Source organism: Lycium barbarum, chromosome 4 (genome assembly GCF_019175385.1).
Source record: "Lycium barbarum isolate Lr01 chromosome 4, ASM1917538v2, whole genome shotgun sequence".
Taxonomy (NCBI): domain Eukaryota; kingdom Viridiplantae; phylum Streptophyta; class Magnoliopsida; order Solanales; family Solanaceae; genus Lycium; species Lycium barbarum.
The window spans coordinates 109,114,039-109,186,127 of record NC_083340.1 but is presented as its reverse complement, the minus strand read 5'-3'; the positions used below and the strand labels follow the sequence as shown (position 1 = coordinate 109,186,127).

The 72,089-nt window shown below is 37.0% G+C and overlaps 4 protein-coding genes, 1 long non-coding RNA gene, 1 other non-coding gene and 1 pseudogene across 6 annotated transcripts; 1 reads left to right on the top strand and 6 right to left on the bottom strand.

Moving 5' to 3' along the window:
* Positions 1–19,441: 19,441 nt before the first annotated feature.
* On the bottom strand, positions 19,442–20,003 carry LOC132638506 (major strawberry allergen Fra a 1-3-like; annotated as a pseudogene).
* Positions 20,004–32,455: 12,452 nt separating this feature from the next.
* LOC132638505 (uncharacterized) lies at positions 32,456–39,881 on the top strand. Its single transcript, XR_009581775.1, has 3 exons — positions 32,456–32,582; positions 38,289–38,332; positions 39,352–39,881. It is a non-coding gene; the product is annotated as an uncharacterized LOC132638505 (long non-coding RNA).
* An 8,511-nt stretch (positions 39,882–48,392) lies between these two features.
* On the bottom strand, positions 48,393–49,224 carry LOC132637653 (major allergen Pru ar 1-like). The gene is made up of 3 exons (XM_060354716.1): positions 49,150–49,224; positions 48,821–48,983; positions 48,393–48,717 (listed from the first exon to the last, which is right to left on the bottom strand). The coding sequence occupies exons 1-3, from the start codon at positions 49,222–49,224 to the stop codon at positions 48,419–48,421; spliced, it is 537 nt and encodes a 178-aa protein (XP_060210699.1). The 3' UTR covers positions 48,393–48,418.
* Positions 49,225–50,532: 1,308 nt separating this feature from the next.
* On the bottom strand, positions 50,533–51,998 carry LOC132638504 (probable carboxylesterase 17). Its single transcript, XM_060355360.1, has one exon. The coding sequence runs from the start codon at positions 51,556–51,558 to the stop codon at positions 50,623–50,625; it is 936 nt and encodes a 311-aa protein (XP_060211343.1). The 5' UTR covers positions 51,559–51,998; the 3' UTR covers positions 50,533–50,622.
* LOC132637652 (probable carboxylesterase 17) lies at positions 50,623–51,558 on the bottom strand. The gene has a single exon (XM_060354715.1). It carries the CDS (start codon positions 51,556–51,558, stop codon positions 50,623–50,625), a length of 936 nt encoding a protein of 311 aa, XP_060210698.1.
* TRNAR-CCU (transfer RNA arginine (anticodon CCU)) lies at positions 51,790–51,864 on the bottom strand. The gene has a single exon. It is a non-coding gene; the product is annotated as a tRNA-Arg (tRNA).
* Positions 51,999–53,487: 1,489 nt separating the features above from the next.
* LOC132636216 (SPX domain-containing protein 1-like) lies at positions 53,488–55,925 on the bottom strand. Its single transcript, XM_060352955.1, has 3 exons — positions 55,405–55,925; positions 54,851–54,977; positions 53,488–54,121 (listed from the first exon to the last, which is right to left on the bottom strand). The coding sequence occupies exons 1-3, from the start codon at positions 55,681–55,683 to the stop codon at positions 53,700–53,702; spliced, it is 828 nt and encodes a 275-aa protein (XP_060208938.1). The 5' UTR covers positions 55,684–55,925; the 3' UTR covers positions 53,488–53,699.
* Positions 55,926–72,089: the final 16,164 nt, after the last annotated feature.

Sequence of the window (72,089 nt, the reverse complement as noted above, 5' to 3'; positions counted from 1 at the left end):
TGGAGGGTATGCGACTGATCCGAATCGTGAATGCCAAAGTGAACAAGCTTGTGACTGAGCTACCAGCGTTTATAAGGGATGCCATTGAGTTGGCATTAGCACCACAGATTGCAGTAACCGAAGAAGTGAAGAGGGAACAGAATAAAATCAATGAGCGTTTAAAGTCAATTGAGCTCTGATTGGAGCGAGTTGAAGGTGGTGGTCAGGAGGACCTGCCCTCCATTCGAGCTAATTTGGCATAGGCCCCGGTAGATAGTCGAGAGTTTGACTTTCCCCACATTGGACCTATCTTACCATCAGTAGCAGAGTATTTCGCTAAAAAGCCCACCGAGCCACAGGATGACCTTGCATCTGAAGAAGAAGAAGAGGAGGTGGAAGAAGAGAATGAGAGTGAGCAAGAGGTTGATAATGATGATGAGGACAGGAGATTGGGGAGAGCTCTTAAGGAGGCCTTAGCGGCCGGAGTTGATAAAGATGATATAGACACCATGGTGGGGGTGCAAAGGTCTATAGAGGAGCAACTTGGGACCCTAGGTAAGGGTGGTGATCCTACACAATCCAGTGGAACTGGGACTTCAGTTCCCCCTCCGGAGACATTGAGTGGTTCGCCTGACCTCACACCACCATTGGAGATTATTCCTGCTGCCCAAATTCCTCCTCCAGATGCTACTCGTCCGGACGCTTGAGGCGTCCCAGGAAGCTCCTTACCTCCTTAATTTATGTATTAGATGCACACGGGGACATTGCATAATTTTTTTGTTGGGGGTAGGGTAGCTCATGCTTTTGTCGTTATTGGATTTTGAAAGTTAGGATTGTATAGTTTTTGTTTTGAGTATTGCAAAGCACCTTGACTTATATGGTGATTGTTTGATTAGTTTTATGGCATATATGTGTTCATTTTGTGTTGATAATGATAAAAAAAATTGTTTTGATTGTGCGTAAGTACTTAAAGGGTAATAGCATAGCTGACATGACTCACTTGGTGACATATTGTTTGCTAACAAGTATCTTTTTGCCGCGAAGGCCTGATTGAGAAGTAATTAGAAAATAGTGTAGTAATCCATGTGCGATGTGTGTGAGGTGTTGTCATTCTAGTCTTGTACATAATTGTGATCTAGAACTTGCCCGAAAAGTGTCTCAAGGTGAAATCCTAAACTACACTTTGTTTGAAAGAGGATATTAGGCTTTCCTTGGATCATTACTAAGCCTTAAATTTCCTACCCATTGCATGTTTTTCCCTATTCAACCCCTTTTTTGAGCCTTAACTCCTTTTCTTTCGGTGACAACCATATTACAAGCCCTATCCTTTTGTTCATGTTGACTCATCTTTTGACACCTAATCTCCCTTAGTGATTCGAAAACGCAAACATCGGCTAAAACACCTAAGTTTGGGGGTGGCAGTTGGCAATTGGTGAGCTGGAAGCGATTAAGAGGTGAGAAGGCTATATATATAAAGGCTTTGACTAAATCAGTGTGTCTGTATATAAATAATCTCTTTTTGTAGATAATGGTTGTGACTAAAGGGATGACTAATGGGCGGTATGAAAAGATGGAGAAATAAACAAATTTTGCGAAGGAAGCGTGTTTGGTATTGCTTAGGGAGGTTTCAAGTCACTCTTATCCAAAATCAATCCTACCTTAACCTTAAGCCTTCATTACAACCCGCAAGTGCTAATTGATTTTGAATGAGGTATGTTTACATTAGTGGAGAAATACATAAAGGGCAAGCTTATCACATCGTATTTGTGTACTTGTACATATTCTTTGTGAGTGTGAGTTGTTCTTCTCTCTTTCGCCTTTTGTCCCATTTCTTGTTGTGATTATGTGTGTTTTGGGACTTTCTTTAGTCTTTTGTGAGGGTATGTGGATTACAAAGCTTGATGAAAGAATTGCTTCTTGGCTTAGCATTCGAGGCCATTTCCTTAAAGAGAATAACATTGTGTCACCAAGGGAAGCGATTGGTTAATGCTCAACTTCTGAGAGAATGCACATTGTTTTTCAAAAAGAAGAATGAGGGGTAATAATATCTTGAATGTGTGCTTGTAACTGATTGCTATCACCATCGTAGCCATTATTACCTTTGAAATACTTGAACACTTGTCATGTGTCTTAGTGGTGTTTTAGTTGCTTGAGGACAAGCAAAAGTTTAAGTTGGGGATGTTGATGTGCCGTGAAATTACGGCACATTCGCTGCTAATTCCTTAGGCTTTTGTGACTCTTCAAGCACTTTTGGTGTTACTTTTCATGTGTTTATGTCGTTTTGTAGGATAAGATTCTTAGAGAGCATAGCGGAGAAAAATGGAGAAAAATAGGCCAAGGACACACCTTGCACAACATGCGAGCCGCATGTCATGCCTGCGAATCCACAAGTCAACCGCATAGCATGACAGGCCACTGAAGAATAGAGATGAAAGGTTGCATAAGTGCAAGCTCGACATGCGAAGTCACAAGTTGACCGCATAGCATGATAGGACACTGAAGAATAGAGGTGAAAGGTTGCACAAATTGCGAGCTCAACATGCGACTCATATGTGAGACTCGAGAGACAACAGTGTAAACGCAAATCTTGTCCGAAATTTGGAACGTCTAAAGTCAGGAACAGAACATGCGCCTGCTGAGCATGGTTTGCATCTCGCATGTTGGTTTTTGCTCCCAAACGCACAGGCAAGTATACGGGGTCATACAAGTAATATAGGATTTAAAGTCCAGATATTACCCACAAGGACTTATAATTAACTATTTACTAAATTAAACTAATTCTAATTATCTAAACAAGAAATAAAATCCAAATTTATATTTATAAACTAACTAAAAATAAAATAAACAAATAATGAACTTCAACCAAGAAAGAGCGGATTTTTATCAGAGAAGAGTTAGATCTAGGGCTATGACCACTAACAATCCAGTTGAGTCTTCAAATTGTTCTACCTATGGGTTACTAGTTGACGGGTTGATGATAACTTTATGAGTATTTTCCGAGTTGCTCACAAGCCTGTAGATGCTACTATAACGCCTATATTCCTATGGTCGTTAGAGGTAACAAGAACGCATTTACTTCTCCGTATTCAACTAAGCAAGGCTAAAGGGTATATTCCTATCCTCATTAGTGAAAAGATTAATCGAACAAGCTCTATTTATTCTTATTACGCACGAAAATTCCCTATCCCTAGTTCAATTCACACGCCACAGATAGTGTCTAATTAGTGATCAAGTAATTAAACAATTAAGCACAAGAATAAATAAGCAACCCAAAAAATATGAAAATTTAATAGATAGAAATGATAATCAAACGTCAACTTTCATGTTTGTGTCAAAATCCTAGAACTAAAGAGTTTAGCTCCACATAGACATGGAAGAAAAACAACAAATCATTCGAATAAAAATGTCAAAATAAGTATTACAGAGAAGAGAAGATAAAACCCTGTAGCTACGGCCTCCACGGCGGCTCCAAACTCTCTCTAGGTCCAAAGTTATCAACTAAGGGTTTCAAGTCATCCAAAGTTATGTAAAAACCGTGTAGGATATGTATTTATAGGGTACCAAAAGGCCTAGACTTTTAAAATCCAAATCCAACTCGGACCGGGAAAAAAAATGGGCTCCAAAATAGATTCAGAGACACGCTTTTCTCGCGATGCCTCTGCGCCGCCTAAAGATGTATTTGTGTAACGTTATTTTCCAATGCCACATAGACAAAATCCACTCAAAAATCCTTTCAGCTGGTTTTTGCAATTAGGCCAAATTTTGCAGCCTTTTCAATGTTTCTCCATCCTACTTCATTTAATGTATTTAATATTTTCAATAACCATAATTGCCCAGTCATCATGTAACAATTTCTCATATTCACTCCATTCATTACAGGACTTGTATCATGTTCACTTAGCTTCCACGTATCTCCTTTAACACAGATAAAATCCTATTCCATTCCATTTTTGTCTTGAACCACCCGATTTGCTCTGAAAGTGGTTCATCTTCACACCGCTTTATTTCTACACATTAAAAATGTAATATTAAGAATAAAGAAATATAATAGTACTCAAAAGACGATTAAAAGTATTAAAATGTGAGGAAACTAATAGCTAAATATATGCATTTTTAGGCCGAACATCATTGATCCTGTGACACAACATGCGAGACGCAGGTGGCGTCTGCAGAGTTATTTTTATCTAAAGTTTATGCACATTTTTGGTGGTTATAAATACTCTCGGGTTTTGCAAAAGTTATTCTACACTTTTTGTTGTCTTTTTGTGGAGGATACATCTATTATTGGTTGTTGAATCTTTAAAGAGGAATCTTCCACTTTAGTTTGTTGTCTTCTTCCATAACTTTGTAAGCATTCATGAATATTGTATCTACTTTTATCTTTTATTTAATGGAAATGTGTAGCTAAACCCATTAGCTAAGGTTGTGGGACCAAATGTGTTAGTTATGTGATTGGGTTTCATATTTAAACCTCATTTATATGTTAGTGATGTATTCTATCAACTCTTCATGCTTTAATGTATCTTGATGGTAGCAAACATCATTTGTGCCTAAGTACTTTTACTTTGCTTGAAAAAGAAAGTGAAAGTTAGGAAAAGAGTTTGATAGTAAGGATTTGAGTCATTAAATCCATTTAATAGCTTGAGCTAGAGATAGGAAAGCTAACTTGTAGCATAATGGGTGTTTACATTTTTCACATTCTAAGGCTTGAGAAAGCTTAGTAATGATATTTATCAATTTGGTTGAGAAACTTTTGATAAAACTACGTAACCCATGGTTAATCGCATCTAGACATTTAAAGAGGTTGAATTGATACCTATTTGCATTACTTTCCGTTGGAACCGCAACCTTAGTCCCTTTACCAATAGTTCACATTTTATAACAACAACACCTAATTATTAATGAACAAACTTCAAACCAATTACTATTATATTCCCCTCTCCCTTGAAATATAGACTAATAGTCAAGCCTTACACTTAGCAAGTATATTTCTTCATTGTATTCTCTGTGGGATTCGACCCCAACCTTGTTAGGTTCTATATTTGATAATGACTGCTTACTCCTAATATTAAACGTGTAATTTGGGCGTATCATGTACGCTGAATTTCTTGCTCTAATGATCATGCATTGTAAACCAAAGATTGTCATAACATGCACTGCTTGTGAAATGGAGTCTTATGTGGATGCAAATGAGACTAACTTGATTGAAGGGAAGAGGTTTGAGGTGGATATTATGGAAATAGCAAATGGTTAACAACATGCTCTTTTAATTGCTTTAAAGTGGCTTCCAAAGGTAGATATTGTTTCACCTTTAGCTGCTGCTACTGCAACTACTGTGAGGAAGGGACCTGAAGCTATACATGTGCGGGGAAGGGTTAAGGTTAGTGCAATTGATCAAGTACCGCAAAAGTATTTAAATGGGAAAGGTTTATTAATTGTTGATTATGCTACTTGTATTTAGGATTCTCTGAATTTAGATGAATGACTTGCTTCTGCTAAATCAGAAAATGACAATGTTGTTATTATTGTACTCTCTGGAAAACGAAATCTTGAGGAACGTGTTCATTTCTTGAGGAGAGCAAACTATCCTACTTCACTTCCTTTAGTATTTGTTGATGATGTTACCAATACCATTGACATTGACTTTGAGAAAGAGCCAATTGGATTGGGAAAGGACGGCAAGAATGTCTACTGCAATATTTGTCCATCAACTAAAGAAATTGCTAAGATTGTGTTACACCTCGGAAATTTCCCCGTGAACGTACAATGAATAGACTAACGAAGAATACGAGTATACGATGTTTTAATCAGAACGAAATAACGTTTGATGACCCTAAGTAAGATTTCAAAGGCAATGGGAATAAGAGATAGGTTATGCTCCACAATGACAAATTATAGGTTCTGAAGACGTGAAAGTTGCAGATTTCACTTCGCCCCAGTCGATCGTAAAATGAAATACGGACCGTAAACTGAAATACGGCCCGTAAAATGAGTCGTAAACCACCATGTCCTCAGCCTGACTTTCTGGTTCTGTTATGCTTAAATACGCCCGCAGAATACGGACCGTAAACTGGAATACGGACCGGACCGTAAACTGGGTTTACGACCACTGTGCACTTCAACTACTGTTCATTCCAAATCAGATTTTAAGTCATTAAAAGGAGACCCAAGCTCATTAAATTCATTTCATTTCCACGATACTTCTCTCTAGAAACCTCTAGAATATTCTCCACTATTCATCTACAAGAAAACAAAGGAAATCAAAGATCAATAACAAGAATCCAAGTGAATCAAGTGTATGAGACTCATCAAAGTTCATCCAAGTTAAGAAATTTCAAGAGAAGCAAACTAGGGTTTTGGTGCAAGAAGAGTAATACCACTCAAGGCTTGTTCCTACAACATCTAGGGTAAGTTTTATGGTGTTTACATGTTATTTAGGGTATGGAAGAGTTGAAACACTTAGATTATAGAAGGATGTAAGAAATGGGTCATGAAAGTGTGAATAGTAGCAATGTTGAGTAAAGGTTTGAATTGAGCCATGATCATTAATAATTTGTGATTATGAAAATGCTATGAATGACATTTAGAACATGGAATAAGTATCCTATGTGAGAAAAATGCAACGATGAACCATTGCCATGATTATGGAGAAATTGAAGACAAATTGTGAATACGGATATTGTAAACGAATGATGAGTGTTGTCTATCATATTGAGAATGTTGTTATGAACGCTTGAAAGTTGATATAGAATGTGGGGAAAGTAGTATAAACGAAGGAACTGCTGTCCAATTTTCCCTAGAAATAGTAGCGCGTTCTTATAGTCGATTAACTAACGTTAATGTGAATTCTCTCTTGAAGGTAGAACGTACGCATTAAAGAAGAACAAGCAAGCGATAGATTAGTAAACGACAAAGGTATGTGAGGCTAGTCCTTTCTTTCTAATGGCATGAATCCTATAGCATGACTCTCTTTCCTCTTCATGAGTTCCTATATTTCAGAAAACTAAAAGCCTATGTCTACGAATAGCTATATAAGATAAGAGACATGTTATGAGCCCTATAATGATATGATGATAATGATGTTATTTATTGCTCACACTCACCTTATATGTTAGTTCCTTCAAGGTGAGGCAGAATGTCAAAGAATGCTCCATAATGATATCGGGGGATCACCACCTTACGTCACCCCAATAAAGTGTAGTTGTTCTTGAGCCCTATGCATGTACTATGATAAACATATTATGATAAGTATATTATGATAAGCATATTATGATGAGCATGTATGATGATGATATAACACCACGCCTATATGGCCGGGCAGTCACCGCTAAGGCGGGCAGCTATACACCATGGCCAGACGGCATGTGCAGACACCACTAGTGGGCGGTATGTGATGATACCCCGGACGCCGGAGGCCTGGACGCAGGCTAATGTTATGATTATCACACCGATCCGATATGGACGGGCAGCTTATACATTATTACACCGTACCTATATGGGCGGGCAGCGTATACATGTATGCATATATGATATGACGATGAGTATGAGTAAGACAGTATGCATTACTTCTTTTATATTTGATAGTCAGATACAGATGTTTCATATTGATATTTCCTTTGTACCATTGTCTTATTTCATTATTTATGCCTCTCATACTCAGTACAATGTTCGTACTGACGTCCGTTTTCTTTGGACGCTGTGTTCACACCCACAGGGAGACAGGGAGGAGAGCTTGATCCTGATTCGTAGAAGCTAGTAGCTGATTGAGAGCACTCCATTGTTCGTAGGTGCTTATGATGACTCTCTTGTGTATATTCGTGTATATGTATTTTGGGGCACGACAGGGTCTTGTCCCATCCTTATGTTTAGCACTCCAGTAGAGGCTCATAGATACGCAGTGTGGGTTAGATGGTCTCACGAGAGGTTATTATGTATATATATTATTTTGATGGCCGAGAGGCACATGTATAAAAAAGTATTTATGTTTTCATATGAAATATGATTTTCCTACAATTTGAGTATAAATGTGATAAAAGAGCTACATGAGCATGATGAGAAATAGAACGAGCGGTGCTCGGTGGTTAGCCCCGGGTACCCATCGCGACCCCTAGCTGGGTCGTGACAAAAGTGGTATCAGAGCAGTTCAGTCCTAGGAAGTTTCTACGAGCCGTGTCTAGTAGAGTATTGTTTATGGTGTGTTGCGCGCCACATCAATAAACAAGAGGCTACAGGGCATTTAGGAAAAATGACCATCTTTCTTCTTATGAGATCGTGCGATAGAGCCGTGCATAAGATTTTATCCTCCCTAATAGTGTGTTGTAATTCAAGAAATGCCGCCAAAGGGAAAATCTACAGCTGCCCAGAAGGGCAAGACTACGATAAAGATGGGGGTAGAAAGAGAGCCTCCAATGAATATAGAAGAGGGCGAGTCACAAAATTAGGCCCCATCTAATCCGCCCCGCCTAATGTGGAAGAACAAGGAGGTGCTCCAGCTCCAATCCCTCCACCAGTTGCTTCGGGTCAACAAATGACCAAGGCCATACATCTATTGACACAGTGTGTTGCCGTTCAGGCACAGCGACAAAATGCGGGCCCAAGTGATCGATCGGCCAGTACCAGAACCCGTGATTTTATGAGCCTAAATCCTCCGGATTTTTTCGGGTCAAAGCCGGATGAAGACCCGCAAGGTTTCATAAATGAGATGTTGAGGACATTGAAGATTGTCCATGCCTCCGAAACTGAATCCTTGGAGTTGGCATCTTATAGACTCCGGGATGTAGCAGTCTTATGGTATAATAATTGGGTATTATCGAGAGGATAAAATGCGCCTCTTCCGGTTTGGCAAGAATTTGTGAATGCTTTTATTCGTCACTATTTGCCACCCGAGGTCCGCCGAGCTAGAGCGGATAGATTTCTAAATTTGAGGCAAGGAAATATGAGTGCCCGGGAATATAGTCTTTAATTTAATTCGTTGGCTAGATACACCCCGCATATTGTGGCCGACATGGGAGACCGGATACATAGATTCGTGAGTGTCTTAGGGCCACATTTATTCAAAGATTACTTGGCAGCTTCGCTACAAGACGGGATGGATATTTCCCAGATACAGGCTCATGCTCAGAATTTAGAAGGGCGTCAACAACCACAAAGAAGTGATCGTGATAGTGATAGAAGGCAAAGCAAGAGGACCAGATCTATGGGAGCAAGCAGTGATTATAGAGGGGGATCAAGGCAGACATACTCTAGGTACTCAGGCCAGTCAGTGACCAGTGCACCTCCTCGATTCGCAGGTAGGAGATTTGATCGCTCTTTCCGTTCAGGACAGGGCCAGAGTTCGAGGGCCTCAGATTCCCAGTTCAGGGAAGATCACAGTCAGAGAAGACCCCCAGTGCCGCGATGCAGCCAATGCGGTAGACTACATTCCGGACAGTGTCGCCAGGGTTCGGATGCTTGCTATACTTGTGGCCAAGCTGAGCACATGATGAGGGATTGCCCATCCATGAGTGGTAGAGTCGAAGTTCAGCCTACAGGTTCAGCAGCTGGTTCTTCCTCAGTGCGCCCGGTAGGGCAGACTCCTTAAATGTTAGCAGGCCGAGGTAGAGGCAGAGGGGTAGCATCTGCTTCAGGTGCCACTCAGCCACGTGTATATGCTTTACCCGGACGGCAAGATCTTGAGTCCTCCCCGGAGGTGGTTACAGGTACATTGTCTATATTTTCCCGTGATGTGTATGCATTGATAGATGCGGGTTCTACTCTTTCTTATATAACTCCGTATGTTGTTGGTCGTATTGGGGTGAAACCTGAGCCAATCAAACGTTTTGAGGTGTCTACTCCGGTTGGTGATCCCGTGATAGCAAGACAAGTGTATAAAAATTATGTAGTTGTGATATGTGATCGCCAAACAAAATCTGATTTGATTGAGCTGGAAATGTTAGATTTCGATGTAATTATGGGTATGGATTGGTTGGCATCATGTTATGCTAATGTCGATTGCCGATTGAAAGTGGTTCGATTTCAATTTTCGGGAGAGCCCGTGCTTGAATGGAAGGGTAATGCAGCATCACCAAAAGGTAGGTTTATTTCCTACCTTAAGGCAAGGAAGATGATAGCCAAGGGCTATATTTATCATCTAGTTCGGGTTCATGACACCGAGGCAAAGCTGCCAACTTTTCAATCAGTTTCGGTAGTGAATGAATTTCTAAATGTATTCCCCGACGAACTTCCAGGTCTTCCTCCAGAAAGAGAAATTGACTTCGCCATTGATGTGTTGCCGGACACCAAGCCTATTTCTATTCCACCTTACCGAATGGCTCCGGCAGAATTGAAGGAGCTAAAGGCGCAGTTGAAAGATTTGCTTGAAAAGGGATTTATTAGACCCAGTTCATCACCGTGGGGAGCACCGGTCTTGTTCGTGAGAAAGAAAGACGATTCTCTACGAATGTGCATCGATTATAGGCAATTGAACAAGGTGACGATAAAGAACAAATATCCACTCCCGAGGATTGATGATTTGTTTGATCAGCTACAGGGTGCCAAGTGGTTTTCTAAAATAGACTTGAGGTCAGGTTATCACCAAGTGAGGGTTAGAGAAGCAGATATTCCCAAAACAACCTTCAGAACGAGATATGGCCACTATGAATTCCGAGTGATGTCGTTTGGGTTGACTAATGCTCCGGCCGTGTTCATGAATTTGATGAACAATGTATTCAGGCCTCTCTTGGACTTATTTGTGATAGTATTTATTCATGATATTCTGGTGTATTCTCGCACGGAATCAGAATATGCAGATCATTTGCGAATTGTTCTTCGCATTCTTCGAGCCCAAGAATTGTATGCGAAATTTTCAAAGTGCGAGTTTTGGCTAAATTCTGTAACATTTTTGGGCCATGTTATTTCAGATGATGGCATTCGAGTCGACACTCAGAAAATTGAGGCTGTGAAGACTTGGCCAAGGCCTACGACGCCTACAGAAGTCCGTAGTTTTCTGGGTTTGGCGGGTTATTATAGAAGATTCGTAGAGGGTTTTTCATCTATTTCAGCCCCATTGACGAAGCTAACCCAGAAGTCAGCTAAATTTTAATGCAGTGATGCTTGTGAGCGCAGCTTCCAAGAGTTGAAAGACAGATTTACCTCAGCTCCGATCTTAACACTTCCAGAAGGGTCAGATGGCTATGTTGTGTACTGTGACGCTTCCGGTGTTGGATTAGGGTGTGTCTTAATGCAGCACGGTAGAGTTATTGCGTATGCTTCAAGACAATTGCGGAAACATGAAAAGAATTATCCAACCCATGATCTCGAATTGGCTGTGGTTGTTCATGCACTGAAAATGTGGAGACATTACTTGTATGGTGTGCATGTTGATATCTATACAGATCACAAGAGTCATCAGTACATTTTCAAGCAGAAGGAGCTGAACCTGCGGCAGAGGCGGTGGTTAGAATTATTAAAAGATTATGATGTGAACATTTTGTACCACCCCGGAAAAGCAAATGTAGTAGCCGATGCGCTTAGCCGCCGATCAATGGGCAGTTTATGTGAAGTTCCTCCGGAAAAGAAAGTGATGTTCACGAGCTCCATCAACTAGCTAATCTTGGAGTGCGTGTAATTGATTCGGGTAGTGCAAGGGTTGGGATTAACGATCCTACAGTTTCATCTTTGAATATAGAAGTGAAAGAACGGTAATATGAAGATCCTAAACGGTGCCATTACAGAGACATATCTCATGGAGAAGAGAAGCCTCCATTTGAAGTTTCTATAGATGGAATTCTTAAATACCGAAGCAGGCTATGTGTGCCGAATGTGGCGGAATCACGCCGACGAATTATAGAAGAAGCACATTGTTCCCGGTATTCTATTCACCCAGGTGCAACTAAAATGTATCATGATCTCAAGATGATGTATTGGTGGGATGGCATGAAGAGAGATATAGCAAAATTTGTAGCCCAATGTCCAAATTGCCAACAAGTAAAGATTGAACATCAAAAGCCAGGGGGCCTATTGTAAGCAATGGAAATCCCTACTTGGAAATGGGAAGTGATCAACATTGATTTTATTGTGGGGTTACCTCGTTCCCGTGGCAAGTATGATTCTATATGGGTGATCGTGGATAAATTGACGAAAGCAGCCCATTTTCCTCCAGTTAGAACCACGTACTCAGCAGAAGACTATGCGAGGTTGTATCTCAAAGAAATTGTGCGACTTCATGGTATACCGTTATCTATTATCACAGATAGAGGAGCACAGTTTACAGCCAAGTTCTGGAAGTCCTTTCAAGAAGGTCTAGGCACTCAAGTGAAGCTTAGCACGGCATTTCATCCACAGACTGATGGGCAAGCCGAGCGAACTATTCAAACCTTGGAAGACATGCTACAAGCATGTGTGCTGGATTTCGGTGACAGTTAGGACGATCATTTGCCGCTAATCGAATTCGCATAAAACAATAGCTATCATTCCAGTATTCAAATGGCTTCGTATGAAGCTTTATATGGGAGGAAATGCAAGTCTCCAATAGGATGGTTTGAAATAGGAAAAGTACAGCTAGTAGGCCCTGAGTCGATTCAGCAAGCGGTGGAAAAAGTTAAGGTGATCCGAGATCGATTGCTGACAGCCCAAAGTCGCCAAAAGTCTTATGCGGACAAATGCCGACGAGGATTGGAATTCCAGGTTGATGATTGGGTATTTTTGAAAGTGTCGCCAATGAAAGGAGTGATGAGATTTGGCAAGAGAGGGAAGTTAAGTCCTAGATATATTGGACCCTATAAAATTATCCGTAAAGTGGGTCATGTCGCTTATGAATTGGACTTGCCTTCAGAGCTTGAATCAGTCCATCCAGTCTTCCATGTTTCGATGCTCCGCAAGTGTATTAGAGATCCCACAAAGATTGTCTCGATAGATGATGTGCAAGTAACAGAAAAGCTAACCTATGAAGAAGTGCCTATTGCTATTCTAGACAGGCAAGTGCGAAGACTTCGAAATAAAGAGGTAGCTTCAGTTAAAGTCTTGTGGCGAAACAATAACCGGGAAGAAATGACTTGGGAGGCGGAAGAGAAGATAAAATCCACGTACCCGCATTTATTTCAAACCCCAGGAGAAATTCAAGATGAAACGTCAACGATATAAGGTATATATGCTTACTTTTCATGCTTTCGGTCGTGTGTGGCCATAGATATGTTGATATTGTGATGTGGCCCTGTGAGGCAATGATATTATGGGTTGTTGTGACAAGATGGTAGTGCCGTATTACAGGGGAAACTCTGGCGAAATTTTTCTAGAATCCCTGATGACTTAACATTCAAGGGACGAATGTTCCAAAAGGGGGGAAGAATGTTACACCTCGGAAATTTTCCCGTGAACGTACAATGAATAGACTAATGAAGAATACGAGTATACGATGTTTTAATCAGAAGGTAATGACGTTTGACGACCCTAAGTAATATTTCAAAGGCAATGGGAATAAGAGATAGGTTATGCTCCACAATGACTAATTATAGGTTCTGAAGACGTGAAAGTTGCAGATTTGCACTTCGGCCCAGTCGATCGTAAAATGAAATACAGACCGTAAAGTGGTATACGGCCCGTAAACTACAATGTCATATTTCAACTTACAAAACTTCAACTTTCTGCCAAAGACTTGAATGGTTAAAAAAGACTTGAAATACGGACCGTAAACTGAAATACGGCCCGTAAACTGAGTCGTAAACCACCATGTCCTCAGCCTGACTTTCTGGTTCTGATACGGACCGTAAACTGGGTTTACGACCACTGTGCACTTCAACTACTGTTCATTCCAAATCAGATTTTAAGTCATTAAAAGGAGACCCAAGCTCATTAAATTCATTTCATTTCCACGATACTTCTCTCTAGAAACCTCTAGAATATTCTCCACTCTTCATCTACAAGAAAACAAATGAAATCAAAGATCAATATCAAGAATCCAAGTGAATCAAGTGTATGAAACTCATCAAAGTTCATCCAACTTAAGAAATTTCAAGAGAAGCAAACTAGGGTTTTGGTGCAAGAAGAGTAATACCACTCAAGGCTTGTTCCTACAACATCTAGGGTAAGTTTTATGGCATTTACATGTTATTTAGGGTATGGAAGAGTTGAAAAGCTTAGATTATAGAAGGATGTAAGAAATGGGTCATGAAAGTGTGAATAGTAGCAATGTTGAGTAAAGGTTTGAATTGAGCCATGATCATTAATATTTTGTGATTATGAAAATGCTATGAATGACATTTAGAACATGGAATCAGTATCCTATGTGAGAAAAATGCAACGATGAACCATTGCCATGATTATGGAGAAAATGAAGACAAATTGTGAATACGGATATTGTAAACGAATGATGAGTGTTGTCTATCATATTGAGAATGTTGTTATGAACGCTTGAGAGTTGATATAGAATGTGGGGAAAGTAGTATAAACGAAGGAAATGTTGTCCAATTTTCCCTAGAAATAGTAGCGCGTTCTTATAGTCAATTAACTAACGTTAATGCGAATTCTCTCTTGAAGGTAGAACGTACGCATTAAAGGATAACAAGCAAGCGATAGATTAGTAAACGAAAAAGGTATGTGAGGCTATTCCTTGCTTTCTAATGGCATGAATCCTATAGCATGACTCTCTTTCCTCTTCATGAGTTCCTATATATCATAAAACTAAAAGCCTATGTCTACGAATAGCTATATAAGATAAGAGACATGTTATGAGCCCTATAATGATATGATGATCCTATGATGATAATGATGTTATTTATTGCTCACACTCACCTTATATTTTAGTTCCTTCAAGGTGAGGCAGAATGTCAAAGAATGCTCCATAATGAAATCGGGGGATCACGACCTTACGTCACCCCGATAAAGTGTAGTTGTTCTTGAGCCCTATGCATGTACTATGATAAACATATTATGATAAGTATATTATTATGATAAGCATGTGTGATGATGATATAACACCGTGCCTACATGGCCGGGCAGTCACCGCTAAGGCGGGCAGCTATACACCATGGCCAGACGGCATGGGCAGACACCACTAGTGGGCGGCATGAGATGATACCCCGGACGCGGGAGGCCTGGACGCAGGCTAATGTTATGATTATCACACTGATCTGATATGGATGGGCAGCTTATACATTATTACACCGTACCTATATGGGCGGGCAACTTATACATGTATGCATATATGATATGACGATGAGTATGAGTAAGACAGTATGCATTACTTCTTTTATATTTGATAGTCAGATACAGATGTTTCATATTGATATTTCCTTTGCACCATTGTCTTATTTCATTGTTTATGTCTCTCATACTCAGTACAATGTTCGTACTGACCTCCATTTTCTTTGGACGCTGTGTTCATGCCCACAGGGAGACAGGGAGGAGAGCTTGATCCTGATTCGTAAAAGCTAGTAGCTGATTGAGAGCACTCCATTGTTCGGAGGTGCTTATGATGACTCTCTTGTGTATATTCGTGTATATGTATTTTAGGGCACGATGGGGTCTTGTCCCTTCCTTATGTTTAGCACTCCAGTAGAGGCTCGTAGATACGCAGTGTGGGTTAGATGGTCTCACGAGAGGTTGTTATGTATATATAATATTTTGATGGCCAAGAGGCATATGTATATAAAAGTATTTATGTTTTCATATGAAATATGATTTTCCTACAATTTGAGTATAAATGTGATAAAAGAGCTATATGAGCATGATGAGAAATAGAACGAGCGGTGCTCGGTGGTTAGCCCCGGGTACCCGTCGCGGCCCCTAGCTGGGTCGTGACAGATTGTTCAATTAGGTGTATTGCCATATATGTTCAAGAGTGATTATGAAGTTATTAAAGAGGGTAGCAACATATGTATTAAGTTACTAGTGCCAGTTGTTAAGCTGTATTCATGGGATCTTAGTTCTGCTTGCATTCATGAGCCACTTCTCAAGGATAGGAAGGAAGGGAAATCAAGTGAGTTTGATGAGTATGGAATTACTCCACTGGTGGACCATTACCTTAAATCCCTGGGTGTTCTGGAAAGATTTTGGCAACTAGTTGAAGCAGAAAAATACTTTACAATACTTCTATTTGAACCAACAACAACCACCTGGGAATCATTAATGAATGGTTCTTGCATTCATGAAGTTATTGACATTGTTGACCAATCTGAGATAAGAACTCTTATATATGATGACTATTCACGATTTCCATTTGATCCAGGTGACTGTTGCACTTATGATTTTGTTTGTTAAGTTCCTTCCTTGAGGTCAAGGAAGTTTTGAAGGAGGGAGTACTGATACGATCTAGAAATAAAGCTGTTGTGGGGCTTGTACAAAATGCTTGGGAAGTAGTACATTAGTGCATACAGCCTCTTAGTTAAGGTGTAGTTATTTAGTTTTATATATTACATTTCAATCCCATAAGCTAGTTACTTTTTATCCCTAAGTTCTTTTTATTTTAGCTTAATCCTCCTATATGTAAGGGAATTGCCATTACGCTGAGGCTATGAATGAGAATATTGTTAGTTTCTTAGTTTTATTCCTTTCTTCTTAGCTAGCTTAGCTCTTTTCTTGCAATTCCTTTCTTAAATTTCCCAAGTTGTATCATTTTGATATTAAATTATGCAGATTTTCCTGTTTTAAGTTGGCTATTTAAAGCCTTCTATGCTTATGTAAAATCATAGAGAAGACAATTTTCAATCACACTTTCTAACCTTTTTGTTGCCCCATCTTTTAAAAAACCAACAGGAACAATAAAAGTTTCTCTTCTGAACTCTGAGTTCATAAAGAGTGGCTATTAGTGTCACGACCCAAGCCGATGAGTCGTGACGAGTGTCTGACCTCTAGTGACCAAACATCCCTATACTCGTATCTGAACCTTACTGAACAACAAAGGCCCATAAGTGGATTAAACTGATCTCATAAATAGGCGACATCAAGAACTCTGAACAATCTGTACATACATAAACATGCTAGAAGAACAGTGCAAGCCAGCTAGGCTGCCACATATACTGTACACAAAAGAATAGAAGCTGACAAGGCTACATCATCTAACTAATACATACACTGTCTACAGACCTCTACTGGAATAAAAGCTGTAGAAAAGACGGGACAGGGCCCCATTATACCCATCTATAAACATCTCAAAATGCTAGCATACCAAAATAGACTACAACTCCGGATCGATGGAGCGCACTAACCACTGCTGGATTGAAGTCCTACTAAGCTGGACCACCTATCGGTCTACCTGAACCTGCGGGTATAAACGCAGCCCCCCGAGCAACGGGGAGTCAGTACGGATAATGTACTGAGTATGAAAGACAAAAGAACAACACATATATGTAAGAATCATGAATAAGATCTGAACTCATAAGCTACAATGACTATCTGCATGTGCTTGTATGAACTAGTATCTGTATGTATCTACATGAATCTATATAACTGATAATGCCACTGTGGGAGCATAATATGCATGCTCATGCCTATCAATGAAGGTCATACATCTAGATATATGTGCATGTATAACGCCTAATATGTGTGCGTGTATAACGACTGTCAAGCCTCTATGGCATCTCATTATATCATATCGGCTCCTCTGTGGCCATAATCAATATCATCATCACTCTGCACCAGCTGATCGGGTGGTAATGCATGTATAACGCCTATCTCTCTTCTCATACCCCACATATATCTAATATTCGCGTATATAACGCCTTCTGGTCACAGCTCAATGTACATAGATGTATATAATAGATGTAATGCACGAATAACTGTATACATAGAACTGGATACATAGAGCTAGACCCATGAACAGAAGGAATCATCTTAAACGGGGTACATGAACATCAAAGACTGAAGTACTCCTAATGCTTCTAAGAGTAGGGTAATATAGAAGCTCGCTTACTCGCTCGTTGGCTCATGTCATAGGATCATGCCAAAGGAAAGAAAAGATAGCCTTAACATACCTTTAAGTATATCCAATCGTCCAATATCTACCTCTCAAACTTGTAAATCTACGGTTAAGATAACACAGGCCTCAATTAGACTATTTACCTCGCTCACTAACCATCTTTAGATACATATAGAGCTTAACAAATTATAGATAATATTTTCCTTGCAAGCTCAACAACCCTTCAACTTCACAATTGATCCAACATCAACCACAATAACAAAGACAACACCCATATATCAAAATATACTTAAATCCATTTCTAATCATCTCTTAAAATAATCCAAAATCACTATCTTACCCTTCATCAACTTACCACTTCCATAAGCGCCCTCCCTTTACGTAAAATCACTAAAACTCTTGATAATTAACTCAAATTCAAGGGTAGAAATCATTTACATACCTTGAGGGGTCTAAGACTCCAAGAATCACTTCAACTCCAACTTCCAAAGCTTTACAACCTTGAAGAAACCCTAGAAGCAACCTTCTTCTTCACAAGCTCGGGTTTTACGAGGTTCGGATCTTGCCAAATCTTCACTAATATGGTCTAAAATGTTAGAAGCAAATATACTAGGGTTTTTATTTGACTTGGAAGAGAGAAAATGAGAAATAAGGTCATGAACCACATATTTATACTTGGAGTAAAAAAATTACAGTGGTGCGGTTCTACGAGCCGGTCGACGACCCGTCGATGTGTCGACGGTCCGTCGACTTTCCCATCGACGGTCCGTCGATGTGTCGACCGTCTGTCGACTTTCCCGTCGACCTGCCCCTGCAGATCTCATGGCTGCAGAACCCTGTTGACGCCGCACAATGACAGTTCGTCGACCATGTGGGCGACTCGTCGATAATGACTGGTGTCTGCAGACGTCTCTAGTTCAGTTCAGATCGCGTCGATTCGATTCGTTTAACTTCTAATTCTGTAAAATGCCAGGAATACCTGCTGGTACCTTTGTACACGGGGTATGGCACTTTCTATCTCCAAAACTTGGACACGAGTCTCAATTCCGAGGGCATACCCGACTATGAAACCATAGGTTCTACTACGATGAGAACGAGGGGCGTAACAATTAGTATAGCTCCAATAGTCATGGCCTGTGCCGCAACTAAAATTTTTAGGCACCACGTCTAGTGATAAACTTGATTCTTATTAATACGCCTGATGAGCATTAAGTATTGTTAATTGTAAGAGTACTAGTACTGTATCCCCATGTGAAAGTTGCAGCCTAATGATATTGCCGAAGATACTAATTGCAATTTGAGTATCAAAGATAATGTAGTGCTGATTTTTCTTGGTAATTTGGGTGGGTTTGTCATAATTCAAGTCTCAATAAGAAAGATGTGACAATCACTGAACACCAATGAATATTTTATTTCCAGAATACATATATTAGATATAGAAGATAGTCTTTATTTTTTGTGTACCTTTTTTAGAACTAGAAGAAAGATATTAAAGATGAAATTAACTAAGAAAGCAGTAGTTTGCAGAAAACAGACTATATGACTTGGGAGAAAAAGAAATCAGGAAGCTGATTAAGCGTAGGCATTGAGACTCTGAAGGAGACAGGCCTCCAGTGCTTTGTACATAGCCAACCCCTTTTCCTTGCCTGCTCTGACTCATTCAGCTTGAAATCACCTTCAGTGTAGTATTTGCTGGTCATCTTAGAGATAGAACCACTAGCTGATTGCTGAAACTTCACCTTATAAGTTATCTTTTCAAGCTTCTCTATCAACGCTTCACCTTCGATCAATGTGTATTTGTATGTACAAGTATGTTCATTAAGCTCATCAATCTGATACTTTATAGACTTAAGATTGCTACCAGCATGAAAATATTTCAATTTTATTGCCAATTCATTAGCAGTATAAGTACCATCGCTACTCAAAAAAGGTAAATTTGGTATGTCCAACCTTCAGCAAGATTGATTTGCTTTACATTACCAACATCACCATCGCCTTGCACAAATTCAATGCTTTTAATAGCTTGTGGCAGCAGTTTCGGTATTTAGTTATGGGAGTCAATAATGGAAGCCTTGAAGATATTTGATGGGGAGATTAATGAATTGTGCTCATCAGTAAAAGTGGTGACACCCATGATTAGGGACAAAATTTTAGTAGGAAGATCAAAGATTTGCAGTTAGCTTTATGATGGAGAGGTATTCTTGAATGGAAAAGCTAAAGGAGTAACTAGGTACTTACAGGTTAAGATGAGATATTACTTATTCTTGAAATTGTTCCATTGCGGCTATCAAACCATATTCTTTGGTTTGTCCTATACTGTGTTTTCAAAAAAATAAGTTAATAATTCTTCCAAGAGTTTATAAAATTGCTCTTCGCCATTATGTTATTTCTATCGACACACATTTTTTTCTATTAACATAGTATATTTGGACTCTTAACTCTTAAGCACTGGGATTCCATTTCTCATTTTTATAGGAAATGTTGAGAAAAATGGAATTTGGCCTAATTCAACCCCAAATAGCTCATGAGGTGCATAGTATAGTATATGCTAAATATCATAGATTGTTTATTCTTGAAACTGTTCTTAGTGCACATAACGTCTGACATTCCTATGTTTGTCCTTTATGTTGCTTTATATGAAAAGGAAGAAAATGGTTCCCGTAGTTTGTAATATTTCTATGATTCATCACTATTTTATTTACAACACCACAGAGAAAACACATACAGTACACTTAATTTGGTTTTGCTCAAGAACATTGATCTCAAGTTTTCAACTACAGATCAGCTTTGAAGACTCTTCCTGCATGAATGCAGGACCATTTAGGTACTAAAGTTTTGAGTCTAAAACATACAAAATGTTAGAAAAATTATACTTGGGGTTAGAAAAGATCTGTAGAATGGCTTCAAGGCGTGTAGCAATGCTGCTTTCCGTAAGAAATATTTGCCCCCACCACAAGATATGCAAAGGGTATTGCGAATTTCCTCTAGGATACAATGAAACTCTTTATTCGAATTTGTCTTTGTACAAACAAATCGAATCACACGTCACTCAGAAGAATAATAGAATCTGTCTAACTTATGTATATTTTCTGCAGCAAATAAGTATAAGAGATTTGGAGAAGGAGAAGAAGATCTTGTTATATTTTTTCCTGTTATTTTTATTTTTTATTTTTTTTTGCCAAAAACCACCATCAGTTGGTGGGGGGGCTATGGCATGACCCCATTCATTCATTCCATCAAACGCAGGTACAGAGAGGTGGTGTAGTGACCAAGCCTCTTTTGTGTTACAAGTAGGACGAAGATTTCATCCCTGTACAAAAATTTGCCAGCTAAGTTAAGGTTAGGGGGGATTTCTTTACAGTTATAGTGTAAAGAAGGTTTATCCTTACAATCTTGGGGAGGAAAGATAGCTATATAAGCTATACAAAAATTAAGCTCTATACTAATCATGAGGGATTTCATATTGATCAGTTCTAGCTTTGATCCGGAAAGAGGGTCTTCCTTCAAAATCATTCTTCAATAGTGATTTAGCTCTTGTGGGGAGGGTTAAATCATCTAAGAAGAATTGTTCTTGTTTGGTCTCTTCTCCGTGGTTAGCTAAGTAGTCTGCAACTGTGTTAGCTTCGCGAAAGCAGTGTTTGAAATTAATATTGCCTTGATTTTTGATCATGTCGATCTGTTGAATGAGATCTTTGACTTGCCAAGCAATGCGAATGTCACCATTGATCATGCCAATAATCAGTTTAGAGTCTGATTCGATGTTGATGTTTTGGTAACCCCTGTCGATGCACCACTTCAGCCCGATCAAGATAACTTTTGTCTCTGCAACATTGTTGTTGCACTGTCCATAGTAGGCAGAGAAAGCCATCAGGAAATGTCCGATCTCATCTCTAAGTATTCCTCCTCCTCCTGAGTTGCCCGGGTTGCCTTTGCTGCATCCATCTGTATTTAATTCAAGAAAAGGTGAGTCAGGTTTGATCCATTTTATACATTTAATATTGATTTTAGGCTTAAGATTTTCGATCATATGGCAGTAGTTATGCCAGGGGCTCTCAAGTTTCAGAGAAGTAAATTGAAGATTAATTATCCCTTTGGCAAGGTAAGTAATTTGATCAATGATCCTTCTCTGAGAGTATTTGATGCCTTCATATCTGTAAGTACACCTTGCTTTTCATATTTCCCAACAAATAATAGTTGGGAGGCATTTGAGGAGCATAGCATGGACTTTGTTTTTAGACTTCAGGAGCCACCAGTTCATAACCGTCACCCTAATATCTCTGGCAGTTGAGATGATACCACAACTAGCACCAAAAAAATTCCATATATCATTGGCTAGCTCACTATCTCTGAAAAGATGATTAGTGTTCTCAATCTTGTGAGTGTTGCAACAGTAACATCGGGAAGGACCACAAATATTGAATCTGTGTAAAGAAGTATCGGTTGGAATTTTATTTGCTAGAATCCTAGACATAAAAAATGAAACCTTGAAGGGTAGCTTAGGATGCCAACAGTTAGCAGCAGTCATAGTATTAGCCTTGGTCAGTATCAGTGATTTCCAAGCATATTTACAAGTGAAGATCCCGTTATGATCAGGAGTCCAAGTAGGAAAGTCAATGCCATCATTGTAAATCTTAATATTCTTGATGTCCATGATCATAGAGTTAGGAACTAAATTGAGGAGTTTGTCAGTGTTCCATTCTCCATCCATGATGTAGTCTGAAACTTTGATCTTTTTGGACTTGTAACCTTGATGGATGAGTTGGGCTAAAGGGCCCTTTCCAGTCCAGTTGTCCCACCAAAAGGAAAGATTTCCTTTACCCACTTTCCAGTTGATGTTGTACTCACAATATCTTCTAATTTCGACCATTCTTTTCCAGATATGGGACTGTCCCGGGGCCCATTTCTTAGAGACAGGATGTGCCCTTGGACAATATTTAGCTTCCATGAAATCCCTGAGAAGAGAAGGTCTAGTTCTGAAGTTCCACCAAACCTTAGCACTAGCAGTCAAGCACATATCTTGAATGGATCTAAAACCAACCCCACCTTCTTCTTTAGGAAAGCAAAGATCCTTCCAAGCTTTCCAGTGATATTTATTCTTACCAGCATTGTCACCCCAGAAGAAATTAGCAATGTATTTCTCAATAAGAGAAATGGTAGTTTTGGGAGGTTCCACTACAGAGAGCAGGTGTAATGGGAGAGAGTGCAGCACTGATTTGATCAATACTGCTCTACCACCAAAAGAAAGAAGCTTACCATGCCAGGATTGAATTCTAGCAGCAACTTTGGAGATAAGACCTCCAAAATAAACAACTTTTTTCCTGCCTGTATAAATAGGACTACCAAGATAATTAAAAGGAAAGTTAGAGTGAGAGAAGCCAGTAATACCTTTGATGTCTTGAATGGTGGAGTAGTTGGTTTTTGGAGTTACTAGAAAACAAGATTTACTCTTGTTTACTAGTTGTCCAGAACATTTTTCATAAATTTGGAGCTTGTTCATCATGGCCATCAGAGAAAGATAGTCACCAGAAGAAAACAAAATAGTATCATCTGCATAACTGAGGTGTGTAATGACAGGGCATTTCTTATCAACAGAGTAGTGAATAAAGCTTTCATTTTTTAATTGATCCATTAGTCGAGTAAGAAGTTCAGCACCTATAATAAAAAGGGATGGGGAAAAGGGATCACCTTGTTTTATGCCTCTACCTGAATGGAAGAAACCATGTCTATTGCCATTAATATTGATAGAGTACCAATTATTTGAAAGAAGTTTCCAAATCATGCCAATCCACTCTTCAGAAAAACCAAATTTTCTCATGACATTACCAAGAAATTTCCAAGACATTCTATCAAAAGCTTTGGTCATATCCAATTTCATGATAACATTGCAATTTACATTAGGCTTTTTGATGTTATGAACAAGCTCCTGAGTGAGCATTATGTTATCAATGATAGATCTATTTTTCAGGAAGCCTGCTTGGTTTTGAGAGATTACCTTATGCATTACCTTAGAGAGCCTGGTGTTGAGAAGTTTGGAGATTATTTTGCAGCTGAAATTGCTCAGGCTGATTGGTCTGTATTCAGTGAACTTTGTGGATTGTTGGTTTTGGGAATCAAAATTAGACAACTATGTGTGAATAATCTGGGGAGCTGCTTACCTGCAAAAAAACTAGTAACCATGTTAAATAAATCAGGAGCTATGATATCCCAACAGTGTTGGTAAAACTTTCCCGAGATACCATCCGGTCAAGGGGCAGTGTCTGTGCTGAGAGAGAAAACAACGTTCTTCAGCTCTTCAAGAGTAGGTCTATCATTCAGCATATTGTTATCCTCATCATTAATAACTCGTGGAAGACAATTCAGAACAGCGAGGTCATCATCCACATCTTGAAAGGTAAATTGATCTTCAAAGAATTTGACAGCTTCTGAGGCAATATTATCCGCCCCTTCTATCCAGGTATCATTTTCTTTCTTGATCTTGTTCATGTGCATTTTTCTTCTCTTAGTATTGATGACAGAGTGAAAGAACTTGGTATTAGCATCTCCATCAGTAATCCATTTAAGACCAGCTTTTTGCCTCCAAAAGGCTTCTTCCTTCTTCACATGTTGGATCAGTAATGCATTAGCATTATTATAAGCCATCCTATTTTCCTCAGAATTATCTCTTAAGCAGACTTCTTCCAGTTGAGCAATCTTAGCTTCCATCTTTTTGGTGGTTTCAAAGATATTACCCAGAGTATTTCTGGACCATTCAGAGAGCTTTTTGCAAGTATTCTTAAGTTTCAAGTGAAACTTCCACATAGGAGTTCCAACAGTTTCAATAGCCCATGCATCCTTTACAATATCCAGAAAATCAGGCTCTTCTGTCCACAAGTTTAAAAACTTGAAGCATTTCTTGTATTTTGCCCGAGAGTGTGAGATTTCCAACATAAGGGGGGCATGGTCAGAGCCAGTTCTGACTAGATGAGTGACGGTGGTGTAGGGGAATTTGTGGTTCCACAATTGGTTGGTTAAGGCTCTATCAAGTCTTTCCCAAACCCTATGCCTTGGTCCTCTTCCGTTACACCAAGTATAAGTAGATCCAATATATCCAGCATCTTCGAGTGAACAGTCTATCATACAATTAAGCAAAGGCATACTTTTGCTCATTCTATGAATTGTACCTCCTTTCTTTTCTTCTAGGGCAAGAATACAATTGAAGTCACCTACCACCATCAAGGAGAATTTGAATTGCTAGCAATTAGTCTAAGTTCATCCCACAAAGCTTCTCTGAGTTGCTCATCACACTTAGCATAGACCACAGTTAAAAGAATAGTATCTTCTTGATATTTGATGCTACAAGTAATATGTTGTTCCTTGTCTTCCAAAATGCTACATTCATAGTTGTGATCACAGAAAAATCCAGATTTGGTTGTTGCAGTTAGAGTAACAGAATTCATACCCCAGTCTTCTTTTAAACTTATTAATCATGGAATTTCTACAAAAGGGTTCAAACACAGCAACAAAATCGAGTTTATAAGCCATATTGATTTGTTTGAGTCTGTCAAAAGCACCCCTAGTCCGGATGCCTCTAATATTCCAAATGATAGACTTAATCATTGAGAATGTTTGGGTTTTGGATCTTTGCTTTGAGTTCTGGCAGTTTGAGGTTGGTTTTTCCTGCCTCCACCTCTACCGCCTCTTGAGTAAATGGCGCCTCTGTTGGATTGGGGACCTCTTGGAGAAAGATTCATGTGTTCTGTTATTTCTCCAAAAGCTTGATCCACTTCTATGTTTGATGCTGAGTTAAAGTTAACAGTTGGTTTATCATATGTTTCCTCCTCAGAATCTGAACTTTGGACACTTTCGTAATCATCTTCTTCACTACTCTCTTCTTCCTCAGTGTCCTGCTCTTCTTCGGTGGAGGCATCAGGGTCAGAATCCTCAGACTGATACTTCTCTGTTCTGTGTTGTTGGGTTTGCTTAGAATCGTTTGGGTTGGAATGGGAGATTGTTTGTTTGGTGTAATTATTTTGTATTTGTGTAGGCTGATTTTGGTTGTTGGTTTGTTTTTGTATTGGTTGAGGATTGGTTTTGGAAATTATGTTCTTTTGGTTGGTGTGGGTCTGTTGGTTTTTCTGGGGTCGAGCAACTACATCCGGTGAATTTGTAAGGATTTCATCTTGTTTTGAGGTTTGTACTACCTTCTGATCATATTCAATCTTTTCTTTGGCCTTCTTCTTCTTGTTTTTCTGAGCTTGTCTTTTTGTTTGCTCCTTCAAATGTTGCCCCTCTTTTCCTTGTTTATTCTGTTGAGTTGCTTCCTTTTCCATTTTGTCTTTTTCATGTTGATCTTCCATGTTATTATTTGTTTCTAGTTGTTGGCTGAGTTGCGATATGTCCTCTTTGTTTTTCCTCTTAACTTCAGTGAAACCATCTTGGTCTTGTGTGTTGTTGTCTTGAGCAGTTTGTTTTTCTTTCTCCTCAGCTTCTTTCTTTTGAGCCTTGATTCTGTCATCTCTGGCCTTATTTCTACATTGAGATTCCAGGTGTCCTTGTATACAACAGTAGTTACAATAAGATGGTACTCCCTCATATTCAATATCAAGCCACACACCATCTTCACCACCTTCCAACCTATTGAAGCCTAACCAAATTTGATCCAATCTTGGCTTAAGCAAATCAATTTCGACCTTGATTTTTGCAACATTTCCTCTGGATTTAGAATAAGTGGCCTGGTCAGGAGCAACCGCCATCCCAGCAGACTTAATAATCCTAGCAAGAATGTCCCATTTGAACAAATGCCATGGGAGCTTATGAATAAGCACCCATACCAGAACAATAGAGGTTTCCTTTTCAGGGGTAAAATCTGGGGACCATTTGAGAACTTTCATGGGGCATTCATCAATATAAACATATGTTTTGGATTGAATGTGAGTGTAATCTACTTCATTGTAGAAGTCTATATACACATGCTCCGGATCAAAGTAAGCTATTTTCGGAGTGCGTCGCAGTTGAAATTGACTAACAAAACTTTTCCTAATATCCTCCATAGGCGGCTTTCCTCTAATGAATTTACCCACTAGAGTTACTTTGCACTCTTTGGCAAGATTAATAAAATAATCTTCGGCATTGAAATACACAGCAGGTTTTCCCAGATGAGTACCTTGTTTGATTTCAACCGGCTGATGTTCTGCTTGATTGTTATGCAGACTTTCTTGAACTGTAGCAGAAAAGGTTGGTTTGGAGTAATTAGATTTGCTGCCTGAGATCATTTTTTATTTTTGTTGGTTGATGGGATTCTGATTTTGTGTGTTAGCTTTGGGGATTTCTTTGTGAGCAGAGGTCGGAAATGGGGGTTTTGCATTCGAGAGCTTATCGAAGTTGGAGGATATTTTGATAGGTGGGGGAACTAATGAGGAGGTGCACGGTTTGATATGGGTATTTTCATCTAGTTTCTCCTCTATGTTTTCCTTCTCAATCTGATCCGGATTCCCATTAGAATCGGAGTTGGGTTTAGGAGTTGGGGAAAGTGAATCAACTGGTTTTGGGAGGGCACTGGTGTTCGAAATGGGGGTGATAAAATGAGATTGATCTTTGGATTGTAAGGGAGGTGGATCTTGAGGATCCATGTCTGAGATAGTGCTCTGAGAAATTTAGTGATTGGAAGATAGTGCTCTGAGATAGTGCTCTGAAATCCTAGAGAGAAATGAGAGATTCTCTCTCTAAGTTCGTAGAAGTTTTGACTTAAAAATTTTTGATAGTCTATTTATAGGCAAACATGTCTATTTTGAAGAGACAGGTGTCTATTTTGAAGAGAGGCATTTTTTGGTTACATAACTATTGGAATTTAACACAATAACTGTTCAATTTTCTGTAAATAACTATTTCTGTACCAACCAACTGCCAATTTGAACTACTTAAAATTCAACTTTGAAATTAAGCATCAAACAAAATTAATAACAATGTGGTAAGATTACTCAACATGTAGTAGGACTACTGCAAAATATAGTAAGACTATAAAACGTTGTAGTAACATTATTGGTGTCACGACCCAACCCCGTAGGCCGTGACTAGTGCCCGATCTGGGCACCCGAACCCATCTATCAAATATTATCTCAAATTCTATCAACTCATTCTAGTGTATGGTGGAAGCTGACAAGGCTTTATTTCAGATTTAGGTAATTTCCAGAAAAATTTCGGCAGAGTTTCCTTTGTTTTACGGACTATCCAATATACCCTGCACGCAGAAAATACCAACAAAAGCCACACAGGGCTAACCAAGCAATATATAAACATATGCGGACCGGCCGCCTCGGCGTATAGGATCGCCCAAACAACATATGCGGACCGGCCGCCTCGGCGTATGGGATCGCCCAAACGACATGTACATACATCCATACAGAAAGACCCTAACCCACAAACACGTCCACAGACCTCTAAACAGACCGACAGAATCATATGGCGGGACAGGGCCCCGCCGTGCCCCTGAACAAATACATATATACATAGCGAACAAATGTATACCAAAATGTGTGCTCTGAAATGAGAAGAGCACTCCAAACAGCAGAAGAGGATGTCCTAAATGGGTAGATCACCAAACTGTGCGTCTGTACCTGCGGGCATGAAACGCAGCCCCCCCGAAGAAAGGGGGTCAGTACGAAATATGTACTGAGTATGCAAAGCAGAATATACAGAAAGCAAATCTGAGACATAAGCGAAATGGAAGTACCAAACATAAGTGCAAATCCAACATATCAAAATTTGCTTACTTTCAAAAATATGTAAGTAATGCATAGGGTACAGAAGAATATGGTCGCCCACCCGTCGATGGCGCCATAACACAGCATAACACCAGAAAGTTTCAAATCTCCGTATCCCCGTCACATATCACATCACAACATACCGCCATACACAGCATAACACCAAATATATGTGGAACCCGACCCTCATTAGCGAGTAGCTCGGAGAACCATAACACAGCATAACTCCGGAGTATATCAAAATGCGCACGATAACAGAACCGGCCCGGGAACCGGCGAAAGATATAACAAAACGCACGAGCAGAGTCATGAGTAACCATATGCATAAAATCATTATCATAGACTCAAATATAAGTAAATGACCATACTTGAAATTTGAAATGATAATCATACCAAATTCTTTCAAAAGTCGTCCGAATTACATAAAGGAAAGTCGCGGGACCCACGGACGGGTATTTTCCCGAGTCGGGCCCACTTATGGAAAACATACTCATTATAGGCCATGCAAACTCATACGAAAATATCAAAACAATCCGAGCCTTTATGTGAAATATATGGCATTCAAAAATTACGAAATTCTTTAAAGTGAAAACCTTTTTGTGCAAAGTTCGGAAAGCGATTATTTCAAATACATACAGGTTCATATTTCATCAAATTATACATAAGAGTGCCAAGGAACATATACGGATCATAACATGCTCGGATTTAGAATCATAGGATTTCCCTAAAGGCTCGTAATCTAGCCTATCCAAAACTAAGGCATGCCAAAAGAAGGAAGGTTGGAGCTTTACATACCTCGTACGCACTCCAAGATAACCAATCTAAAGTAAATCCCAATCTACGCCTCGGGCTCCCCAAGGTCTACAAATATGCCAACGAATATCCAATATTAAACATAGGCACTTAAGCCATTCATTCCAAACTAACATTAAATTCTACAGAAAATTCGGCAGCATTTCCCCTGTAAATATGTCAACCCGAGAATTTAACTCGCTCAAAATCAACAACAACAACCACAATAACCAACCTAGCAACTCCAATAACCAATCCGAAAGACAATATTACATTAATACTCTCTTTTTCATCATTCGACAACTTTTCAAATATTCAATTCAACGGCTTACCTTCAAGCCAACATCAACGCCTATACATTCAACTACTAACCCAAACCCATACTAACAACATTCAAGAACATTCTAAGTAATTCACATAATATTTCCAACGATCCAACAATTTCTCCAAATTGGGCCGAAAACAGCCCCAAAAACCGAGAGCAGCCCCTTTACCACATTCCTCATTTTTAAGTCATGATTTGTATCAACAATCCACACTATAACGATATAATTCTCATAAATATAAAGATTGCATTAATTTCACAAAATTCTCCAAATCAGTCCGCAACATTCACCATATCAATTTGGGACATTAAACTCTCATTTCCAAACTAGAATTCATAACGACGACAACTAAAACACTAAGCGATATTGATTCATCCTTTGCCAAACATTGGGGCTATACACGGCCACACTACACACATATACGTATATTGATGATTTTTATTCTCTTCTCCACTCTACAACAATCAAACATGCTACAAAAATTTTATTCATTAACCCAATCACACACCCATTTACACGGCTAGCTCCCCAAGCACACAACCCACTTCCAACATACAATATTTCACCAATTTCATCCATATTAACATACCAAAATATGCATAAAACATTTATAACCCATAAAACAATAGAAATTCTTACCTTTGTTCTCTACTCCACAAGAAAGTTAGGGTTTGCGATTTACAAAAATGGATGGTTTGATCGCTCCAATAATGCTTCCACGCTACATAGGGACCTCCAAATAGTGGGTTAACACCAAGGAATTATTTTTGGGAAGGCTAGAAATGGGGTTGGATTTTTCTCCTCTTGGCCGTGAACAGTGGCGCGTGAACAGTGCGCCGTGAACAGTTCCGCCGTGAACAGTCGCCGACATGAACAGTTCCGGCGTCGTGAACAGTGCCCGAACTTCTCTCTCTCTCTAGGCTTGAGAGCCCTTCTCTCTAAAATCTAATTGCAAGATTAATTGTTGTGTAAGTGATGACTTAGTCATCCACTTTGCTCATATATATCATCTTTGCAAAGTGGACATGTGTCAATTTTTTTTTATGACATGTGTCCATCTTTATTCAAGTCCAACCAAATCTCGCCACGTGTCGTGGGACCCACTTTTTGATAATTAGATTAATTAATCCCTAATCCCTACTTAATAATCTAATCACAATTTATTAATTCCTAATCTCCAATATTAATATTTTTATGCTAAATAAAATTTATAAGCAATTTTTGTGATAATCAAAGTTGAAAATTAAAAGCTCTTATTTCATGTCCGAAAATAATTCCGCCTTTAACTTGAGTCGATTTGCTTGCGGATAATTCGTCGTATAAATGTACGGGGTATAACAATTGGACCTTTGAGAGACTAATTTGAAAATCCTCCAACGTAAAATAAAATAAAATAAAATAAAAGAGGAAACGACCATGAATTTAATTGCATGTTCGGCCAAAAATATATATATTTACCTATTGTTGCCTCACATTTTAGTACTTTTAATCATCTTTTGAGTATTAATTATATTACTTTGCGCTTAATATTATAATTTTAATGTGTAGAAATAAAGCAGTGCAAAATTGAAGAGATCCGAAGAAATAACGGAATCAACGTGTTGGATTTTTGTAAATTAGAATAAATCGGTATAGAATGCACATAGGAATGGTTTTAAAAAGAGAAGTTGTCTATGCGGCATGCATCAGTACAAGAATTACAATTGGTGATTGGATTTAACAGGAGCAAAGCAGTTAAAGGAATTGGAAGGAATGCATTTACCTTACTTGGCAGCCCACCGACGAAGCAAACAAGAAAGTTTTCAACATGGCAATTGAAATTTGCAAAGTGTAGAATGTGGCAGCAATAAAATTGAGCACTGGAAATTAAAATGTGCGCGACGCACAGTGCAATTTTCGGATGGAAAATTTACAGCCCATAAATACCTCTAAGACTTATTTATTAGTAATAGCTACCTTTTTTTAAAATTATTTTGCTAGCTTAATTATTTATCAAATTACCATCTATAACTTATTTTTGTAACTGCAGTGTATTTCCCTAAAAATAAGGTCCCTCTCTCTCACTTACCCACAATCTCTTCTTTTTTTTTCAAATATTTTTCTCTCACATCTTCAATTCACAACCGTATTTTACTCCCATTATTCTTCACCGTAATTAACACGATTTCTTCTTCTTCCTTATCAGTTACCCAATCTCTACAGGTAACTAATTTCCGTTATGTTATTTGTTGTATTTCTCTTCAATTGTTTATAAATTTCATTGTCTTTACCTTCACTTTTCATTCAATTTTATATATATATATATATATATATATATTTTCAGTCATTGTTAGAGTATCTTCAACAAGCTCTAACTCTCCATTTTAATGGCGGATATAGATACTCCAAGCAAAAATACACCAGTGGCAACAAGAAAAGCAGTGGAGGATCTTCATCCAATGGTCGAAGCTCAGCCATAACAATTCGTTTGCTAAATCTCCGGATAGGCCGAAATAAGAGGAAAATCCTTCTTATGTTCGCTAATCATGTGATGTTGTTTATCTTATGAGTGATGAAGAATAGTATTGATTATAACAATATAATATTGTAGCATCATCTCGGAGCAAAAGAATAGGTTGTTGTTGTAGAAACACCATTGATGAAAATTGTGGAGTTTTTTTTTTTTTAAGCAACCACTAAGCAATGCCTAGTGGCTTTATTTTATTACTAAATAAAAGAGTCTCTTTACAATATGTTTCAACAGAAACATCTGGAACCAAAAAAACAAAAGCTCAAATAAACTAGCTAGATCCAAGAACTAAGAACAGAGAAAAAATCTCTTCTCACAGCAACTCAGTCTCCTAGCTTAGCAATCAGGTATGATTCTCACCCATTTTCATTCCTGTCGATTTTTGTACGAACTGAACTGAAGAAAAGTACATGGTGTATAATTTTGATTCTTCCAACTGAAAACCTATAGATGTAGCTTGAAGATCTGTTGTGTTGTGTTGTGTCGAATCAACTCTTTTGAGCTTTTTCTATTCCTCTCCTCCATTGTTGATGTGCTTTGAAATCTCTAACCTTTACCCGGTTCTCAAAATGATTTGATAACTTAAGTATTCTGTCCTGTTGATTGTTATATCTTGTTTGTCTTGAGTAAGTAGCATTCTTAAGCCCGTGATTGGCCCCATTAATATGTCCCTCAAGCTCTCACCAGAGACATGGTTATCAACCACACTAAGATTATCTCTAGGCTTTACAATTGAACTAAATAAACAAGACTTACTTTCTCTTTAATCAACAGGATAGATATCAAGTTAGGATTTCTAATTTCCAGTAGACAATCAAAAGCAAAAAACCTATGAAATACAGTAGATACTGCTTCTCAGCTATTGCTAACTCTTCAATAGGATGAGCCGAAGCTAATACCACACATTGAAGAATTTTCAATAGTTAAGTTACACAATCACACATGTACTCATTAGTTTTTCTTATTCCTTGCATTTTTTACCCTTAGATTAGGAACTTGTTGCTTATCCAAATTTAGTATCTTCCTCCCTGCACTAGGCAGTTCTGAAAATAAATTAAACTCTGATATGCGTGCAAATCAAAAGCTATGTTAGTTAAAAAATCTGCCAGGCTGTTCCCCTCCCTATAGATGTGTTGTATTATCACATTGAATCCTTCCATCAACTTCTTAATTCTCTCCACTTCAGTGAAAATGCACCATGGTATCTGCCACTGTTCTTCCACCACTTTCTTCAAAAGCAATGAATCTGTCTCCATAATTAATGGATGGAGTTCATGTTCCACACAGTAGGTCAAGCCTTGCAGTAAAGCTTTAGCTTCAGCTACTACAATTGTAGAATCCCCTATTTCAGCACATTGAGCATATACCAAGTCCCCTTGCCAATTTCTCACACAAAAACCATAAGAACTAGGTCCCGGATTCCCTCTTGAAGCCCCATCTGTATTACACTTAAACCACCTAGCATATGGAAGCTTCCAATGTACAAGTTTAGTAATTATTCGGGGTTTTATTCTTTCCAGACAATTAACCAGGTCAGGCCATAGAAAAGGTACATTTTGTAACAATGGGTATCTCATCCTGGTAAGATAGTATAGATTATTGTTCACTTCATGCACCACCGTTCTAAAACTCACCTTACCTCCATGTCTTATCGTATTTCTCCTTTTCCACAGTTCCCATGTAATCATTGCTGGTATTGATTGAACAATAGGTTTGATCATGTCACCGCAAGCTACTGACCATACAGCTCTGATTGTTTGGTGTAGTTGGACTCTGTTTACATGTAGTCCTGCTGCTTCTAAAAACACCTTCCATACCCCTTCTGCAAAAGTGCTTGTTAAAAATAAATGTTGCATAGTTTCTTGTTGAGGAACTCTGCAACAGTAACATCTAGAGACCACGGCAATATTAATCCTCATCAAATTATCATCAGTAAGGATTATCCATTTCCATAACTTCGATAGAAAGAATGAAATTTTAAAAAGAACTCCCTTAATCCACAATTGTTTGAAGTCCTCTTGTATGTGACTCTTATGCCTCATAATATCCAAAGCACTGTTGATTGTAAACTTTCCTGTACTTGTTGGCATCCACCAGGGTCTATCCTATACACCTTGAAGTTGTTCTATGTGAATTTCAGACTTAATGTGATCCATTATATCTGTTGGAAAGTTTTGCTGCAACATTTGATCCTTCCATTTCCCTCCCTCTATCAGATCTGCAACATCCTTCAGTGCTTCATTAATAGGAAATTCAGTGGGCACCACATGGTGCAAAGCCCCTAGCTTAGTCCAGTTCTCATACCAAACATTAATAGTTCCACCTTTTATTTCCCACCAAATTTCATGTTCTATAGCTTCTCTTGCTTCTAGCTAGCATTTTCTTCCACACCTGTGACCCCCCCTTCCACTGGACTAGAGCAGGCATTTGTTTCTTGTAATATTTATTCCACATGTAATTTTCCCACAATGTATTAGAAGTCCTGAATCTCCACCATAATTTGGCAAAAAGAGCATTTGAAATATCAAATAATGATTTAAAGCCTAAACCTCCTTCCTGAGTAGGTAAACATACATTCTGCCATGCTACCCAATTCCTACTCCTCCCTTCTTCCTTATTACTCCAAATGTATCTAGCAAACATCTTGTGTATTTCATTCAACACACACTTTGGAGGAGCTAATACTGAAAGTAGATGCAAAGGCATTGCTTGGAGAACACTTTTAATTAGTACAGCCTTACCTCCAAATGACAAGAGCTTGCCCTTCCAAGAATGCAATCTTCCTTTAATCTTTTTGATCAATTCAGTATAGTACACCTTCTTCTTCCTTGAATGAAAGATAGAGCACCCCAGATATATAAAAGGAAACTGTCCTCTTGAAACACCAATATTATCAGCAACTGACTGAATAAGAGTATTTCCTACTTTCGAGTACATATAGTAAGAGCTTTTCTCCTTATTAATCAATTGACCTGAAGCCTGCTCATATTGATTCAGCACTCTCATGATATTCTTAAGTGATTCCGGCTGAGCGGAAGTGAAAATAATTGTATCATCAGCATATGCCAAGTGATTTAAAGGATAAGACAACTTTGGCATCCCATACCCAATATAATTGGATTCTTCAAATAGTGAATTTAGAGCCCTGGACAAAACCTCTGATGTTTGAAGAAATAAAGTAGGTGATAGGGGATCACCCTGTTTCACTCCCCTAGTAGAATGAAAAAATCCAATTGCCTATCCATTTAGCAGAACTGAATACCAATTGTTCGAAATCAACCTCCAAATCAGGCCTATGAAATGCTCTGCAAAACCTATTGATCTTAACACATACAAAAGATATTTCCATGAAACCCTATCATAAGCTTTGGCCATATCCAGTTTTATCACAACATTTGCAGGTTTACCCCTAATTCTAATATCTGAGACAATCTCTTGTGTTAAGAGAATGTTCTAAAAATACTTCTCCCTTTCACAAAACCTGATTGATTTGCTGATATTAATGAAGGCAACATCTTTTCCATCCTTCCATGCACTACTCTTGATATCACCTTATTGATGAAGTTAGACAAGCTGATTGGTCTCATATCTGAAAAAGACTGAACAGTTTGTTTTTTAGGTATGAGTACCAGATTTGTATATGTGATTGATTTAGGGAGTTCGGCACCATCAAAAAAAGACAAAACTACAGCATGCACATCATTCCCCACAATCTCCCAACATTGCTGATAAAAAATACCTGTAAACCCATCTGGTCCACCAGCACTGTCCCCACTTAAAGCAACAATTGCCTGCTTGACTTCTTCTTTTGTTGGATATGCACATAACACCATATTCTACTCATAAGATATCATAGAAGGAACATGTCTTAATATTCCAAAATCTGATGTATCCCCCTCCGGAGTAACTTGATTCTGAAAGAAATTTACTGCTTCTGCCTTGATATTCTCTATCTCTTCTAACCATACTCCTTCTCCATCATGTATTCCCCTCACCTGTAATCTCTTCCTCCTTCCATTCACAGAATTGTGGAAAAAACTATTATTCCTGTCTCCTTCTTTGGACCAATTAAATCCTGCCATTTGTTTCCAGTATTGTTCTTCTAGGCTTAAGTATTTTTTCAATTCAGCCTGAGCCTTTTGAAGCACAATTCTGTTTACAATGCTGGGCTCCTCTTCAAATAAATCTTCCTTTATTTTCACCACTTCCTCTCTGATTGTTAGCTGTTTGAAAATGTCTCCATAAGTTTCCCTACTCCACCTAGAAAGAGCACCTTTTAAGCTTTTGAGCTTCTGTTTAAATGCTAAGAAAGGGGAATCTGCATATGTAGTCCTCCAATTTTGTACCACCACCTCCTTGAAAGTTTCATGTGGAGTCCAAAAATTCAGAAACCTAAAAGGTTTTATAGAGTGAACAACTTCTTCTCCATATGATAGAATTAAAGGGGCATGATCTGACCCTGTTTTTGAGAGATGCTCAACTTCTATTTGTGGGAACATGATCTGGAACTGACAATTAACCACTATTCTATCTAACCTTTTGAAAATGCAATCTTCTGTTGATCTCCCATTCCACCATGTAAACGGACTTCCTTTAAATCCCATGTCCAACAACCCACAAGAGTTAATACAGCAAGCAAAGTCCTCACACTCAGATAATGTGACAGGAAGCCCACCTAGTTTTTCTTTCTCAAACAATATCACATTGAAATCCCCCCCCCCCCCCCTAACCATTCATGGAAAATTCATGTCACTTGAAAGTTGGTAAAGACTGTCCCATAGCTCTAATCTCTCCCATTCATCACACTTGGCATAGACAAAAGTTGCAATAATGTCTTTGCCAGTATCTTGGTGACACAACTTCAAAGTAATTTGTTGGTCTGTGTCCATTAACACATCACATTGTACTGCATCATCGACAAAAACCCATATCTTACCATTACAATTAGCTACAGCAGTCTCCATGCCCAATCTCCTTTTGTATTTCTGCAGATGTCTACAGTTTTGAAATGGTTCCATTAAAGCCACAATAGAACACTTATATTGCCTTTGTAACATGATCAACCTTTGAAAAGCCTGTTGAGTGTTAACAGACCCAATATTCCATATTAGAGACTTAATCATTATTTACTTTTGCAAGTGGCCACTCTTTTTGGGTTCACCTTCTTAGGTGGTATAACATCTTGCACTTTTGTTTTTTTCCACTTTTTGTTATGGCCTTTGGAGATATATCTGCTTCTGTGGACATCTTTTTTATTATTTTGGAACTGATCCCTATTCCCTGATCCCCTAATAGCTGCTACTCTTCCTCTATAGCCTGCTGGACTTCATTTTCTGTAACTCTATGGGCCACTATTTCTTGTAACTTAGCATTTGGTGGGATATGTTTTCCTTGCTGGATCATTTTTTGTTCGTTTGCTCCCTCTGAACATATTACTACACCTATTGAATGTGGCATCATATCAGTTAAATTCTCTTCTGCTTCCCTTTCTATGTCAATTGCTTGCCCATCTGGTGGATTGTGTTTTATCCCTATCTCATCTGGTTTTGATTGCTGAAGTATATCCCCAACTGTCAAGTTATCTGCAGTATCACTAGGCCCATTTTCCTCTTGTTTTTTTGCCTCATCAGAGATCAAAGAATCCCCATAAGACTCCCCACCATGATGTGTCTTTGTTGTACCATAGGAGTTGTTTTCTAACTGCACTGCTGACTCTTGGCTCATGATTTCTTCTTCTGCATCCTCTGTTACTTCTACTCTATCCCCTCACCTTTTTGTTTTATCTGATTCATGAACATTTAGTGTCTGATCCACTTCCACCACCTGATTATCACCTCTATTTTGCTCTTGCTGTCCCTGTTGTGATGTCACCTATTTTTCATTGTCAACATTGATTTTCCCAAAGGAGGCTTCCACCCAATCTTTAGAACTTTCTTGCACAATTTTGCTTGTTCCTTTTTTCCCTTTGGAGACTGAATGTTTTCATTATCTGCTGCATTTTGTGAATTGTTGCTTATATTAGTGTCATCCTTTTCTTCTGTTTTCCCATTCAGGTTTCCTTCATCATGTTGGCTTTGCTGCTTGTTCCCCTCTTCAGGTAAATTCTCTGCTATTTCTTTCTCTAAACAATGATGTTTTGCTGCCTGTTTTGTCACAATTTCTTCTAAATGGTCTTGTTCTGAAAGAGCAGCAAACTGGTTGTTGGTCTTCACCTCACTAGTTTCTGCCTTCTTCCCTGTACCACCTTGCATATTTTGGCTCCCATTCCCTTCTGCATGGTTGTGCTTTCTATTGTCCTTAACAGGATTCCATTGTCTAGGATTGCCTATTAATCTGCCACTAGACAATAGTCTTGCAGAATTATGATAACCCATATGCATTGGCTTTTTAAAATTCATGTATTTACCTGTTTCCTTTTCTTTTTGATTTACCTTCCCCTTTGGTTGTTCTTCTCTATTGCCCTTTTGTTCTTCTCTCTGCTATTTTGGGATGCTCCTGATTTCTCCTCATAACTTTCTAGATTGCCTTCACTGTTTTCATATAACACTGCTTCTTGGATCTTCTCCTCCTCCCTTCTTTTTGCCAGTTCTGGATTGATTATTCTACAGTCATATTCATTATGCCCCTGTAATTTACATTCTCTACAGTATTTTGGAAGATAGTCATAATGAATCTTCACATTTACTGTCCTTATTGCTCCTGAACTTTTGTCCTCAATATCCATCCTTACAGAACTGGGTAGATCTGACAATAAATCTACTAGAACTTTAACCCTAGCACAACTAGGTCTTGTTTTGTTGATAGTAGCCATATCAAGATTAAGTGGTTTGCCAACTGCAGATGCAATTGAAAATAAAGTTTCCTTCACAAAATAGGTAGGCAGTAGATTAGGGAAGGATATCCATGCCATAGCTTTAGTAGTCTCCTCATCTATTTTAAATTTTGAATCATATATAAGTGGCCTCATTTGATATTCATATCCCTCTTTATCACTGATATAACATGCTGGTTTAGAGGATAAATTGATAAAGTCTTCTATAAGTGATAATCTTATGAGTACATGTCGACTCCTGAAATACCCAATTTGGCACTCACCCTTTATTCCACATTGTGCAGGGATAATTGTGCGGAGTTGATCCATATCTGGCCATCCATATGAGAATTTTCCAACAACAGCATGTTGTAACTTCTCAATCACGTTCATCCGGGACACCTCTTCCTCTGTCCATTTGAGATAAGGCTTACCATGAAGATAAGAGATTTTCTTCATTTCAATTGGTGGAACTGTGTATTTCTGATTTTGTGTAGTAGCATTCAAAGTAGTAGGTTTCAAAAGTTCAGCATACTGTAATTTGTTCTCTCTCGTTGTAATATCCCTTCCTCTTGAGGAATTGTTGTAGTATCTTGTTGGTCAGCCATTCCGGAGGACTGACCAACGGCCATGGTGGCCATTGATGACAAGCTTGATCTACGTATTTAGGGTTTGCATGAAAATAGGAGGTGAGAGAAGATAGCACTCTCTTAATATTTATTGCCAGAGTTGTGGAGCTTCATGTCCACCAAGTGTTTGATAAAATATTTCAGTATGTTTCAGTATATTTCTGTGTATTTCTGTGTATCAACAAACAGTATATCTAATTTTTCAGTATATTTCAGTGTATTATTTCGCTGTATTTAAATGTATTTATCTTTTTTTAGTGTGGAGCCTATTTTTACTCCACTTTGTTTTCATGATTTTTGTATTTCGATGTATTTCTGCATTTTGTATTTCTAATTTATAAAATAGTTTCTGATATATTTCATTGTATTCCATTGTATATACGCATACTAATACTTTATATTTCTTAAACAATCAACCATATTTCATTATATTCCAGTGTATATTTTTCTATATTTGAAAGTTTTTAGATCTTTAGTGGTTTTTGAATTCAAAAAGTTTTGATTGCGATAAAAGTTTAGAGAGATTCGTGAGTTGTTATGGAATGCATGAAATATGGTTGATCTAATTTAACTTACCATTTAAAAAGAAAAAGAAGAATCTGTTCCAAAAATATAGCCTATTTTTACTCAACCCAATTTTGTATTTCCATGTATTTCACTGTATTTCAAAAAATCTGATCCATAAATAACTCCTGATTTTACTGGAGCGTGTTTACTGTTCCCTATATTTCTCTATATTTCAAAAAAACATAAATACACGCGTTTTTAAAGAAAAGTAGCTACGCTTGGTAATTTTGCATTTTATAGTTATATCTAGTTAGAAGTCAATGAAAGGTAGTTGTTTATGTAAGTTTCACTTTTTAGATCCCACTTCTTCTTATTTCGTTTTGGACACAGTTATTTTGTTTGGGCTTTTTTCTACGCCTATAAATAGTTCATAAGACAGGGTTTTTACATAACTTTGGATAACTTGAAACACATAGTTCAAAAGTTTGGACCTAGAGAGAGCTTGGAGCCGCTGTGGAGGCCGTAGTTACAGGGTTTTACCTTCTCTTCTTTGTAATACTAGTTTTTACGTTTTTATTCGGATGATTTGTTGTTTTTCCTCCATGTCTGTGTGGAGCTAAACTCTTTAGTTCTAGGATTTTAGCTCAAAGATGAAAGTTGACATTTGATTATCGTTTATATCTATTGGTTTTCCATCTTTGGGTTATTTATTTATTCTTGGTCTTAATTGTTTGATTATTTGACGAAATAGTTGAGCACATTCTATTTACATGTCTGAGTTATATCTTCTGATTACAGATATGTCTGAGTTATACATGATATACGCATTTATATATGATCGTGTTGAGTGTCTTTACTTAAATTCTTATTTAGTTAATTGTTAAGTTTAGATACTCTCTAACTGCATCTTTCCTTTTCGCCTCTCCTCTTTGCATGGAATTACACAACGTGGCCATTCGGGTCAACTTCTCTGTGAGCCATTGTAGGGCCAGAGGGCCCAATACCCCTTTTTTGATTGAGTCTGTGCTAGATGAAGGCCCATCTATGGGTGAAATTAACAACTGGTGGGCTCGGTAGGCCCACCAGCCTAACTCTCCTCTTTATTTTATATTTGTGTACCTATATATGTAAAGAATGCCCCCAAAAGATTAGAATTTAGGAATTTCACGTAGAAGGGTTAGGAATTATTCAAATGATTTTCTAAATCAACACGGTTAAGTTGAAACAATGCATGAGATTGGCAAATGATTTTGTTGAAGTCTTTAAAGTAAATTGAAGTGATACAGTATACACGGGATGTATATTCCTTTATAAGAATATAGAAAGGGACGGAAAACTGTTTGGGCCTTTTGTCCCCTTTGAAATAAATGGGACCGATTTTTTGCTACTTTAAGAAAACAAAAAACTGACTTTCAAAGAAAAAAACAATTCAGTTGTTTCAAATCAAAATTCAAACTTAAGGTTGATTTTTAAACTTTTTGGGCCTAAAGTCCAGACCATAAGTCACAAAACAAGAGAAAAATACACTTAACTTTTATTTGAGGTAAAGGTTTCGAAGTTAAGATATGGTTGACCTTAAAACTTGGACAAAGAAAAATAAAAATACAAAAACCCCTTTTACTTTTATAAACCTATGATATGTTTACAAAAGAATTACACTAAATTTTCTCAATAACTTTATAAATGATTAAAGCATAAACATTAGAACCAAATTAAGTTGGACTCTATTTAAGAGAAATCTTAGGTGTGTCTTGGTTCGGAAATGAAATGACTTTAAGACTTTATATGTATTTTAAAGAAAAAACCCAACTCTTTTTCCCCTAAATAAAGATTTTTGCCAAAATGAGTCATGATATGCTACGGTAGGTTTTTTTTTTTTTTCAAGAAAGAAAACCTCTTTAAGCAAATAATCATAATAATCGCACATTGAAGCTCATAGGTCAACCATATTTTACGGATCCTTAATACTAGGGTGCTTAAAACCTTTCCTAGGGACCAGAACCATTACCTCAAACTCTGATTTAAAAAGGATTTTTCCCTTGTTTGATAAAAACCCTTTTAACTTGATTTTCCTAATTTCCCTTATAAATTAGGTGGCTACTCTAAAAATACAAATAGAGTCCACAACCTCTTAGTAGCTTTTATGCACCCACGTAAAAGTGAACTGTAACACTCATAAAGCAATAATTAACCCGTCAACTAGTAACCCAGGAAATTAACAAGTGTAACGATTGGAAGACTCAACTTGATTGTTAGTGGTCATAGCCCTAGATTTATCTCTTCGCCGATAAAAATCTGCTTTGTCTTGGTTAAAGTTCATTATTTGCTTTCTTTTATTTTTAGTTAGTTTATAGATATAACTTTGGATTTTGTTTCTTGTTTATATAATTAGCATTAGTTTAATTTAGTAAATATTTAATCATAAGTACCTGTGGGCACGATATCTGGACTTTAATCCTATATTACTTGTACAACCGCATATACTTGCGAGTGCGTTTGGGAGCAACAAGTTTTGGCGCCATTGTCGGGGACTTAGAAATTAACTGTTTATCTAGATTAGACTTTTCTTTTTGTCTATTCAAGAATTTTTTATTTATATTTATTTATAATTTTATTCTTAGTTTAATATTTTGATTATCTTTCTTGACATGGCATCTTGGAATAAAAATTGGTCGAATATTGGTTGTTCCTATTTTGGTGATCCTTGCTCTTATTCCCCATCCTCGAGCCCCTATTATGATTTTCTGTTGTTTGTGATATTAACAGGAGTACTGAAGTGGAGGATGCGAAAAGCCTAGCTCGGGTCAGCGATATGGTAAAACGAATGTCGGAGCACAACGCATTAATAAATGAGCAGGGTGCAGAACTAAGGAAAGCCATAGAGAGAATTAGTGCCAAACTCACAGAGATGCAGGCCGAGGCTGAAACTTGTAATGATCTGCCAGTTACAGGCTTAGCCAATACCCAAGACGAACCTCAAACAGAAGAAAAGAGCGATTTCTTGCAAGGAGATAGCATTGAAGAAGCAGATATAGTGAGCCAATCTTGGCTAACCGAACAAGCTCAACAAATGAAATTTCATGGGTTTCTTCGTGATGGTCTTACGGACATGGTGATACAACTGATAGAAGGCAGGATTAAGCTAAGACAAGAGATAGACCCATTTGACTTAGATATCCATGACCTGCAGGTTCAATTGAATAAAAAGGTTAAAGAGTCTGATGCCCAACTACATATTATCGTGGATAGTGGCCAACATGTGGAGCAGATAGAAGAGCTCCAACCATTCGATAAAAATATTGTTGATGACGCCAATGTTGAGGAGATATACAAAAGTGAGGATGTAAAAAATAAAGCAGTTTTAGAGTTGGGGCATGTTGTTCCTCATTCTAAGCATTTTTCTACATTATGTTTGGTTGGCGACATGGAAATCGAGCACTCCATGCCGATGAAAAAGTGTATAGATGAGGAACAAGAGTCTTACATCATGAAGTTTGCCAAACCGAAAAGACAAAACTTTATACCTAGCTTAAGGGCCAGGAAGTGCAAAATGCGACACTTATTGCTTAGTTCCTTTATTTTCACACCACCACCCCATGAGCGGAGTCGAAAATTTGATGCAAAATTAGGGCACAATTTATATCCTCAAAGTGGAAAGAAAAGTTGTGAAAGTGATGGCGTCGTGCCGCAACGTTAACTTTATTAGGAGGAAACCCAATGTGTAATAGTTTTAGATTTTTATTTTTATAGTGCAACGTTTTGTTTTGTCTTTTTATTTTGCAGATTAGGGGAAGTCTGAGCACCTGAAGTTGAAGCTAAGGAGCATGTTTATGCTTAAGTCTGGGGTCGTGGTACTCTTTATATTGAGGATTATGCTGCTAGCTAGGCCCTAGAGAATTTCAGGAGTATTTCTCACCCTTGTTTCAATTTTGTTTTCTGCTATACATGCATTGAGGACAACACATATTTTAAAGTGGGGGGTGGGTTACTTCCGATACTTTTGAGGTCAGGGATATATATATATATATATATATATATATAGAAAACTAAGAAAAATTCAAAAAGATTTTTACTTTGTTCGTTCTTTTATTTTTCTTTTATAGTTTCTTTCTCTCTCATTAGTGGCATAGATCATCCACCCCTTGATTTTTCTTATGGCCTCGGTTCTTTTTCAAAAGGGCCTTTGAACCGGGTAATTTTTTAAATTTTTAGGTTTTTTTTTTGGAGTAGTAAAAGAGAGAGAAGAAAGAACCTTTTGACTTGTTTGATACTAGAATATTTAGGCTTGAGCTTGAGTAGTACTTTCCTGTGAGTGCTTGAGTAATGAAACATATAGCAAACTTTCTGACACCTGCACTCATGATTGTGACTCTATATATAGCTTATTCTTATTTTGTAGTTCGTCATGATCCTATTTATCTTAGAGTAGAATTGATCCATCTCGATTGATACTTGTGCCATGTGTGGTGAGGATTTTCTACATTTATTCCACGTTTTTCATCTTAGTGAAGAACTTGCCCTACATGTTATTGAAGCGAAATAAAAAGTGTTACTCTGTTTAGAAGATGATAATAGGCTTTCCTTGGTATGTCTTGTACATTTTTAGCCTTTCTAGAAATTATACCACTAATTAGCCCTTTAAGCCTGTAGCCTTTTGTTTGTTAGCTGTATTTTTGCTTTGATCCTTCTGTTTGAATCCCTAGTTTTAGCCCCCTGCTTCCATGAGCATTGTAGCTTAGATGTGATATAATTGTGAAATCTGAAGAAAAAGGATGGTCAAGTGAAAAAAATGGTGACCAATGATAGCTGCAAAGTGATGAAAAGGCCTTTTTAAAAAGAATGTGACATGTAAGAATAAAAAGAGAAAAAAAAATTGAAACGTTGTTGATATGAGGGAAATACTTGTGAAACAATTGATGAAGAGAGGGCTGAAAATAAAATGAAGAGATGCAAATAATAGGTGATGAAGTCTAAAATTACAAAGTGCTTAGGGAAGTGTAAGTCACTATCATATAGTTTTCCTATCCGTCCCCTAGCCAACATTACAATTCATTAAAGTCCTATTTGATTCTATTCGAACACACTTAATTAGTGGAGATGTACCTAAAGGGCAAGCCTATGGTTCTTTGTGCATACATGTGAATTTCTTTGTGAGTGTGAGAGTTGTGCTTTGATGCTAAATCCTTAAATTACATTCGATTCTTTGATTTGAGTGTGTGGATTATTTATTCTTGTGAGGGAACTTGTTTCATGATAGATAGGTGATGTTATTAGATTTTTTTTTTTTTTGACAGAGTAGGTGAGCGAACTTAAGTTTGGTGAGTTAGAGTTTGTCTCTGAGGCTAGGAGGTTAGAAGTTTGTTGTTTGTTTGTTGAATTGTATATCTTGCATGATAATCACGAAGTGTATATTTGATGGTTTGAGTTGGTATAAGGCCTAATTTTTGGTATCAATCAAAGTGGTGGTGTTCCTAGGCTTAATTTATTGAGAGTGGTTTTAATGCTTACTCGTGGACGAGCAAGAGTTTATGTGTGGGGTGGTGTTGTTCGACCAAAAATGTATATATTTAACCATTGTTGCCTCACATTTTAGTATTTTTAATCATCTTTTGAGTATTAATTATATTACTTTGTGCTTAATATTCTATTTTTAATGTGTAGAAATAAAGCGGTGCAAAATTGAAGAGATCCGAAGCAATAACAGAATTCAACGTGTTGGATTTTTGTAAATTAGAATAAAGAGGTACCGAGTGCACATAGGAATGATTTGAAAAAGAGAAGTTGTCTATGTGGCATGCATCAGTACAAGAATTACAATTGATGATTGAAATTAAAAGGAGTAAAGCAGCTAAAGGAATTGGAATGAATGCATTTACCTTACTTGGCAGCCCACCGACAAAGCAAGCAAGAAAGTATTCAAAATGGCAATTGAAATTTGCTAAGTTTAGAATGTGGCAGCAATAAAATAGAGCACTAAAAATTAACTTGTGCGCGACGCACAGTGTAATTTTCAGATCCCACTTCTTGCTATTTCATTTTGGACTCAGTTATTTTGTTTGAGCTTTTTTCTACACATAAATAATTCATAAAACAGGGTTTTTACATAACTTTGGATAACTTGAAACCCGGAGTTCAAAACTTTGGATCTAGAGAGAGCTTGGAGCCGTCGTGGAGGTCGTGGTTACAGGGTTTTAATTTCTCTTCTTTGTTAATAACTCATTGTTACGTTTTTATTGGGATGATTTATTGTTTTTCCTTCATGTCTATGTGGAGTTAAACTCTTTAGTTCTAGGGTTTTGACTCAAACATGAAAGTTGAGGTTTGATTATCGTTTATATCTATTGGTTTTCCATCTTTGGGTTATTTTATTTATTCTTGGTCTTAATTGTTTGATTATTTGATGAAATAGTTGAGCACTATTTGTGGCGTGTAAATTGAACTTGGCAAAGGGAATTTGTATGCGTAATAAGAATAAATAGAGCTTGTTCGAATAATCGTTTCGCTAATGAGGATAGGAATATACCCTTCAGCCTTGCTTAGTTGAATATAGAGATTTAAATACGTTCTTGTTATTTTCTGATGACCATAGGAATATAGGCGTTAGAGTAACATCTACAGGCTTGTGAGCAACTCGGAAGATACTCATAAAGCAATAATTAACCCGTCAACTAGCAACCTAGGAAATTAACAGGTGTAACGATTGGAAGACTCAACTTGATTATTAGTGGTCATAGCCCTAGATTTATCTCTTCTCCGATAAAAAATCTACTTTGTCTTAGTTGAAGTTCATTATTTGCTTTCTTTTATTTTTGGTTAGTTTATAAATATAACTTTGGATTTGATTTCTTGTTTAGATAATTAGCATTAGTTTAATTTAGTAAACAGTTAATCATAAGTCCATGTGGGTACAATATCTGGATGTTAATCCTATATTACTTGTACGACCGCGTATACTTGCGTGTGCGTTTGGGAGCAGCACGTGTCTATTCTGAAGAGACACATTTGTTGGTTACATAACAATTGGAATTTACACACAATAACTGTTCAATTTTCTGTAAATAACTGCTTCTGTACCAACCAACTGCCAAATTGAATTACTTAAATTCAGCTTTAAAATTAAGCAACAGATAAAATTACTAACAATGTAGTAAGATTACTCAACATGTAATTGGAATACTGCAAAATGTAGTAGGACTATAAAACAATGTAGTAAGATTATTGGACCTTTGAGAGACCGATTTGAAAATCCTTCAACATAAAATAAAATAAAAGAGGAATCAACCATGAATCTAATTGCTCAAGAATCCAGTCGGTAGGGACTAAGAATTCACAAATTTTCTTCAATAATATTACTTACTTTTATATCTGTTTCTCTTTAATTTATGCTTAAGTCATTCCTGTAAATTTTAATATCTAAATACATTAAAAAACAACAAATATGCACTTATAATTGGTAATTGCCTGTTTGCAGTATCTGTCTTATGAACCACTTAACTAACATCTAGTAGTAAATAAAGAATCAAAGGCTTCATTGTTGAATTGTTGTTATTGCACATCACGCCCACACAGTAGTAACATAACAGGTCACAGACATATGCACATCACGTCCACACAGTAGTAACATAACAGGTCACAGACATATTGATCATCACTGCATTCACCGCTCAGTCTGTTATAATAAGAGGTGAAAGTTTGTAGGAACAATAAATGTTGCTCTTCTGAACTCAGAGTTCATAAAGAGTAGATCTCAGTATAGCTCCATTAGTCATGGGCTGTGCCGCCACTAAAATGTTCAGACACCACGGCTAGTGCTAAACTTGATTCTCATTAATACCCCTGATGAGCATTAAGCGTTGTTTATTGTAAGAGTAATATTACTGATATCACCATGTGAAAGTTGCAGCCTAATGACATTGCCGAAGAGTCTAATTGCAATTTGAGTATCAAAATTGTCGTTCTGAATTCTGACGTTTCTTGGTAATTTGGGTTTCTTAGTCATTCAAGTCGCTAGAAGAAATATGTAACAATCACTGAACACGAATCAAGATTTTATTTCCTCAATCCATATATTAGATACAGAAGATAATTGAGACAATCCTTATTTTTTCATCCGTTTTGTACTTCTTAGAACTACTAGAAGAAGGAATTGAAGTCAAACAGAACTACAAAACCAGTTGCCAGATTTGAAGAAAACAACTAGTTGATGACTTAGGAAAACAAGAAAACAGGAAGCTGATTAAGCGTAGGCATCAGGGTTCTGAAGGAGATAGGCCTCCACAGCTTTATACATAGCCAACACCCTTTCCTTTCCTGCTTTGATTTCTTCTTCGTTCAGCTTGAAATCACCTTCAATGTAGTATTCACTAGTCACCTTAGAGATGGAACCACCATCAACTGTTTTCTCAAACTTGACGTCATAAGTTATCTTTTCAAGCTTCTCTATCAAGGCTTCGCCTTCAATCAATGTGTATTTGTATGTAAATGTCTTCTCGTTAAGCTCATCAATCCGATACTTTATAGACTTAAAGCTGCTACCTGCATGAGAAAGGTTTCATTTTTATTGTCAGTTCATTAGCAGTATAAAGTTGCATGCATTACAACTCACCAAGCAAACAAGGGAAATTTTAAAATGTCCAACCTTCAGCAAGATTGATTTGCTTAACGCTTCCAACACCACCATCTCCTTGGACAAATTCAACTCTTTTAATAGCTTGTGGCAGCAGTTTCGGGATTAAGTTGTGGGAGTCAATAATGGAAGCCTTGAAGATCCTTGATGGAGGGATTGGTGAACAGTGGCGGATCTAGAATTTATAAGTCGTGGGTGCTTCACTAATTTTGGTACAAGTATTACAATGACCATAAAAATTAAACATGGGTGCTCATGGTCACTTTATATACATTTTTAAATATATTTATGCATACATAACACAATTTGATCAAACTGTGTAGTTGCTTCAGCACCTAGACCTCCCAACGTAGATCCGCCACTGTTGGTGCCACTGTTGGTGAAGTGTGCTCATCAGTGAATTTGGTGACACCCATGATCAGCTTCTAGTCTTAGGGACAAAAATTTAGTAGGAACCTCTGCAGTTAGGCTATACGATGGAGAGGTTTACTTGGATGGAAAAGCTAAAGGAATAACAAGGTATTTATAGGCTGAGATGAGATGTTACTTATTCTTGAAATTGTTCCCATTGCAGATGACAAACCATATTCTTTGGTTTGTCCTGTCCTCTGTTTTTTTATAAGAATAAAAGTTAATAAGTGTTCCAAGAGTTTATAAAGTTGCTCTTTCCCATTATGTTGTTTCTATTGACACACTCAAGTTTTGTCTGTTAACTTAGTATATCTGGACACTTAACTCTTATGCACAGGGGATTCCATTTCTCATTTTTATAGAAACTGTTGAGAAACATGGACTTTGGGCTAATTCAACCCAAAATAGCTCATGAGGTGCATAGTATAGTATCGGCTAAATGTCATAGATTATTTATTCTTTTTCTCATTGTACATAACGTCTGACATTCCTATGTTTGTCCTTTATGTTGCTCTATGAAAAGGAAAAAATGAGGTTCCCGAAGTTCGTAAAATTTCTATAATTCATCGCTATTTTATTTACAACAGTACAACACCATAGACAAGCACATGCTGTAGGTGTCATTAGTACAGTACACTGAATTTGGTCTTTCTCGAGAACATTGATCTCAACTTTTCAACTACAGATTAACTTTGAATATTTCTTCGTGCAAGAATTCTTCAAGAATTGGCTTCATAAAATAACATTTATGTCCTTAAACTCTTCTGGACCCCATGCACAGTGAGTCTGGATTTCCCTACTGATATAACTCTATTCTCTGCTTTATCCATTAACCTTATGTTATTGATTCAAGAATTGGCTTTCATAAAATATAAGTTAAATTTAAGGATCAATCTGGTTTTGTCAAAATGGAGTTCAACGTAACATTATTAAATTCCATGACAAAGAAGACATGAGGAAACAAACAAAGATAAGAAATTGTTACATAATGGTATTTGTTTGTTGATGTGTGAGCCAGCTGGAAGTAAATTAAACCGGAACCGCCGGTACTGATTAAAAATTATAATTTTACCATTCCTTCATGGTATCATTGGATTGTGTCCGTTGAAGACAGATGAAAAATCAACTCATTTGTAGATCACCAAAAGTAGTTCTTTGCATTAAAAAATGGAAGAACAGAAACTAAGTGAACATTACAGTCTAAAAAGTAGAACATGTGAAAGGTATTAGAAGAAAAATAGCTTTAGGTAGACAATTTATTGTGGCCTATAGCCAGTCTATAATGTTTCCATCTTTTCTCAAAACAACCCTCTACATAAAATTCTTCTGTCAGAAAAGTAAAGAATTGCCCTTGTTTCCTAAATCCATTTTTCATCAACTGACTATTAAAACCATATGAAATTCTAAAAACTATGTATGAAATCACTCATTTGCTTCTGAAGCAAACGAGTAGTCTCTGATTCAGGATGAAACACATGATAAACGTGAACCTGTCCCTCAGCTTCAACCAGCCCAACTCTTTTCACACCTCTCTCCTTCAAGAATTCAGCGTACGTTACTCCCCTTTCTTTCAAGAAGTCCAAGCCAGCCACAAAAACAATCACTGCTGGAAACTGAGACCATTCATCCACAGATAGTTCAGCATTCTCAAAATTACATCCAAAATAATCACGATTTGTTCCTTGAGGCAAGCTCAGTCTCCAAAACATGTCGTTCATCTCCACGTCCCCTGCTGATCCATTAGCCATCTCTAATTCAGTCCTTTTTTCACTCCCGAAATACAGATGAATTGGCAGCAGTCCCTTTAGTCTACCACGAAAACCTTCACTTGTCATCACACTAATAGCAACCTGATGAACTATGTTGCCTCCAGCACTGTCTCCAGAAAGAAAAACCCGAGAAAGATCAGCCCTTTTCAGCCATGGTTCATTTTCTAAGTTCTTGGTCAGCCATCCCAGTGCAGAATAACAATCTTCATAGGCTATAGGAAGCTTATTTTCGGGTGCAAGACGATAGTCTACTGAAAGGATGATAGATTTGGAAGCAACACTTAAATCTCCAAGAAAAATATGGTAACCGAGCCATGTAGTCGAGCCAATGCAAAACCCACCACCATGGAAGTAGACTAAAACAGGAAACTGCTGGTGAACTCCTGATTCAGGAACATCAGGAAGGTACATTCTACCAAATATTGGTTTCAAGGGGTCAATGACAACATCCTTAGACTTGTAGCCATTGCAAGGTTCAACTGATGCTGTGGCTATTTCAGGCTCGAATCGTTTAACTGAACCATTAGAAAAAACTTGGATGTAACCTGGTGCTTCTGCAACTATGGACATTTTCTTGGGAATGCGTAAGATACCACTTGCTATATGGTATGAAAGGACATGCTTTTTATGGGGATTTATATAGAATGGAGATTATGATACTAGAGCATAGGTACATGATCGAACATGGATGGTAGGTTGATCACACAAAGGGCAATGAATCTTGAAAATGAGTATAGCAAGAATCATGAAAAGAAAGTGCAAGTGAAATGCGAGAGGGATAAAAAAAAGTTAATTTAATAACGCGCCAGGTAGGGGTCGAGAACCTACGACTTTCTGCTTAGGAAACAGACGCTCTATCCACTGAGCTACAGGCGCTTTTGTTTGTAAGGCGATGTTCTTATGTTATAATGCCGGAATACATAAAACCCAAAACCAGTTTTTCCTTCAAGATTTTGTAACGATGCCTTTCTCTAATTGGATTGTTGTGTCGTAAATGCTATAAAATTACTTCTTCTTTTTTTTTGCGCGCGGATTTCCCTTCAATCGCAATGGTCTTTCATTTTTGCCTCTCATATATATGGTCTTTAATTTTTGTCCGTGCTATTATTTAATGAAAATATCCAGACTAGTTTCGCGAGGCATAATTTCTGTAATATTTTTATCATCGGAAACTGTACTTTTGCCTCGCTCAACATAAATTTTATAAGAATTAAATTATGCGCCATAAGATTTGTAGTATTTTTTTAGATTATATTGAGTGTTGAAAGTTATGTCTTGTCCGACATAATTTGTGTGGATGTTATGATACATTTGATGAAGTTAAACATAAACTATGTTGAGCGAAATCTAAAATTATATCGTTTTTCAGATTATGTCGAGTGTTGAAAGAATTGTCTTGTCCAGTATAATTTGTGTGTATGTTATGATACATATGCCGAATTTAAACATAAACTATGCCTTGTGAAATCTAAATTATGCCGCGCCAAAAATGCTGAAGGGCAAAAATGAAAAGACCACAAATTTGAGGAGCAAAAATTAATGACCACTCCCAAAATAGAGACATTTGTGCTAACGGCCCCATAAATTATGATGAGTAATCCAGAGTATTGATAAAGCTGATGAATTATTAGAGGATCGAATTGAGAAATGCAGGGAAAGAATGTCTTAGATATAATACTTCATTTTCTTTAGGAAAAAACTAGAATATATTTCTGGAATTGACAGCCATTAACTATAGACCATGAGGTACCTTCATTGTCTTTAATTTTTTTTTGAAATTTGAGTAAGTTTGCCATATTACAATATCCAGTTCCCAACTACCCTGGCGGCAATCTGACTTTCTTGTTGCCACATTTGGAGCATTTTCGTTCTCCAATTATAGCGTCATAATGCATAAGAGGCCTGAATGAGGATATGGTCCATTTCTTTCTTGTGCAAAAGAACTTTTCAAAGTGTTACAAGTAATTTTATATAAATAATTTTGTGTTTGATTAGATGTGAATATAAACCAGTTGATTTATTAAGCAAAACAGCAATTTATGTGTTTTGGCGAATAAGCATGACTGGAATGATTTTAAGACCCCCTGCAAAAAAAGTCTGAATTAAAGAGTATCTCTACACGTATAGGTCGAAGACAGAAATAGTATGAAAAGGGAGTTCGGAGATTTTATTTTGGGAAGATCATTGTGTCTAAATTGCAAAACTATGGAAGATCATTGTGTCTAAATTGCAAAACTATTAAGGATAAAGAGAATGATACAAATTGTGGTCAAACTAATGTGACAAAGTCTTTGATTTTTGTCTATATTTGGCATATTAGTGTTTACCAAACAATTGCCCAGAAGTTTATATAAGCTGGGCTTATAAGCTTACCCCAAACATCTTCATAACCCATCAAACGGGAGCTAGATTTACATACAGTCAACAACCTCAAATACTACAAAAGCATTAGGTTAACTTGAAATTTCCTTGAGCAAAACCCACTGGACTACCAAATGCTACAGAGGGAATGTATATATATATATATATATATATTTATCAGTTAACATCTCTAGAAGGTATTACAAGAAATCTAAAGCTACATATGAGCTGTAAGGTAATGTAGTCCCAGCAACTGCACTCATTGCTTCTAGATGTACAATACCTGTATTGACAAAAATCAAAACCAGCAAGACATATATGTAGAACATGTCACAGACATCAGTAAAACACTACTTTGCTACTTGTTCAACTACTGGAGTATTTTTCCAGACTTTGTCGAGCTCGTTGGTCTTCATTGGTGGCAAAGAGAACATGCTGACAGTTGAACTTCCGCTACGAATCTCCTGCAAGACTCTCAGTGCTGAACATGTAAGTCTGAAGTACATGTTCTCCATGTTCTTTATCTCTGCAAGGTCTTCAGGAACTTTGACTGGCCTCTCTCCACTACCTCCTGCATTACCTTCTGTCGCTTCTCGTACTCTAAGTGGTTCAGTTTGGTATAAAAGGTGACTAAGAAGGGTATCACACTCCTTCACTAGTTTATTTAGAACCTCTGTTTCAAAGAATGGCTCCTCGAGCACCTTTTGGATGAAAGGCAAACGAAGAAGCTCGCCACTGAGTTTGTCATATTTCTTTAAAATCTTCACAAGTCCTATTGACAGCAAAAGTAACAAAAGGAAAATAATGAATATATATTCATTACAACCAAATGGGAAAAGCTATCCCAATCATATCATCAGGCAGTTGAGGATAAACTTGAAAAGAATAAGACATCCATACTTCTACATGTGCCAATAGCTATACATTTAAAACCCACCAAATCTGTTTGTGTAATACTTAAATGTTTGTCCAGAAAAAATCTTAAGCTTCAAAGAAGCCAAAAAGATGTTCTAAGAAATTGAACTACAAAGACCTGAGTGATCAGATGACTATATGTTATTATCTTCTAATTTGAGCATTGAAAATCCAAAAGATCCATCAGCACCCGTATTCAACAAAAGAATCTGATAAGTTGAGCTTATCTCAGACACAGTTGATATGATTGGTTAATCTGGCTATAGATTAGCTTGCCTCAAATGCTTGATATAAAACTCATTCAAGATTACAGGTCATATGCCCCCACCCAATTAGCACTCATAAAGCTAACTAGCAGAATTTCTAATTGACACTGTTAATTAAAGTGAAATACTTCTAATTATCAGAACACAACCAGGCATGCTCAAGCTGTCAGAATCTTGTACTTTCACATTTTAAGATGATAGTATCATACAATTACTAGCATGAAATAGAAACTAACAAGTCAAGACTGGAGAGTAGTTCAATTTTTAGACATTGGCCAACATTGTTAGTGACAGAATTAATAGCAACGAACGAGGGATACCTGTATAGTTAAGAGCACTGTAATTCTCTAATAAAACCATCTCTCCATGCAGATCCACGACGTCCCTACCTACTCTAATCACCTCTTCATTTGACTTTCTCATCTCAGCTACCCTCTCTTTCAATACCTGCAACAAACACAAAAACCAGCTTGACTCTCTTGCAACAAGGAAATAGTCCAAGCAAAGCAAAACCAACACTTGATCATGTATCCAAATACAATTATCTATTCACATCATTCGTTGTTCCTAAACTTATATTCGCAACCTCAATTATGCACCTAATCAAAGGAAAAGATTACCATTCCATTGTCAATTGCCTAATTGCAAAGGTGCCCAAAAAATATTCAAACCGTATTAGTTAAACCAAAAGTAACATGGCAAAGTTACACACAAATACAAGATACCCTTCAAAAACAATCAAGTAATCAAAATTCTACCAAATGAACAGTTTTCTGTGTATAATTGATAAAGAAACATCTAATTCTTGTCGTCTGATACAATAAAGAAGCAATTAACTTTAACAAAAGTGCATCAATAAGTATAGAAAGGATACCTTAAGCTGAATGATGTAGTCCTCTTCTTTCTCAACAAAGAAACTGTTAAACTTGTCAATCTCCTCCTCTAACAGCTTCACAAAATCATTCACTTCCTTTGTAACACCATCATCATCATCCAACCTTTGCCTTTTCTTAGGCCTATTATTATCACCATCCTTAGGCTGAGGATAAATCAATTTCAACTCTTTCTTCAGATCCTTGTATGACAAGAACTTATCTTGCCATTCAGGCAATGTTTCCTCTATGTGGGCTTTCAAGATTTTCCAGAACTTCATCACCACCACCAACTGATTCTTTTTATAAAGATTTCAAGAATTTATTTTTCTGGAAACCCAATACAAAAAAGATTTCAAGAATTCATTTTTCTGGAAACCCGACACAACAAAGATTTCAAAAACTGATATTTCTGGAAATGATAGAACAGATATTCCAAGAAATGATGTTTGGCAAAGTATATGATTGGAAAAATGGAGTGAGAAATGTAGACGGGAAACATAAAAAAAAAAAAGGTATATATAATAAAGTCAGAGAAGAGTGGTGTGGGAAAGAGTAAAGTTGGCATAAGCTAAGAATATTCCAAAGCATGAATTCCCCAAATAGGATTTGGCATATAAAAAAGAATATCCAAATAGGATATCCTGACTTTCGGTGGTTATTAGATGCTCTTTGGTTTGACCGTTTAACTTGGCGTTTCGACATATACTTGGGGTGTGTTTGGTTGGAAGAAATATGTTTATTGAAAAATAAGTGATTTTTTTTTTATTTACTATGTAAATAGAAAATATTATTTAAAAACTCTGGGGATGATGGGGCGCTAGAGTGTGTTGGAGGGTGTTGTCTAATTAGTACTACTTTTTAAAATTCTTGTCAAATTAAAATCGGACAGACATATTGAAATAGAGGAGGAAATGAGATTTGGAATGTCACTTGTAGACTTGTTTTTTCTAATGGAAATCATTTTTCTCATTTAAAAAAAATCGTAGCGAAATGATTTTCAAAAATTTTGATGAACCAAACATGAAAAAAAATTGATAATATCAGAAAAATGTTTTCCTCCATACGAACACATCCTTGATATAAATTTGAAAAAAAAAAATTGAAGTTAGAAGTTGAACAATAATATTTAAAAATTAATTATATTGTAGATATAATTCACTTGAAAAAATTGAAGTTTTGTGAGCGAGCAAAATTCACTTCAAAAATTAGATAAAATCAGTTTGTCAAACTCATCTTCAAAAACTAATAGAAGAATAAATATAATATATAATCAAATAATATTTTTTTAAATAGTTTGGAAAAAATATATGTATTATGCTCCGAACGGCTACTAAGGTTGTAGTTTCTTTCTATGTAGTTAGAATTTCTTGAGCGATACTATGCTTTCAATAATTCCTCGTTGTGTTTCTTTAACAATAATTATAATCAAATTCCAAATTAGTTGAAAAGCATAAAAGTTTGCTCTTTTAGGGAGACATGACCATTATTGTTTTTTAAAAATATTTTATTCATATATAATTATTATAGTAGTGTTATTCCACCTTGAACTTAGGTATAAAGCTATACCAAAATGTCGTATAAGTTTATATATATATATATATATATATATATTAACTAATCCGAAGTTGAAAAAAGGTTTATCAAACATGGAATATAGTAGTATCAAATTATATAGTATTTGAAATATTTCTCTATACCTTGTACCAAATGGATAGTAAGTGTGTGTCGATACATTCTCCTTAACTGTTAAGTTACACCGTCATGACATTATTTTTCATACAATGCACATTGTTTTCTAGGAGTAAGTTTCTTTCGAGAAAAAAGTTTTTCAATCATTTCGAAACAACCAATCACCATTCTAAGAAGAGTTTTCTGTTAAATAAACATTCAGTGTTGCAAAAACTTATAAATTTCTTTTTAATGGCATTTAATTGAAAATTTTCGAAAATCTTTTTCCTTTTCCATTTTCTTCCAACACAACCCATCCCCTTTGTTCTATTTTCCTTGCTTAGGAGTTTGTCATCTTGCAGTTGTTTTATTTCCGAGTTGGTGGGGGCCGGGATATTAAATTATTGCGTGTACTAAATCGGACAACACAACGGGAACAAATTCAGGATATTATTAAACCTAATTTGGGCATAGTACAAATTCAGGATATTCTTTAACCTTCAGGCATAGTACAAATTCAGGATATTCTTTAACCTTCAGGCATAGTACAAATTCAGGATATTCTTAAGCCTAAATCACTGCCATTTTAACTCTTCCTATTTGAAGAAAAAAAAAAGAAGGAGAAATGTTATCATACAAACTGTATCCCCCAAAATTTAGAGGAAATATATAGTTGTACTGCTAATAGTAATAAATGAGTATGTTAGTTAAAAAAAAATTATATTAATAAATAGGTTAAAACAACTGTTACAAAAAACAAGGAAAATAAGCGCAATGTCGTAAATTACAAAGAAATGTTAAAACGAAAACCTTACGACAGATCTCTAAAATTATCCCTAAAAGATATTAGGGCTAGTTTAAGTTTTGTGCACCGCCAGTGCACATAACTTTTTACACTATCAAGTAATTTCAAAGGTAATTAACCACAATATTACCTTTTTTAATATAAATATAATTCACCAAAAAGGAAGTTGAATCCTCTTTATACTCTAACTGAATTATTTCTGCATTGTACTATTATATTATTTCTTTTTCGAAATTTATTTACTTTTTTATTGTTTTTCATTCTGTGTTCTTAACATATTAACATTTTTACCCCTAAGTATATATATAGCTGGAAATTTTGTATTCATAGATAGCTGAAATTCTAAAAAGAGTAAAAAAATTAAGTGTAATACATAGGCTAGGAAGAGAAATCGCAGCAATTGATCTCCACTGAAGCTGTTGCTATTTTCAATTTCCAATTTCTACATTCCATTACCCAGTTAGTAGTGAAGCCTTATTTGGTTCAAAATTCATAGTGAAAATGCTTATTCTTTATCTTTTGCTCAGACAAGGTATATCCCTGTTTTGGAGTTGTGCTAAAGAACTTGACAGTGCAGTTGGCACAAGCAGTTTTGCATAAGTAAATCATAGAATGTTATCTCTCAGCAAGTTGATACTCAATTTGCATAAAATGATAAGACTAAATGTGATGCTCTACTGAGATCTTCCAGATAAGGTATGATTTCCATATAGTGCGTGGAATCAGTTTTTAACTAGGACATTTTCATTGTGACTACATTTAATTTTTATTGTCTCTTATATCTAGCTAATATACCGCCCGCTAACTGCACGAGATAATTGTGAACCCAATATCGAATCAATCGATATCTTATCGGTTCGCTAGCAGATTAGTACATTTAAAAGCCAATAATCGATAAACCAAACTTCTAAGAGTAATTATCCGTCCGATCCGCCCGATAAGCACCCCTAGTCAAAATCATTGATGTGGAGATCTTGACACTTTAGCTTATGGAAAGCATAATTAGGTTCCATTAATCTCTTAGTTATAGCTCTTTCTTGGTTTTATAAGATCCATTTATCTAAGTCAAAATGCCTTCAGATCTAGAAAGCAACTATGCAGTGAATACATTAGAACTTGAACAGAAAAAGACCAACTTAAGTTGCAGTGGTTCTTTTGCATCGTTGCTGGAAACTGGATAATAGAAGATTTTTGATGACTAATACACACGAGGTGCGTAGGTGAGTGATTAGTCACCGTGATCTGTGAGACTAGAAAGACGTAATTTTTAAGGGACGAGAAAGAAAATAAAACAGCTTTTGTATTTTAGAGAACAAAAAACTTGAGAAAAAATTCATAGCTGGTAAATTTTACCTGATAGTATAAAAAAATTGTACACTGACAGTGTACAAAACTTAAACTCTATCATAAATTGTTTAAGATTGAAAATGTGTAAGAAAAATGATATATTATGTCATCAATGATTTGAAAGCACGAAAAAGTTAACATCGAATATGAAAAGCTAAAATTGGGTGTCAACATAGAGGTCTACAAAAAGGTTATGTTAAACATGACAGTGACCATTAAGATCATGAAAAGAAATTATGAAGATGTGCAAATTATAAGCATAATGGTGAGAAGCAGTGAATAATGTACATAATGCAATAATGCAGAAGAATAGTGAAAGTTATATTTATGCCATGAACGTCCATAAATAAAAATCATTATAATTTACAACATTCATGGCTTTTTCGGTATTCCTAGTCAAGGATTGTCACATCGGTTAGTACTTACTCTCGGTCCCAAAATAAGTGTTATTTTAACAAACAATATTTGTCTCAAAATAATAGTCGCTTATTAATTCAATACAAAATAGCCTTATATTAAAGAACTATTTTTTTTTTAATATTTCTCAATTCTCACGAAACATGTAATAAATAGGGATAATTAAGTAAACTATTTATTAATTTTTTAATGGGCGTGAACTAAGTTAATACAAACCTTATTTTGGGACGAAGGGAACGCTACTTAGAAAAGTGATTCCATTTAATTTTAATATTCAAGTTGGGAAAGAAATTATATTTGTTTAAGCGAAAATGACACAGGGTACCTACTTAAGATTCTTTATTATACTAAATACGTAAATATTATTCTTTACATACAAAACATAACAATATTTCGCAAAACATAACGGATATGAAAAAAAATGGAAAAGCCTAACCCTTCTTTCCCCTTTCGTTCTGTAAAAAACTAAATGGAAAAATAGAGAAATGATGTATGGAATTTTCTGTGTATTGATGTTTGCAGTAGCTAGCCCATTTATAGAAAAGAGAATGCGAAAATTACGCTGCAGCTGTGCAATATCTATAACTAAGAGCCTGTTTGGATGGGCTTATGCCTATAAGCTGCAAACAGTTTATAAACTACAAAAAATAAGTTGGGATAGTCTAACTTATTTTTTTTGGCTTATAAGTTGTTTTTAGCTTATAAGCTGCTCTAGATAAGCTAAGTCAAATGGGCCTAATTATTTTTTTAGCTCATTTTAACCGCAAAATGACTTTAAGCTGACCAGTCAAACACTCAAAAAAGCTGAAAACAACTTATAAGCAACTTATAAGTCAATCCAAGCGGGCTCTAACTAACTATGTAACAAATCTATATATAATATAAAGCTAGACATAAACAAGGTGATGTGACACTTCTCTATGACTTCTATTCCTATTTATCTTTTTTCTCCTTTTTTTGGCTTTTTCTTTTATTTTCCCTATTTTTCTTCCAACTAATCACTCATTTTATCCGTTCAATGTTGAATTATTTATTTCATATTGATTAGATCTTAAAGCTCTTCAAATCCTCATCAGTACGTCCCTTTGCTTTCTCATTGTCTTTTTTTTCCTTTCTCCATAATAACTGTAAATATTTTGGTTTCCTTACTCTATGATTAATGTCAATTATTCTGTGTAATTATATGTAATGACTAACCATTATTCCTTTGACGTTACTAACCATTCCAAAAGCCACTTTCTTCATCCCTTTTAATTTCTCTTTCTCTACTTTCCGCTCTACTTTGTATTAATTTAATGTATATTAATGTAGTATTTACTTTTAATGTATATTAATGTAGTATTCACTTTGTATTCTTTAACCATTCTATGTATAAAAGCAAACAATATAACAACAATTTCGCATTCTACATTTTCATCCATTAGTTGCACCTATGTATAATAGTATATGATCTTTTGTTTGTTTGTTAGATTATCTATTTATTCAAGGAAGCTGACCAGATGAGCTATTTCTTAATCCCTTTTTACTTTTTGCTTAACATATTTTATTTTATTTTCTTGATTATACTCTTCCTTAATTTCTACGACCTTATTGTTTGAATTTTCATGTCACCTTATAAAGAAAAGATTTTTTTCTAATCTAAGTGAAGGTGTTTTTTTGAAGAAAATATTACTATATATATTTTGTGATGAGAATATTTTAAGATGATGAGGCTTGTCCACACTCTGGTGGAAAATCTTTATCTGAAAGGTAAGTTACATAAGATAAATACTTTTATCATATATCTTTCTACTCATAGACATAGCTATTTCAAGTTTAATTTAACTTATGTTTGTAATTTTTCTAGGAAAACAAGCCCTGGATAAGCTATCAAGTTGACACAAAAGTTGATTAGTGAGAATGATTTCATTGCGGTAGTCATTAACGATTTCATTGCGGTAGTCTCTATGACCCTTGATATTTTTACTTGAATATAAATTCCACAAGAAGTAGTCAAGAGTGTTTTTTTTTCCCCTGTAATTCCTTTTTATTTTTAGTTCTCTTCTCGTATCAAATAGAGATGTTACTATTTTCAATAGTTATATAAATTGCACTTCAGTTTTTATCTGTTTGGAAACCGTCTTTCATTATTAATTACTTCATTGTTCTTTGAGGTGAAGGATGATCCAGACAAGCGTCAAACTATTACTAAGTTGTGTTTTCGCTAAAGGCATGCTAAAAAATCTTTATTGCCATTGATCAGAAAATTGGTGTTAATGAGTCCTTTGTTATAAGCTGTCGTTTATTTTGGAAATTGTATCAGCTTTTGCTTACTATGAAGTTATTATCTTCATTATCCTTATATATGTGGAAGAGTAGAGTGATTGCAACACACGTTTGTTGTTTGTTGTTAGTTGTTAGCCTTCTTTTTTCCGTTTTAGTTCTAGAAGTTAATGGTCAAAATCTGTAGAAATCTCAAGTATTCATACTTTACTTCGTGATATACTGCTTATTGAACTAAATATTTATCGGTGGAAGTGAAAGTTTTAAAGTACTTATTGAATTGAATATAGACTACTTGATTATTGTCAATAGTAATGAGACTATTCCCTCTTAATATATTGACAATCTAATTTTAAATTAGTGTATATAGGCAATCGATGTGCGGGCCTTGGGCAATATCTTGAATGTTAAAGGTGTTTTTATGCTCGAATATTGCACATATATTTATACATGAGTGTTTACAGTCCAATTGACGCAAGTGCCTTTTACACTTTCTTGAATGTTAAAGGGGTTTCTAAACTCGAATATTGTACACATATCTACATGTGAGTGCCTATAGTCCAGTTGATGCAAAAGTGGCACTTTCTTGAATGTTAAAGTTGTATTTAGTCTCGAATATTGTACATGCATCTATACATGAGTGTCTACAGTCTAATTGATGCAAGGGCGGCCTTCGGCACTTTCTTGAATGTTAAAGGTGTAGGCTCAAATATTGTACATATATACGTGAGCACTAGGTTGAAATTAATTTAAAAAGAATATTCTAAGTTGAAAATATAATTTTGTAAAGTTAGTTATACGTTGATTTGTACTTCACTTAGCAAAAGAAAAAGGTTTGGAAAATTTTAAGCCTGATAAGGCTTCAGCCTTTGCTTTGTATTGCTGCACTTGGTAGTTAACAAACCCAATAATAAGTTGGTATTTTTTTTAGCTTTGAATTCAGGTGTTCTCTTATTTGAATATAAGAAAAATGATACTTAAAGTAAAAGCATGTATTAGAATTCTTCTTCTTTTACCATTTCTTTAGAAAAGAAATTGATAATGAAAAATGCAGTTCAACTAAAAACTAATTCCAAATAGTAGTATCTTTTTTATTTAATCAATCTAATAAAATTAAACTTTCTATGCATATACAATGAATATTTTTTTTTTATCTATTCTATCTAAATTAATTTTATGAAAACATTTTTTGAAAACTTATTGATATTTTTATAATCGCGCGAAGCGCGGACAAATTTACTAGTTAATAATATAAATGTAAAATTAAAGTATTTACAATTACGTAGTCTAATATAACATAAATATACCCCTACTCATTTATTCTAGAATGATCCTTAGAAGCTGTTTGGTGTCTTTATTTTCCACCGTCTAATGGAGGAATAGGTTCCTTGACCTCGTGCATCAGATGATGGTCACGTGACAAATCTTTCAATGAGTTGCTTGAAACAATTTACGAGGGACCAGTAAATAGAACGACTTGATGGTCTACTCTATGTCTACCAGTCAACTTTGAAGTACCTAACAATTATTATATAAGCAAATAAAGCATGGTCTATTTCGACTTTAAAAATTAAGCTTCTCAAATAGCAAGCTCTCCAAACTTAATTATGAAACATCCTTGATACCACCCCATAAATGTAAGAAATCAATCCGTAATTTGTATTGATGTATCAAAGTCATTATATACAAAGTAGGTATCTCACTATCAGAATGATACTAGGCTAAATTATAGGACCTAATTATTATACATAAGGAAGAGAATATTTACATAGTCTATCACACCCCCGCAGTCGAAGCGGGGGGTTGTCGTACGCTTAGACTGTCCCTGAAATCATCAAAGAGCACGCGCGAAAGACCTTTAGTGAAGATATCTGCGATCTGGTAACGGGACGGGACGTGAAGAACACGAACTTCTCCACGGGCAACTTTCTCACGTACAAAATGTATGTCCATCTCAATATGTTTAGTGTGTTGGTGCTGAACTGGATTACCTGATAGGTATATGACACTAACATTATCACAATAAACCAATGTAGCTGTCCGGATGGGACAACGGAGCTCCAAAAGAAAGTTGCGAAGCCAACAGGACTCAGAGACGACATTAGCGACGCCACGGTATTCGGCCTTGGCACTCGACTTAGACATAGTAGGTTGCTGTTTGGATGACCATGAGAGGAGATTATCGCCAAGGAAGACACAGTAACCTGATGTGGATCAGCGAGTGTCTGGACAACCACCCCAATCTGCATCTGTATAAGAAACAAGAGAGGCAATTGAGGATTTGTGCAGATGGAGACCAAACTCAATAGTACCTTGAATGTATCGGACTATGCGTTTAAGAGCATGCATATGTGCAACCTTTGGATCATGCATGTGAAGGCATACTTGTTGAACCGCATAGGAGATGTCTGGTCTTGTGAATGTAAAGTACTGCAACGCACCGGCCAACTTACGATATTGGGTGGGATCATCGCAAGGAGGCCCGGCCGTGGCACCAAGTTTGGCTTTGGTGTCGACCGGTGTCTGACTTGGCTTACAGGCAGTCATGCCCGCACGCTCTATAATATCTGCTGCATAATTTTTCTGAGAGAGAAACATGCCGTGTGAAGTCCGGATAACAGCGATACCCAGAAAATAGCTTAGAGGACCTAAATCCTTCATAGCAAATTCGGCACTAAGCAGAGACATGATGGATTTTCTGAGAGCATCTGAGGAAGCTGTGAGAATAATATCATCAACATATAGTAGAATGTAAGCAATGTCAGAACCTCGACAATAAATAAAGAGAGAGTGATCAGATCGGTTATGTGAAAAACCAATAGTGGAGACATAGTCTGCAAAGCGTTGGAACCATGCACGGGGAGCTTGCTTAAGTTCGTATAACGATTTCTTCAAGAGACAGACATGATGTGGATGCTTTGGATCCTTAAACCCAATAGGTTGATGCATATAAACAGTCTCATTAAGATTACCGTGTAGGAAAGCATTCTTGACGTCCAACTGATGAATAGGCCAAGAGTGTACAAGTGCAATGCTCAAGACAGCGCGAATAGTAGCCGGTTTGACAACCAGACTGAAAGTCTCGTCGCAGTCAACTCCAACTTGTTGAGACCTGCCATCACAGACAAGACGGGCTTTGTGCCTCTCAAAAGAACCATCAGATTTCTTTTTATGACGAAAAATCCACATAGAACGAATAAGATTCACATCAGTGGGACGTGAAACCAACTCCCACGTCTTATTACTAATTAGAGCATTATATTCATCAACCATGGCAGCTTTCCAATTGTGGTCATTTAGAACACTGACAGGATTTCGTGGGATAGGCGAGATGGAGGGAGTGCTAGAAGTATTTAAGTTGAACGATTGTTTGGGCTTAAAAATCCCATGTTGGCTCCTAGTGACCATGCGGGTGGGCTGCTGGGCAGTCACGGGTGGGGCAGTGGGGGGTAGGGGTTGTGGGGCAGTGACCTTGGGGTTGGACTGCTGGCCAGTGGGGGGGAGGGCTACTGGGCAGTCACGGGTGGAGCAGCGAGGGGGGGGGGGGGGGGGAGGGGCTGGACCGGGGGAACGATGAGTGGAGGAGGCTGTGACAGAAAATGCAGGGTATATGGAGAAATCCCATGGTCTAACAAATCATAAGAAATTGGGGTTGGTGAGTGCAATTTGGAGAAGGGAAATTGAGTTTCCTCAAAGATGACATGCTGTGAGATGATGATTTTGTTGGTGAATAAATCATAACATTTATATCCTCTATGATTTAACAGATAGCCCAAAAATACACACGGGGTGGATCTTGCTTGTAACTTATGAATAGTTATAGATGGGAAAAGTGGATAGCATAGACACCCAAAAACCCGGAGATGAGAATAGGAGGGGGTTCGTTGATAGATAACTTGCGTTGGTGATTTATACCCAAGGACTTTGGTGGGAAGTACATTAAGGAGGTATGTGGCCATTTGTAGAGCATGATGCCAAAAAGAAGGGGCATGGAAGAGTGGACAAGAAGAGTGCGCACTATGTTGTTAATGGATTTAATTTTTCTTTCCGCTTTGCCATTTTGAGGAGAGGTATGGGGGCAATAAAATCGGAAATTTAAACCATTTGAGGCGCAAAAAGATTGAAAATGCCCATTGGCGAACTCCCGCCCATTATCACATTGAATGTTTTTAATGTCTCTTTCAAATTGAGTCCGTATTAATGCCTTAAAAGATAGAAAAGTGGAATAGACTTGGGACTTGTTAGAGATTGGAAAAGTCCAAAGAAAATTACTATAATCATCAAGAAAGAAAACATAATAGCGGTGCCCATTAGAACTTAAAACAGGAGATGTCCATAAATCACTATGAATGATATCAAATGGCATAGTAGTAAATAACAATGAATCATAAAATGACAATTTAACATGTTTCCCCAAAGGACAAGAGGTACAAAAAGAAGTTCGGGCCCTATTACATTCAATTAAGGCATTACTACGAAGAGAACTAAGGATAGCATTTCTCGGATGGCCGAGTCGGGAATGTCACAAGCTAGGTAATGCGGCAATGAAGGTGGATGGTGGAGTGGTCCATTTTGTGGCAATGATAGGATACAATTCCCCGGTGCTCTCACATCTCATTAGGCGGCTCCCCGTCGGTAAATCCTTCACAGAAAACCCAAGATGATCAAACTCAACAGAAACATTATTGTCCTTAGTGAATTTACGTACGGAAATAAGGTTTTTGATGAGTTTTGGAGCATGCAAGACATTTCAGAGACGTAATTGAGGATTAGGTGGGGGTAGGGATGTATGACCATAGCTTCGAATTGGAATAGTGCTACCATTACCAACAATGATTCCAGAATTATTGCTCAAATTAAAATAAGACGTGAGAGTACCTGAGTTGGCAGTCATGTGGAAAGTCGCTCCGGTGTTCATATACCAATTATCATCCGGTTGATGCATGGACAGAGTGTGCATGGCTGCCTCCACGTCTGTCGGAGTGTACCCAGAATAGGTCGGACCATGCATGGAATAGGCCTGCTGAGGTCGTGGACCCACATCGAGAATGCCGCTGTCGGGCCGCGGTGTGGTGGGACGCTGCTGCCACTGTCTCGTCGGATACGAGCAGAAGGGCATTGGCCACTGCTGGGGCGGCCAGTAGTAGCCCCCTGCCGGTGGCTGTCCCGTCGGCCACTGGCCGTTGCTGGTCTGTCCGCCGCCGCCGCCGGATTTCCCGCGGTTGTTGTAGTTGTTGTTGTTCCCCTTTCCCTTGTTCCTGTTAAAATTCCTGCCACGATTATTATCACGACGATTAGTTGAATTATTGTTGCCGCTAGGTGGCGGGGAGGGAGTATCATTATCAACAAGTAGAGCCGGGGGACTGGAATCGCGGGCACATTCCTTGGCTGTTGCGTCTTCGAGCTTGAGTCTGGAGCACACTTCAGAGAAAGAGGGCAGCACATCCTTCTGCTGGATGGTGGTGACAAAGTGTGCATATGTCTCCGGTAAGCTTGCAAGGAGGCGTAAGACCATACGTTGGTCGGACACCGGCGACCCCCCGCTGGCAAGCTGATCCGCGAGAGACTTGAGCCTATTATAATAGGCCATAACCGAGCCGAAGTCGGCCATTTTTGTGGTGGTGAATTCAGTTTCAAGGTATGCTGCCCTTGAGTGCTTGTTATCTTGGAAAAATTGAGCAACTCGATTCCAAGTCTTCTCTGCAACATCATCCGCCACGAGAATAGAGGTAAGAATATCATGGGATACGGTGGCGTATATCCATTGAAAGACCACCGCATCTAGCCGTTTCCAGAGCGGAAGGTTAGCCGCCTTTGTTGCGTTGTATGTGGTGAGTTCAGTGGTGTTAGTTGGTGGTATGATGTGTTCAAGTACGGAGTGGACGCGGGCTAGAACTTGAAAAGTGTCGCCCATTCGTGATAATGGCCGATTTTCATGTCTAGAGTGATTGAGATTAAAGATTTCACATTCGTGACGGTTAAAGCAGAATGAAAGTTTTTGTTGTCAGCCATTGAAGAGAGAAGAGGGAGGAGGAAAGGGTGGCGGCTACGACTAGGGTTAGGAGAGAAAAGGGAGGTGGACGGCTAGGGTTTAGGAAGCTAGGGTTTTTAGGAGAAACCTAGTCTGATACCATGTAGAAAATCAATCCGTTATTTGTATTTGATGTATCAAAGTCATTATATACAAAATAGGTATCTCACTATCAAAATGATACTAGGCTAAATTTTAGGACCTAATTACTATACATAAGGAAGAGAATATTTACAATATTTACATAGACTATTACATAATCTATCAATAAATATTATTGGAACGGATTATCGTCTGTTTTCATCAGGATACCTCAATAGACATATGCCAGTACGAAAATTTTAGACCAAGAGAGCTCTAAAAAATAAATTCCACCAAGGTGTTCCTAAAATAGCATTAATCGAACAGATTAACCGCAGAGAAAGTATTGTGAAAGAGATCATGACAACTCAACAGCTGGTGGAACCTAAGACCTGTCGCTTCCCTTTTGTTTTGATATTATTCTCTTAGGGGTCGTTTGGTTTAAGGACTCATTAGTCCCGGGATTATAATCCCGGGACTAATTTATCTTATCAATTGGGATTATTTTATACCATCTAAAAGATGGTATAAAATAATCCCAGTATAAGTGGGTTAAGAAGGTATAAGCTGGGTTATTTCAGCACTAATTTTTATACCATGTTTGGTACAAGGTATAAATTTATCCCAGCACTAATTTATACCTTATACCAAGCATGGTATAAAAATTAGTGCTAGGATAACCCAGCTTATACCTTAAACCAAACGACCCCTTAGAGAAGACCTGCTCGTTAGTCGTGACACGTACATACCACATGTATGCTAGTTGAAGGCGGTGGAAAGCAAAGGAATCGGTCTTTTAGCCAACTCATTCAATTTGTACACACCAAAAATGTTGCAAGTACCATCTGCAAAATTGAAATTTCCAAAATGACCTTTGTCGTACCACTAAACTGCCCGTTATTATATATACTAGATGGCCCGTGCCCGTGCAGAGCACGGGCGTATGCCCAACATCACTGTTTTTATTATTTGTGCAGAGAACACTAAAAAGATCCTAACACCAAGAGAATATTTGTTGTTTCAGGCTTTTAACACTTCATAATATTTACACACACTAAGGAACAAAGTCGTACAAGATTGTGAAGTCGTACATTCTTCATCTTCATGAGAAAACCCATTTACATAAGGGACAAAAGAAGCACATTCTCTTTTGAAAATTGACCACTCCATAAATTAGCTTGACAAAAATATCGGAACCTGCCATTACAAGACATAAGGAATAAAATTTGCACTTGTCTACCAAAATGAAAGAAAGAGTTTGGTACTAAAAGCTGATCTTCCAGTGAATTACTGTTGGAATACGACTCCAGCACAACTGGTAAGTTAAAGTAACTTACAGAAATGCACATTGCAAATTGACAAGACAACTTAAAAGGTCTAAAATAACCCGTGTTCAAAATGAATTCTATGTTCCACACTCAGCACAATTTTGTGCCACTTCTTCATATATTGAAGTGCAATTCATAGACCCCCAGATATATGAATCCTACCACACAACATTTGGTGTTTCAAGATCTGGCCATCAAGTTAACGAAATCCCCCCATCTACCACAAAACTACTCCTACAGCATATTCATAGGAATTAATAGTTTTGACTTAAAAAGTAGAGAAGAAGCTTCTATTCTAGAAGTGGTAGCTTCCTGCCTCCCTCGGCTAACAAGAGCACACAAAGTATTGGTAAGCATAACCTTTCGCACATTAACAAACGTATGACCATGTTTGTTAATGTAATGTAGAGTTTAATTCAACCAATCATTCTAGCGAGAAGGCGGCATGTCTCTAATGAAAATAGCAACTTTCCCACTAACACACTTTGAAGTTCAGAAAGTCTGATTAGAATAATTAGCAGAAGAATCTACAGCATTATCTGCTCGATATCATTCCAGAAGTGCTGCCTTTTGTCAGGTGGCATTTGTCTATATGCAGTACGTCACCTAAGGGTTTCAACACTACTTTTGGCACAAAGACATGGATGTTCCCCGTCTGCTCAATTTGGGCTTTGTCAATCTTTCTTTTCTTGTTAAATTTCTGATTTTCAAGGTTTTACAATATATTTTGTTGTTAAAGTCTGAATTTTGTATTCTTTAATACCTAATTTATTCCTACAGTACATGCACCTATACAGTACAACATGAAATATAAATCACAATTATTTTGGATTATAACTAAGCATATAACATTAGAACAAAATAGTGTAGAAATTACCTTGGTTTTAGTTTTGTCCTCCTCATCAAAGGTCTGTAGTAACAGTAATGCTCCAACAGGTTTAACAACTGAATTGTCTTCATTCATACAAATGCACTTGGAAGAGGAAGAATTTAATTTCTTTTTTATGTGTGTCTTGTCTCCATCAACATTTTATCCCATTTATCTTAGAAAAATATATTGCAAATCACAACAGGTTACACATACATCCATAGGATTGCAGCACTCTAAAACTTAATAAGTGGAACTTTAGAGTTGCGTAACAAATAAGAGCTAAATTGTAAATCTTTTCACACAATCACCTGAACTTCTTTATTTGGCAGTGTAGCCTTGAACGAATTTGCCTGTTCTTAGGGAAGTTTCACAATGCATGGAGATCATTTTTACCTTTGTAAACATTTTTTTCAAGACTCCTAATACTAAGAAGCATCGGTAGCAAATACTAAGAAGCACCAGCAGCCAGTACGAGAAACACTGAAGAAAGTACATTGCAAATGAGAGCTTAAATTTAAGGTAATTGAGAGATGATAGGTGAATCAGCAGGCAACGTGGTTTACTGATAATCCAGCTGAAGAAAATATCATGCTGTCAAGGAAGCATTAGTTGAACTTGCAAAGTGCAGTTAAGTTAGGTGCAGTAGCAAATTTGCTTACCTTTTTTTCATGACTATAGAGGTCCCTGGAACTTCTATGTACCAGACAAAAAGTCAGCAAGCTGTAGTAAATACTTTATTTTCCTGCAAAAATAACTACTGTTATTAAGGAAAAAATGTGAGTGAGTTGCTATCGCTGGGAAGAAGGGAAACTTAAGTAATCAGATATAGAGCTGTTGAATAGTCGCGAGCTTCCTTTCATTGATACGCAAAGTATAAAAGATCACCAACCTTGTTGTCCAGATGATAACCATGAATTCTCAAGGAGGGTAAACGAAGAAGTGGATTTCATAAATAAATTGGCTAATAATGTCAGTGTAGTCCAATAATTTGCTTAAGTGATGGATACATAGGAGTTCTACCAGATAAAATCTTGCAGAAACTAAATATTGACATAGATGCATTCGAAACAAAACTTCCTACATTTATCAATTTATCTCTTTATCTTTTTAACAATCAGCAATCTGGTAATGGAGAGCGAGTATATGTGGGCTACTGAGAACCAATTGGTATAAATTGTATCGTGTGCTCCAAGCAAGTGGCGAGAAAGATAAAATTATGCTAAATTACCTTAGAAGAATGTCCTCAGCTGTAACGTTAGCATATGTCAGATGCATTTTTGTCTTGTCCTCGTGGTTTTGAAGAATAGCTCTAACAACCTGGACAGAAGCATAAATGGGTAGTTATGACTTATACTAGACTCAAATCTTCAGGTCACAACAAACCACACAAGTCAAAGAAAACAATTTATTCCTGAAACATAGCGAGGAACTCTATGTATTAGGTGAAGACACTCGCCCAATTTGTACAATTTCCAAATGAATATGAAGCTACCAACTCAAGCTAAAACAAATAGAAAAATTGTCATCCTTCCATTGATCTTTTCTTTACCTTTATTTTGGTTGCAGGATTTCCAAGAAAAAAGAGGCTTTGAACTTATAACTCATATTCCTCAGGAAGTTGTAATGTAACAGTGTGATACAAATAGACCTCTGACAATTGTCAGTGGTTGGCGTAAGTTAGAACGTTCATTACATGTTCCCGATGTTGATCCTGTAATATAGTATGAATTAACATACAGTGAGTAACTATCTAGCTGTATTTATAAATTCTAAAATTTAATTTATGCTAACCTATTTCATACTTACTGGCACATTGAGTTGGTTGTTCGGTTGAAGAAGTACCAGAAAGTTTGTATCATCTTCGGAGGTTCGCG

Bases quoted from the DNA above. Each gene is read 5' to 3' on its own strand.
- LOC132637653 (XM_060354716.1), bottom strand. From the start codon at position 49,224: ATGGGTGTCACCAAATTCACTGATGAGCACACTTCACCAACAGTGGCA. The intron at 48,984-49,149 runs GTCTAGGTGCTG...TATAAATTCTAG, and splicing joins TGGCGGATCTACGTTGGGAG to ATCCGCCACTGTTCACCAAT. The intron at 48,718-48,820 runs GTTGGACATTTT...TTTCTCATGCAG, and splicing joins GCAAATCAATCTTGCTGAAG to GTAGCAGCTTTAAGTCTATA.
- LOC132637652 (XM_060354715.1), bottom strand. From the start codon at position 51,558: ATGTCCATAGTTGCAGAAGCACCAGGTTACATCCAAGTTTTTTCTAAT.
- LOC132638504 (XM_060355360.1), bottom strand. From the start codon at position 51,558: ATGTCCATAGTTGCAGAAGCACCAGGTTACATCCAAGTTTTTTCTAAT.
- LOC132636216 (XM_060352955.1), bottom strand. From the start codon at position 55,683: ATGAAGTTCTGGAAAATCTTGAAAGCCCACATAGAGGAAACATTGCCT. The intron at 54,978-55,404 runs GTATCCTTTCTA...TGTTTGTTGCAG, and splicing joins ACTACATCATTCAGCTTAAG to GTATTGAAAGAGAGGGTAGC. The intron at 54,122-54,850 runs GTATCCCTCGTT...TGCTGTCAATAG, and splicing joins CAGTGCTCTTAACTATACAG to GACTTGTGAAGATTTTAAAG.